This window comes from Pieris napi, chromosome 15, assembly GCF_905475465.1.
Source record: "Pieris napi chromosome 15, ilPieNapi1.2, whole genome shotgun sequence".
In the NCBI taxonomy this organism is placed as follows: domain Eukaryota; kingdom Metazoa; phylum Arthropoda; class Insecta; order Lepidoptera; family Pieridae; genus Pieris; species Pieris napi.
The window spans coordinates 3724190-3784982 of record NC_062248.1 but is presented as its reverse complement, the minus strand read 5'-3'; the positions used below and the strand labels follow the sequence as shown (position 1 = coordinate 3784982).

Below are 60793 nucleotides of genomic sequence, written 5' to 3'. Positions count from 1 at the left end.
GACAGATACTTAGACTGATCGATGCTAATAGCTTTTATTGATACAAGTTATAGTTCACTACATCGCTAGTTACTATGCTAAATTACGACAATATCTCCATTTCTGCGAGATCGTCAAATTACTATATTAAGCATGACGTGTTGTTTGCTTTTCCTACAAGACCAACTGGTCAGTTCTACTATCTAAACCTTTGTTGGTGTTTATTTTAATTAGTTAATATTACATTAGTGACTTCAGTGAACTCGTTTCATTTCAAATAGACTTTCTATAGACTTACTTTTTAAATTAGCCTTTAGTTACCTACATCTAAACGATTGTAAAACAACGCTCGCTGCTTTTTTTTAAATGGTTGAAACATGTGAATATGGATGACTATGTTATGAATTTTGATATACAATTATAATATTACGTATACTTATAGCCCATCTTATATTAAAAATTAGAGGCGAAGATGTAAAAGATAGAATCAGTGAATGTTGTAAAGTTTTTTTTTACAAAAATCTTAGAGTGTACATTTTTTTTTTCAGATTGGAGAATGAATAGAAGGATAAAGGATGTCTGATATTGTTTTATAATCACAGGTATGCAGTTAAAAAATAATGCATTTCCTTCTTAGTATCCTTAATCATGCAGTATATTTTGTAAGTCAGAGGTTAAAAGCCAAATAGCTTTGAGAAAATAGCATTATATACTTTGCTTATTAATGTGTTTCATAATAATTCAAAATCTCTTTTATTCCCATTAGTAGGTAATTATAACGCGCGAGTACGAAATATTTTTAAATAATTGAACACTTTCATAGTGTTTGTTTTATTATTAAGATTATGTCTTATGAGTATAATGTTATAGACTGAAGTTGTTAAATCTCCACATCAAACTACTACTCCCGCCATCTTCTATAGAGTAGAATCTGAAAGGTTTTGGAATGCTGTGTTTAGTGACATCTAACGTGAGATAGTTTAGTTAAACATAAGGTCCACAGATTAGCGAAATGACATTTATTACAAATTCAAAAAGATTTTGTTTTTACACAGATTATATACAGATTTGAAAAACGACATTCCTTTTAATGTGATTGTGAAATGTGACATGACCACAATAAAAATAAGTTTTTTTGTGAAGTATACAGTATAAACCGCAGAAGTAAATCCTTATTCCTTACTACTGTTTTATTTTTGTAAATGCCCGTTAGGCACCCAGTGGCTCTTTGTAGAAATAAAGCCAATTTTGATGTGCTTGGTCTTTTAACTAAACGCCATGTAAGTAAATTGCTATTGTAATATTTTATAGTTAAAAGTGTATAGTAATGGCCAAGTGTAATATTTTATAAATATTAAATCTATGAAAGTACCGTCTTATTAACTTATATTTTAGGAGTTACGTAAATCTCGCAACCTTAGCAGACCATAAACGACAAGAAATGGAAGATAGAATTCACATGTTTACAACAAAATGTGACAACACCATTAGGAATTTGGAATATTTAAAAAAACGGGTATGTCTTGTAAAGCACTAATTTATTTTAAGTGGCATACTAATATTTAACTATTATATCCTATTCTAGGCTCAAAGATTAATTACACAACTAAATTGTGATCACATGGAGCTGAAAGATCGTTTTTTAAATAGTGTTAAGACATTAGAAGAATATTCATATTTAATAAATGATATTAATATAGCTGTAGAAGAATTACGTAAGTAAAAGTTTGTATTTCACATTTTTTAAATTCTATATTCAGTATATTAAATCAACCGCTGTAAAGATAAAGGTTGTGTGGAAAAAAACATTAAATAATTAAGCTCAATTTCTATACATACCAATAATGAAGGTTAACATTGTGTTGAAATCAGAAGCATATCACCCAAAAACTTTTGTGCCTCCACGGAGAGACATAACTGATCATCTACTTGAAATTGTTATAGAAATCTGAAGTAAATACCAACTGTAGTAAAAGTGATCTTGGATCAAGCACTAAAGAGACCTTTTACCAATATCATTAATGTCATTAATTTAATAATACTACATGATGTTTGAATTATATTTTAATAGCTACTTAAAAACAAGTTATGGTTTTAGTTAATCCCACCAATCGGGCTGCACATCCAGGTTATGGTTTGGTAAATACAAATACCTCCTTGTTACGTCCATCAATCTCACCATTCAATATAACAGATACATTGTCTGAACCTGTGCCATCAACTTCAAAAACTTGTTTAAATCCTCAAGACTGGTCAAAGAAAAAAAACATACCAAAAGACCAGCTTTTAATTTCCTTTTCTACTGAGACGTTGGGAGAAATAATATCACCTGAAGAAAAACAATGTAATAGTCAGACTATTACCGAAGGTGTAAAAAATATTACTTTTGAAGGTAAGGAAAATATTGTTTATATATAGCATTTTTAATCTGCTTAAAAGTTTAATTTATCATTATCTTAGTATTTTATTTATGGAGTATATGGTGGACAAGTCCTTACTACAAACACTCAAATTATTTATGAACATATTAAATAAATTTGAAGGTTCTAAATATACATTTAATATAAACTAAATAAAGATATCCTTTATTTATAGAAAATAGAAAAATGACTTAAGAAATTGCAGTATGAAGTATTATTAAATTAAAAAATTTCTCTTATTTCTGTGTTTCTTGTGGCTTCCAATGCTTTTTTTTTCTCAATGTTCCTGTGTTAAGTGTAGAATTACACATAGGCTCTCCATGGTTTTTAAATCTTTGCTTTGATTTGTATTTCTATTTAGTGTTTTCTTTTAGGATGATGGGTTTAAAGTTACCTTCTTTTGGTTGATTTTGGTATATTTCTTTATGCTTTGTATCTAAAGTTGGAGGCCACAGGGTCCACCACCTGGCTTGGGGGAAGTATTTGGTTTTACATATGCCTGATTAATTGTTGTTGTTTTGTCTCCGTTTTCCTCATTGTAAGGAACTGAACTTTTATTTCATACTCCAATGGAGAGCACCTGTTTTACCTGCATACTTTTGATTGATAAGATTAAATTTGTATTTTCAGAAGGTGAAAATGTGAAATTGCCTGCACAAACAGTGTTGCAATTGGATTATGAATATCCCGCTGTATTATTACATGTTGATGGAACATCATTTTGGGTGACTACTGAAAATATCGATGAAGCATTTAAGTAAGTATAGAAGCAACTGATCACAACATCCGGTGTGATAAATCTATGGGTAGTGGTAGGAAGCGAGGATGAGAGACTTTGAGGGCACTTTAATTGCTTGATATTTTAGTTCTAGATATGTTACTCGTTTTTGTTTCTATGTCAACTACATACAAAATTTTTGCCAAAAATAATAAAAAAATCTTTCAGATTAATGACAGACATGACAGAGTACTATACGCAGTACAAGGTACAATTTTCACTTGACCAAATGGCACCTTTGTGTGCCGTGTATGATGAATCCAATTCATATACCAGAGGACTCTACATACAACTCAGTGAAGTATGTTATTTTTTATAAGACAGTAATAGTGAGAGAAAGAAGTTATACTGCTGCCCATGGGCACACGTTGCCAGGAGACTCGCGAGTCCGTTGGCGGATCTTTAAGATTGATTTTGTTTTATGCGAAAATAGCAGATCAGGTTTAACACATATTAATTATAATAATATCTAACTAATACGAGTTAGATTTAACTGGAGAAGCATAGTTGTGTATCCTTATTTATTTATTTATTGTGTTCGAGCAGAGATTTATGCTGGAACTTTGATTGCAATGATTTGAAAAACTTAACCGCTTGGCCGGTCTGCTAGTATTTTTATATAATTATATATAGCTAGCTAGCAGACCGGCCAAGCGTTGCTGTGGCTAAGATTTTTGTAGTAAACTATTCAAGGGAAACGGTAGGAGAACTTATGTGAAAGGTAGATAGCTTATGTGAAACGTTAGTACTTTTAAGCGCCATCTGTTAGAATTGTATGAAATAATAAACAAATATTTGCAAAAAAATTATATAGCGGGTATAAATTGAGATGTAAGCTATCCTATCTTTTAAGTTGGATCAAACTACACACGGTGTGCAAATTTGATTGATATCGGTTTGGTAGTTTAGGAGTCTATAGCGGACAAACGACGTGACACGTAATTTTTATATTTTAAGATTGATAAGATTGGGATCGGATAGAAAACACCATAGATTTCTTTTTGAAATCAACGAGGAATTTAATAATTAGGTACGCTAACACTAAAAGGTTAGGTACCCTAAACGCAAATTACGCTTAGAAATACACTTTAACCATACTCAAAATACGGTCATTAATTACTTTAATTACGCGCACTTCACACAGTAGTTTATCAATTGTCTTCACTATTTGCACTTTATCTCTTCGATGGAAATCTCTCGGAAACGAACTCGAAACAGAATAAATTGGTTGCGTTTCGGCCCGCTTTCGTAAACGATGTTCGAGAACTTTCTGGACCGGAGTGGTACTTAGTTGCTAATGTTCTATGCTTTACGCACAATTCTAGAACGTACGCACTCTTTACCTCTTTCGCACATCGCTCCGTCCTTGTCTCACGGTGTCCTAGAATGATCAGTTCAGTCTAAAAATAACTTCATCAAAGGTATAAGGTATAACCAGTCCTGAAAACGCCTGAAAACTGGATTCCTGAAATGAGTACCAATCTACACTTGCTTGCTTGCTTCTAAGAAAGCCTGAAAAAGCCTGAGAGCAATGTTTTGCTAATTACAATTTTCTGGAATGTGATAGAGGCTCTACCTTATATCGTCTGAAACGGCCATAACTCACATTTCAGCTAGCTGAAAACGTCTCTAAAATGTGGAAAATCACGAAACGTTTCAGTCAACTCGTCTTCGTAACGATATTTAATAATTTTGAAATCCATATCTGACCAACAAAATTCGTCAATCAATTAAAAAATATATGTTGGATTTTAATGTATGTACGTGTGTATGTATTGTAATACCTTACCTATAAGATCAGGTCATAAGTGCGTGTTAATTTTTCAGGAGGACATCCGCTATGCCCAAGTGCATCTAGTAGACTATGGGGAAACAAGATTAGTACCGACCAGTTGGCTTCAGCCTCTGATGCGTCAATTCTGTAGCTTGCCACCATTTGCCCGATGCTGCCAGCTCGCTGGGGTGAGTTTAGTCATTTTTTATAGGGCTCTCGTTAAAGTTAAGTTAAACATTAGTATAAGCGATCTATTCCGGGCAACCCTAGTCAGAAAAATAACAAAAAACGTTTGGAAAATCCAAAAGTGCACGCCTCATAGCGGTCATTTACATTTAAAAAAAAATTCTAAAACTGAAGTTTAAAAAAAAAAATTACAAAAAAAAATAAGGTGAGGAAAAAAATATACTAAAATAAATGTATATATAGATATACAAATACACAGTCGTATTTTAGTTTTTTACAAATTATATTTAAACGACAGTACTTAGAACGCTAATATTAACTAGGAATCAGCCCAGGGTATAACTTTATATAATAAGAAAAAAAGTAATCTGGTACGATAAATTTTTCGACCAATTTCTCTGCCACATATATGGATCCTTAAACACAGACTGACGGACGTCCAAGAATGATTGATTTTAATGTTATTATTTACTATGTTAAACAAAATAATTGTTCATAAAAAATACCATATGTGCTTGATAGATTATTTAACTCGATTTTAGTGCACTCATATTATCCTGTAAGTGTTATATTAGTGAGAAAAAAGTCATTCAAGTTTCGAAAGACTGGGTTATTTGACATGTCGAGAGTAGAGCACTGCGAGGCGTGCAAAAAGGGCTGTAAAAGCGGTTTACGGACGATATAACGTTACAACATTGATGAAATGATTGCATACCCACTTAAGTCTTCGAGTGGAAGAGAGATAGATGCGAGCGTAACGGGACAATGAGTCATGCTTTTTCGTGTATGCCGGCGTACTCAGCCGGCGTACATCGATTTATTAGACGTTGTCGCGTCAAAAAATAAATATTAAGGGTTAAAGTACAATAAGTGCATAAACAAAATCAACAAGAATAAAATAACAACACTAAAAAATTAAACATTTACCCAACTTAAGCCAAAATATCAAATAATAAATAATAGTTTTAAAAAACAAAAAAACACGCTTTTAAAGGACATCAAACTAAAAAGTGAAAAATAATTCCTAATTTAGGCTGAAAATGGTAATGAACAAAAAATATTGGTATTATTGTGAAAAAGCGTGGGGCGCTCTGTGCCATATTTTTCGTCTATCGAGCAACCCACGCTTTTTCACGATAAAACCAGAATTTTTTGTTCATTACCATTTTCAGCCTAAATTATGTGATGTTCTTTAAAAGCGTGTTTTTTTCGTTTTTTTAAACTATTATTTATTTTTTAGTTAAATTTTTCTTCATTTTTTTTTCGGATTATTGCATTGTCATCGATCTTTGACAGGTGCGCAAAGTTTGAATTAAATCTGTCCGTTAAAAGTGGGTCAAAATCGAGTCCGAAGGAGTCGGTTACATACATACATACATACATACAGGTGAAGCTAATATAAAGTGTGTAAAAATAGACTATACTTTACGTATGAAAATTTCAGGTGGAGGTAGATTGTGACGATCCAGTGGCGGTTGGAAAGGTTGAAAAAATTATGAAATCGCATCTTGGAAGGAATTGCACAATCTATGTTGATGATAAGTAAGTCTTAAGGACCTATATCGCCTGACTCCAAAAAAGTACATTGTTTCTTTCCAGTTTTCGTCATCATTTCTTGTGGAAAAAAATATATGGTGGAGTTGAGTAGTTTATGTATCCATTTTGAACGATCGATACACGGTTTAAATAACTTCGCTTGATAGAAAAAAAATCCAAACAGCCAATTTTTGACAATTTGAATTCATTTTTTGACGAAAATGTAAGAAGAACATGATTAATTAATTACAATCTTAACTAAAATTATATTTTTGGTTGATGCTATCTATTTCAGGAAAGTATAATTATGTAAGCGAGTATTATTAACATTTTATAAATAATTTCATGTTTTGCAAAAATTCTGAAAAAAAATTACAGTATATAAGTCAAAAATGTGAAATCGTAAACTCTTGATGTCCACTTCTGAAATGCGTGAATACTCAGATCTTAAACTACTAAACTATTTCTGAAATTTCCACTGTTGTCTTAGAATATACCGTACTCAGAAATATTATAATGATGACGTGTCCTAAACACGTGCTTGAGAGATTATCTTACTCAAATAATATATAATTCCATTATACACCGATAATCTTTTTGAAAGTGGGTTATTAAAATATGAAATTGAATAAAATTAACGATTCTGTGTATGGGCAATCAACACTCGCTCGTACTGTGAAGAAAGATTGTGAGGAAACCGGGATAACTCAGACCAAACAAAAATGTATCGCGTGTCAGGCAAAGAAGGCTGATCACCAGTGACGTCACAATAGGGTGGCAGGGCTGGCAAAATGCCACGGGCCCCTGCCCAAGAGATATTATGTTTATATGGATGAATACAAAGTCTCCAATACGCATTGGGCTAGCGTTGGGACTACAGACCATTCCCTCTCGCCTAGAGAAGAGGCCTATGGGCATTAGTGGGACATATACAACTTGTAATTGAGTACGCTGAAAATCTCGAAGTTTATTAATATTAAACCGAGTACAACGTGACGATCAAAGGAGTTTGCCACGGGCCGCAGATGGTATAGTTACGTCAGTGCTGATCACCTATTTGCCTTTTTGAATAAACCAATAGTTAAGAATCAGATACAAAAACCAGACCTAAAAGGATGTAGCTTAACAAATTACATTGTTTTCAGCAATTCCGATACCCTGGGCGTTTACGTATTTTTGGAAAATGGAGAAAAAATCAACGACATAGTTCTTAAGGCAATTTCAGACAATAGTAAGGCAAACATTATTACTTAAATATGTTAAAATTCATCTGAAATCCCTTTTTTATTTTAAAGTTTTTTTGCATAGTTCTTGTTGATGGGAGGAACTTGAAACAAAGCACGATCACGAGTCTGGTAGGCAGGAACTTGGAAGTGCAATTTTTCAAGAACTGAGCTGCTATTAATTTTATTTGAAATGATGTCATGTAGCATTATATCGTATTGTTTTCGTCGAGAGTTATTTAGCTAGGACATAATTATGAGGTTGAGTCTATTTAAAGTCTTTCGCAGATTTACTGCAATTTAGTACACCCCTCCTCTTGTCAGAAGTAAGCAAAGCTCTCAAAATTCTTAATTAAGTAGCAGTAGTAAGAATCGTCTAAAATGCATTTTATTTTCAAGCATAGACAATATCTGGGTAATATGTGTATAAAAGTAAATAATAATAATACTTGACACATGTCGTCGCCTGTTTCGAATTCTTGCAGAATCCCAAAATGAATTCCAATTATTGAGTTCTTCAATTTAATTATTCAGTTCTAATTCAGACAAAACATTAGAGTCGGGGTCGGCAAGTAGTGTGGTTCAGATACTGTGGGAATTTCAACATTGTACAGAAACACAACTGATAACTTAGTTATAAATTTTGTCGTGGACGGTTAACAGTGTATTTTTGTAAATAACTAAATAAAATCTGAATTATAAAAAGACCTAAAATATTTGGCGGTCTGAGCTTCGACCTTTCTCGGTCCGTCTGTTGCTGACCGTTGCTTTAGAGAAACACTCTTTTCAGCAAATAACAGCCAAGAACCGGATAGTCCGGAAGGATTTCCAGGTCTTACCGAAGAAAACTGTGACATAACACAAATACCGGAATACGAAGATCCAGTGATCGCTGTTACGGTTAGTACACCTTGTTTAACCGACTCAAAAAAAAGTTTATCAATCGATGTGTCAGGCATAGTTCCGTCCGTGTATTATCAACAATTATATTATACCCTTTACGCTACATAGATAGAAACATAATGTATATATTGATTTTTTGAAGTTATACTTCTTTAGGCGCGTTATGAAAAATTAATGAGAGTGAAATTTTACGATGCGCGCGCACCGTTACACAAAATTATCAGTATGAAGTTAGTGGCGCATGTTGGCACGCACACCGCCTCTGTCCGCTGTGTATTTATATTTATAATATTTATAAACAAGCTTTGAGTTTCTACATTTAAAACACGTGTTTTCATTTTGTTTTCATTATGTAAGTGCGAATTTTATATGTGCGTCCGAATTATAATCAGAAGTGATTTAAATTGAATATTTAAATCAATATTATTATTTTTTTTTTATAGACAATTCACACCAATTGACCGAGTCCCATGCTAAGCTGGTGAAGCTTATGTTATGGGTACTAGGCAACGGATATACATACATATTATAGATAGATAGACATATAAATACATATTAAAACACCCAAGACCTAAGCACAACACCAAATGCTCATCACATCGATGTTCGTCTCAGCCGGGGATCGAACCCGGGACCCATGGAATCGCAGTCAGGGGTACTAACCACTAGACCAATGAGTCGTCATATATCAATTAATATTAGGAAATAATAATAAATGTAAATATAATGTTAATAAATATATATTTATTTAATTTTTCAAATGTAAACTGAGCTTTATTGACTATAATGACTCCTTTTCCAATCTTTGATTATTTAATTGTAATTAATTATTTGCATGCAATCAAAAACTATTTTTAATTATGCCAAAGAAGTATAACTTCTTACGCGCGTACATAAGTACACGCACGCATGTGTCTAGTACCTAGGACTAGTGTTAGTCGTATCTAGGACGCGATCATAGTGCCATAAATATATTAAAATACAAATAATGGACCTTTACCTTTACTTTTTTAAGTGGTAATTATTTATTTGTGATCGCTCTCGTTTTGGGTTTATAATCAGAAAAATTCATTAAAAGCTTTTGTTGTTAAAATATTGTATTATAAAATAAAAATCTTTAAATTTAAAGTAAACTAATTTATATACCGTTATATATTTTAGATTTTAATTTTCATAAATAAATGATTACTTAAATACTTGTAATCCTACTGCGGTAATGCGTAACTGATTTTTGTTTATTAAAGGGCTACCATAACCGAGATGAAGCCGAGATTTGCAAGCACTACAAGGGAGGCCCTGAAAAGACATGCTTCAAGGGGAAACGGTGCACAAAGAAACACGTTGTCAAACACCCAGGTCATTGACCCTTGAAATTATAGTATTCTTAAATGCAAAAATCTAGTAGCGCTACAACCCTGTATCTGTCTTTATTTTTTTTTAATAACCAAATAACCTTCCGTGCCTGTCACTGATTTTTGAGTGATTCTAAAATGACAATCAAACATAAATCTGTCAAAATTCTGCTGTCAACTACGTATAGATATTGATGACACTATCTGGTCAATATATTCTAGAAGCCTTGTTGTATGTACAAAAAAAATAAACGATTTTAAAACAAATGCTGACTTTCACCAGTATAATACGCGAAATAGAACTAATTTGTGTATACGACCAACCAGGCTCCAGAAGATAAACCACTCCCTATATGGAAATTGTATTCGTTTTTACACGCTTTATATTAGCTTCACTTGTATGTATGTATGTAACCGACTCCTTCGGACTCGATTTTGACCCACTTTTAACGGACAGATTTAATTCAAACTTTGTACACTTATAAAGAATCAGCGACAATATAATAATTTCATAGGTTTATCTCGAAAAAACAATGATTTTTTTTTAAGTCCACAAAGCAATACGATTAAATTGAGACAACACGTATTGCTGCTAGGACTAAAAAGTGGAAAGTAAATATAGTTTAAAAAAACTATAAAACACGCTTTTAAAGCACATCAGACTAAAAAGTGAAAAATAAAAGCGTGGGGCGCGCGTGTGCCATATTTTTCGTCTATCGAGCAACCCACGCTTTTTCACAATAATACCAGTATTTTTTGTTCATTACCATTTTCAGCCTAAATTAGGAATTATTTTTCACTTTTTAGTTTGATGTGCTTTAAAAGCGTGTTTTATAGTTTTTTTAACTATATTTATTTTACAACAAACTCCCAAGCGAAATTAGACAATTATCACTAATAAATTCAAAGCCCTCGATAAACGTAAATCAATCAATAAAGCTGTTTATAAATTTGATGAATACTTAAATGATCCTAATCCTTGGGATTGATTTGCTCGAATTCAAACAATTTGTAAGACAATACTTGGCGATTAAAAATATTGGCGGAAAGTTTCTTGCCCGCTCTACGCCCTTGACTTGCGAACTGGTAGTGAATGTAAATTTACAATTAATTTAACTTCTTTTTTGACGTTCATAAGTGAACTTGTTTACCTATATGAATAAGGATATTTTGAATTTGACAGCTCTTCAAAAATTACCTCTTTACCTCCCTAAAATGTACAGTCTAATGGATTATTATACAGATGGCTGGACGTTGGACCGTGTGTTCGTACCGGCCAATCTAAAGTCTTTGCCGTTGCCCGCCGCTGGAACCTTTGTACGAGTGGTCGTATCGCATGTCCCGCATTTTGATCATTTCTTCGTACAAATGATAAACGACACCAAAGGTAAAAAATATTATATTATTTACTTAAATTAACGATCTACTTGACAATGATATTTTTTGTTAAAAAATCTTTATTAAAGGGAGCGTTCAAGTATTACGTAACGCGTTTTGGGAGGGGGGGGGGGTCCTTTTGTAAAACGTTACGATGCGGGGCGGGGATTGGATTACGCGTTATTGTTAATATTATTTTCGACTTACACCACAAAATAGTAACTAAAGAGGTGGTCACGAAACGTTTTACTATACTTGAATACAGTACTGTACTAGGGTACTGAAAAACGTTACGGCGAGATACATGGGGGGTCAATAATCTCCAAAAATTGCGTTACGTAATACTTGAACGCTCCCAAACCACAAAAAGGGGTTAGATTTTTTAAAGTGCACTAGGATGCCATGTCTCGTAGGCGGCTAGTGTCTTCCATTTGACATATTAATGGTACTTGACATATTAATTTCTTAATAACACTTTCATTTTATAATTAATCTATTGTTGCACAAGAAGAATATTTTCCATTCCAGCATAGGACGGTTGAGATGATTGTTAGTGAATGTATGGTTAAAGATTAAAGGGCCTTCGAACGAAAAAGCGTTGGGCGAAGAAGTGTGAATTTTGGGTAGCCTATAATAATAATAATTTATTGCAAGAATATGGTACAAAAATGTGTAAGGTGGTACAATCGTAAGTTCGCATATTCTGCCACATACAATGGCGCGCAAATTGGTTTTTAAAGGAATTTTACATTTTACTTTATTAGTCATATGAATTGGTCATTCTTATATCAGATGTGGTCTGTATATCAGATTTTTCTTGTGTTATTCAAAGGATTTGAAATGGCTTATAAAATAACTCGTTGGCCTATAAAAAAAATAAGGTTTTCATGCCAAAAAAGAAACATCTCAACTCGGCCGGTTACTTGAGTTGGTAAACTAATAGGCAGGCAACGGACTTGCAAAGCCTCTGATAAAATTCCAGGGCTCTATTCGCAGCGCACAGTCTCTCATTTATATATTTCACGGTTACTAGTACTATATATCATACAACAATATTTAAACTCTACAGTGTACATATTAAAACAACTAGTTGATCTGTGCAGTTCTTAGGGTAGGAAATTAAACACTCCAATAATGACTTGATTCACTATAATTCACTTCTTTCACTTCACTGACTTTACATAAACTGTATAAGTTTAACGTTAAACAAAGGAATGCCCATGCGCATGTGCCACAACTTGTTTTAAAATCTATTCCCTACTCCGACTCGATCATCCTACTTCGTTCGACGTCATTTCGTCATCAACCGATCGAGTCAAATCTTAAGAATTCTTAAGAGTATGTTTTATAAAATTGTTAAGAATTTAATTAAATAAATATTAATAGCTAATAATATGTTTTGCAGGTAGTAGTAATTCGTTCCATACGTTACTTATAGGTGACATTTTTCTATGTATTTTAGATATAACGGAGAAAGAGTTCCAACCGCTGACTTCTTTGTCAGCTCTTGTACAGGATATGAACTGTGCAGCTACCATATCCTCATATAGACCACTTAAGGTAATATTCTTTCAGAATTTTATTTTTAAATTTTAATAATAATAGCCAGTACTTCATCGAACCCCGAAGTAATACTACCTTAGCTTTCTGTTTCGTGGTTTTTGAAGAGAAACTTCTTTATCGGGGTTGGAAAAAAATTTAGTGTAACATTTTTTCGTTACGCGTCACATTTTTCCGTTACGCGCCATCTTTTGAAGTGAAACTTCTTTATCGACGTATGGGAGAAATTTTGTAGCAGGTTACGCGCCATGTTGCTTTTTGAAGTCAAACTTCTTTATCGGCGTTGGAAAAAAAAATGTGTTACACACATTTGTCACATTTTTCGGTTACGCGCCATCTTTTTCTTGTCCCTACCACGGTTGATCCGAAGAGATTCGAAGCCATTAGTAACAAAAATATATAATAACGATGACAATGATAGTAATACTAATAATTCTATTACAATTAATGAAATTCTGTAATAATCTTAGTACTACATAGTAGTACAGTAATAAGTTAAAATGAAATAATTGTATTTGTATTCATGTCTATGATAATAAAAGCCTTTTGTTAAACTTTATCTAATTTAACTTTATTTAACCAATTTCGTTAAGTTGCATATAGATCATTTTTCGAAAAATAAGGTCATAAAGAAGTTTCACTTCTTACGTGTGTACACCTAGTACACGCACACATTTTTTTTTTCTTAAATCAAGTAGGTCGCATATGCCGTTAACTTTTTAGTTCTAGGACGTGCCAATTTCCACACGATGCGCGAGTGTTAAATGCTCATATAAAGACCGAGTGCACAGTCGGGGTTCGTATCTAAGACCTCTGGTCTGAATATGGCACGCTGAAGCTACAAGGCCGACTAGCGTATACAAAAATATTTAAAATGCTATGGTAGAAATGGCTGACTTTGGGTATAGCGACTGTTTTTAATGAATAATTTATAACAAATTCCTATAAATCCCATTAAAAGAATGGAGTGCCCCTATTTACGACACTGCTCCGACATCTCCGCAGGGCTTTGTACCTGATAGTTTTTATTTAACTACTTTTTCCTTATTTTTACTAATTCTCTAACATAGATCTTAAGAAACTATTGTTACTAACTCACTAATCAATCAATGGACTGTATTTGTCTGATTAATAAAAATTATTATTATTATTATTATTAAGATGTTGTGACCGGAGTCGGCCGCCAAAGACACAAAGAGCTTTCTTATCTGTTTACAATCATTATTATGATTGCCATTGTCATTATAATTTAATAACATCAATCATTAATGTTGCTAGATCTATAAATTAACGACTATTCAATCAATGGTCGATAATAATAATGGCTCCATAGTCATTTTTATTTGTACTATAAACTATCAAAAAATCTATTAATATTGGCAAATCAAATAAACCATATGATGGTTTTGAACTAATTTGACTTTGATGTTGTTAAATAATAACGAAAATGACAGCTGATACGAGCGCCATTGCTCCGACATATACAGGGTGGTCAAAAAGTCGTGGATGAAACACAAATAGGGGATAGATGAGGTCATCAGCTGCAAAAAATTGTTCTACGGGAGGTCTCTAAGCTCAAACCCTGCAAAGTTATAATTTATTTTGCGTTTTTATAAAAAAATTACTTTTTTTACTAATTCTTATTAAAATTCGAAAATATCTACATCCTATACCTTTTTCATAATATCCACTAGATTGGTACTGATGAGTTCTTGCGTTAGACATACTATTTTTAGTTGCTTATTGAGTGTATCGAAGATAATATTAAGTTATACGATATAAAAAAAATTCAAATCATAACTTTTTGTTTGCTTCGTACCCCACTGTGAAAAAAAATTACTCTACCGATAAGTGATATTCTGACTAGCAACTCCTACTCAAAACGACGTCCGTCCTATAACGACGAAATCAGGGTTATACCCGAATACCACTATATTCATTGCTAAACTCGAGACTGGCATGATATGGATACCCCTGTATACCCATCCCGGGGACATCCATGGGCTCTGACTTGTCACTCGAGCACAGATTGCAGCTGAAAAAAAATGTTGCCTCAGAATTATCAAATATGTCAGTAAGATCAACAGCACATGTGGTGATGCGGGTCCAACCAGTATATGAAATATAACCGGAGTAATCATCACCAGACATAGCTGAACTTAATAAAATCAATTTCTAGGCAAGGGGAGAACAGACTCCCTGCTTTAGCTTCTCCAATGGATATGCCTGATAGCGTGTTTAGTAGGCTATATAAAAAAAATGTGTGCGTGTACTAGGTGTACACACGTAAGAAGTGAAACTTCTTTATGACCTTATTTTTCGAAAAATGATCTACTATATGCAACTTTACAGAAATTGGTTAAATAAAGTTAAATTAGATAAAGTTTAACAAAAGGCTTTTATTATCATAGACATGAATACAAATACAATTATTTCATTTTAACTTATTACTGTACTACTGTGTAGTACTAAGATTATTACAGAATTTCATTAATTGTAATAGAATTATTAGTATTACTATCATTGTTATCGTTATTATATATTTTTGTTACTAATGGCTTCGAATCTCTTCGGATCAACCGTGGTAGGGACAAGAAAAAGATGGCGCGTAACCGAAAAATGTGACAAATGTGTGTAAATTTTTTTCCAACGCCGATAAAGAAGTTTAACTTCAAAAAGCAACATGGCGCGTAACCTGCTACAAAATTTCTCCCATACGTCGATAAAGAAGTTTCACTTCAAAAGATGGCGCGTAACGGAAAAATGTGACGCGTAACGAAAAAATGTTACACTAAATTTTTTTCCAACCCCGATAAAGAAGTTTCACTTCAAAAATATTAATTGCAAATACTCGTATTTTTATATGACAAAAGATAAATGATCTTTTCTGTTTAAAAAGCTGATAGAAATAGTTATTTCGATGACATATTGAGCAATTTTTCCATTAATGACAATGCAATATATTATTATTTTAGATGATACCAGCCCCGGGAGAGTTGGTAGCTTCTTTATATCCCATGGATGGGAAATGGTACCGCGCGAAGGTTCTTACTTCTACTAAAGCTGATCGAAAAGTCGAGGTGAGATATTCAGAACCTATTTATAGCAATTAGCAAAGCACTATACGCACGGTACGCACAACGGACCAACCACGAGTCTAATTGCGGAGAAAGGAGTCCTTCTACCCTCTAGCAAAGCACTAGGGATGTGACATTCTGCATAAAAAATCGATTTTTTATTAATCGATTATTTTTTTAGCATGATTAATCGATTAATAAATTATAATTAGATTTTTCTTTAAAAAAAATAATCGATTTTTTTTTATTAATCGATTTTTTCCAATTTTTTTAATTAATTTCAAAATAAACACCCTATTTTTTTTATTTTTCATGGTTTTTTAAAATTAAAAATAAACGATAGAAATTATAAACACAAATTAACGTTTAAGAATAATCAAAATCGAAATTAACTTAATCTCGTTTTGATAGATTTTGATAAATGCCTTTGTCTTTTTAATTGTATGTAGTCTTGTGCTGCTGAATAAATTTATTTTACTTTAAAATTATAGTGTTCCATTCAAACTTGAGTTTTTGTAAAATAAACTGCTTTTATCATCCTTTTGATGTTTTACAAAAAAACATCAATGTATCGAGTATACATCTTCAAAGAATCGGATTCAATGTATCGCATTGTAAATATCGTTGTGTATCGAATATCCCTAATAGTTCGAGGTCCGGGTTATAAAAGACCAGACATAATATCGGGAAGTGGCAGATAAAAAATCGATTATGATTGATTTTCAATTATTAAAATAATCGATTTTTTTAATAATCGATTATTTTTTCACATCCCTACAAAGCACTAAATAAACTTAAATCTTTAATCAAAATCAATTTGAATGATTATAGAAATTGCTTGGCGGTTGCCAAATAAAAACAATTGTGTGAAGTGATTTTTATTTAAATCAAGAACAATTATGTTAATTTATTTTACCTAAAACCGTAAAATAAATTGTTTTAGTTAATATCATATAATAACCTAACCTGTATCAATACTTGTTTACCGTACTGCTAACACTATTTTTTATGGACCAATCAAAAATAAAATAAATCAGTGGTGCTACATCCTGTTTGGTAGGTCTGGGCCACAGATGTTTGTATCTGTTTCATGATCATTTGCCAATCTAATAGGCAAGTAGGTGATCAGCCACCTGTGCCTGACACACGCCGTCAACATTGTCGAGTTGACTAAGGCGAGCCGGTTTCCTCACGATGTGTTTTTTTTTAATATTTCAATTCAAGTGGGTATCCAAGTACACTTTTGAATCGTCAAGTTAAATTAATCGTAAATTTACATTTACTACCAGTTCGCAAGTCAAGGGCGTAGAGCGGGTAATAAGAACCGGCAAGAAACTTTCCGCCACTCTTTTTAATCGCCAAGTATTGTCATACAAATTGTTTGAACTGGAGCAAATCAATCCCAAGGATTAGGATCATTTAAGTAGTCCTCAAATTTATAAAAAGCTTTGTTCTGCTTTTTCCTTCACAGCTAATTTTAAATGCCCACATAGAAAGAAAGTCCATTGGTGTACAGCCGGGGATCGAACCTACGACCTCAGCCACTAGGCCAACACTGCTCTTTATTGGACAGACAAAACTAAAATGCTTCAAGATCAAATTGTTTTATATTTCATTAATATGCACAATTATTCGTCGATATACATTTTCTAAATAAATTCCTTAATTTTAGATAAAATACGTGGACTACGGAAACGTAATGTGGGTGGACGAAGAATTATTAAGCGAACTTCATTCCCGATTTTGCGTTTTGCCAACTCAGGCTATTCTATGTATTTTGGCTGGCGTTACTATGAGAAATCAGGCGGCCACCAATCTCATAGCTGCACGAAATGCCCTCATCGATCTAATACAGGACAAGAGGTTCGATGCAGAAGTCATGTGAGTATTATTGTAGAAAAAGGGTAGTTACAAAAATTAAAATAAATGTGGGTACATTTTAATTTTAAAAAAGTCGAATATAGCAAACTTATTTAGCCTGGACTGTCGAAGTTGTTAAAAATACTGTGTACCCTTCACGGGTAACGGCGTCCTCCAGCTTTTTCCACATATTTTTATCCATGTCTTTCTTTCGCCATATGCTTCTATCCACTTTTTTTAGGGCGCCCTCTACCTCTTGGTTGTTTCCATATTTGTCTTTAAGTAAAGTCCACCTTTTTTATCTGTGCATCTGTTTTAGGGGATGTTAGGCATCTATAACTTTTGTTTTTCGTCTTATTTTTTATGTATGTCATTAGTATCTCACTAACAAAAACGATTCACTTTGCTATATTTGTCGCAGTAAAGTAGTTAAATCATAGTGTTAATTGAATCTCTAGACAGTTAATTAAAGATCGATATTCAATCAAGTCGCTAAAGTTCCGTCAGACTAGTGACTGAACGAAACGTTTAACGAGTTTCCTAAACGTTCCTAGACCACAAGACGCATTTCAACTTTGGTAGGGTGACCAAGATATTTGATTGAAAAAAATATTCGTATATATTTTCCTTAATAATATTTCATTATTTAGGAAAATAAAGAGCCAATAAAAATATTTTTTCAATTTTATGTTTCTAACACAAAAATTGTATGAGCGAAACAAGGCATACAAAAAGGAACTATCATTTAACTAGATCAAGATTCACTTAACTCTCTGATTTAAATACTTTATTGCGACATACACATTACGTATCTACCAATTTTGTTCATTTTTGCAGCCAGAATTAAAATCAAACACGCCTAATAAAGCGTTGCGTCTAATAATAATATTTTAACATCCCCGTAAGCAAAAAGTATTCTGAAATTAAGGAACAGATTCAAAAAAATTGTATGGTTTAAATTCAGTGAATTTTTTGTTGATAGAAGCTATTCTTGTTTTTACAGCGCCACTGATTACGATAGTATAACAGTCGCTTTATACGACGAGAAAGGCAACAACATTGCCGACCTCCTAGCCTTACAAAAAGTTGTTGAACGCCAGGAATACAAAATTGACTACAGTTTAACGGACGGCCGTCGTGTCATAATTCCTTCCTAGGTTTATGCCTCCGATTAAATCAGTAATAGTTTGTAATCGCTACATATTACTTGTATTCGAATAAAAACTAGTTATTTTATTTTTGTTAACTACATGAAACTTGTAGCTCTCCCGTGCTTTTGATAAAGTGAGCGATCTCTCCCAAACTCTTGCTGTTATATTTTTTTGTGTTGCCCATATGTTTATTTCAATTAATCAAGACGACGTAGCCACTATGACGCGTGAATCCTATCTCAAGTCGCAATCTCGTCTAAAATGTCAAACTTTGACAGTTCATGAAACTAGATTTAAGTTTGACTGATGTTCTAGAATAAGCAGTATTTCATACAAGAAATTGATATAGACGTATTTTACAATAGCGTTAATGATGTCGTTTAATGTTCTTCCTACTCATTGAACTATTTTTACTTCAAGTAAATTTATTGACTGTATGCAATAAATGCAGGAAATTAATATCTCATACAGTGAAAAAATCGCACGCTTAAAGTAAATCACATTACGCCCTAATAAATTATTATGTTAACATACAGAAATCTGTGGCGTAATGTTCTTGCTGGATTTTCCTCATTTAATACTTTGTCAAAGACAATATAGAGCTTGTGTTTTTTTTTAATTTGTGATAAGTACTTATTTTGCTTAGCGGCTGTGATAATGTAGTCCGTATGAGTGAATGTTATGGTCGTTTACAAAATTTATGATAGTATAGTGCTATAAGCTGAACGTATTTTTAATTCTTGCTATGTTGATATCTGATTGATATGTTTTAATATGAATGTCAGTATTATAACACAACGGAAATGGTACATCCAATTCTCGACTATTTTTGTCTTTACCATCCTTAAAAATGTAATTAATAAATATTTTACCAGTCGGTTGATTAAATGTAAGCTGTCAAAGTGACATTAGAGGACCTCATATATATAGTAAAAAAAAACGTTTTTTCTATGAGACTGGCAACTATAAGAGTATAAACATTTTTTGAAAGGGTTATTTTAAGTTTATAATTTTAAATTAGTGTAAAAGTAATTATAAGTCTCAATTTTTGATAAAATAACTGGAGGCAATGCTGTTGCATATCTTACAACTGTTTTTTATTGAAAAGTCAATCAGTCAGCCGAACAGATGCAGAAATGTGTCTACCTCATGCCTTTGACTTATATAGAGCCAAAGTAACTCATAGATTTTAAAACAATTAAGCAAATTGAATATTTCTGCATTTGTTGACTTTGTTTTACTAGCTACGTTCATCTCAACTATTGCCATTACTTGTCATGAGTGTTAACGCGAAATCGATATAATAAAATTATAAAAACTGTTATAAATAATAAGGCAGTTATATAACATTAGATAAGTACAATTTCGAATACCAAGTCAAATATTCACTTATAGGATAAATCAAAATAAGTTAATGTATCATATCAAAGTGTAGTTAAGCAGATATTTTGTAGCTATTCGTTTCCCTTTTACGAATTATATTTCAAGCCCAATAGTTACTATTGGCTAGATATAGATCCGGAAAAGTTTTTACTTCCTAAAAATATGTGTGCAAAGTTGAAGTTGCCCACCACTTATTATAGTAGTTATATTTGTTTTTTTTTATTTATCACAATAAAATTGTGACCTTTTTCACTGTATAAGCTTTTTTGCTATTAGTCCAACAAAATATGTTAGAGGAATGCTATAGAAAGTAATTCTATGTCGGTAAAAGTGTTGCCATAATAAAAACAAATAAAATAATAAAACTTTATATATTACAAAAATAATTGTCTTTGTATTTGCAGTAAGCATATCCATGTATGTTCACTTGCATAACTTAAAAAAAATAAAATTCTGCTTCATGTGTGAGATGAATTTTGGAAATCTTGTTGCCGACTAAAGCAAAAATAGTATGTGTGCGATAGCCTTCATGCACCACTATTTTACGAATCGGCATCTGTGTATCGTTGAAACGCAGAAGAAACTGTTGTAGTGGTTTTTTAAAATAAATTTTACTTGAATCGTACACCTCTAACTGAAACAAAGCAGGATACAGTTAAAAATCTACATAATATATAATAAACTGATATTGTTACAGTTAAATATAATTTTTAATGTGAATAAAAAAATCCTAATAATAATAAAATAGACCCACAAAACAAAACAAATTTAATCAGAATCAAAATAAACTTTTATCTTAGGTCATTTTTTAAACATTTTTTTGGAATTGATTTTAAATTAGTATGTTAGTCTTTTTCGTTAGGTTAGCGATAGTTGCGAATAATAAATTTTACTTACAAGTCCATCGTTGTAACCAAGCAGTATAATATTTCCATGGCGGGTAGCAGTTGATATGTTTGGAAAAATTAATGAATTACACGTCTCTGATAATTGCACATTGGATGGACCTCAAAATTATAATAAAAATAAATAAAAGACTTAAGTTTTAATACTTTATAAAATACTAATACTATATGTATGATAAAGTTTACAAAGTATTTAAAAAGGCACTACATCTGGTTTCAATAATGCTAATTGAAAGAAAATAGTTTTGAGTTGTATTAGAGTTATTTTCATTAACCTAAGAATGCTTCCAATAATTTAATGATTAATTTAAATGGCATGAGGCCCTGACAATTATATAACTTACATCCATAAATTGCGATGCTTGTATCTAGCCAGTGTAATTGAAAATCAATTTGACCCCAAAAGTATTTTTGTAACACTTGTCCATCTACTTCCAAATATAGGTAAATTTTGCCATTGTTTAAGGCCATTAGTACAGTATCATTTTCCATAAAAAGTCCCTGAACAGAACTCCTGTTTCCATAATATTTTGCTATAAAGTGGCAATGATTATCACAATCTCCAAATATATATTTCCAAATTGTGTAGTCGGTGTCCAGAAAGTAGCAGGATGTTTTATTCATACTCCAACTGCAATAAAAGAATGTGTTGTTTTTTTGTTTAAAATATGCCTGTACCAAAAGTAAAAGCAATAAAAAAAATATTTATAAACCTACTAAGTATACTACAAAACTTTATTGTTGCAATTCCGGTTTACTTTGAATAACGTCTTGTGTACATTTTGAAATGAACAGGAAATGCATTTTTATATCAGTATCTCCACCATGACAGACAAGCATCAAATGTTTCTATAATGGCGAATATTGTGTGATATACAAGATATGCTACGAGTAGGGGTCTAATTAATTAATTTTAAAATGTTAAATAAATCTAACCACAAAGCAATAAAATTGCCATTACAGTTTTTTACATGACATTGATAATCATTGTGTAAATTTATGATTACTTCCTTGCAACTCATAGTAATTTATACAGATCAAATCCTGGGATGTTATAGCATAAGAAATTTGTATGATGGTAAAATGGGTGAATGTATATTGTTAACCAATCTTTAATGAGATATGGTGTAAAAACATATAAAGCTACTTACAGATGTGGGCTTGGTATGTGAAAAGATACATCTTTATTCTTACAGTTGCAGTTATTGTTTATACTCAACATGTATTTTCCTAATGACTGTCTTACTACATTTACTATTAAGTCCCCTTTACACTGAAAGTCTTCATCTAAAAACTAATCCAAATGAGAAAATCATTTTTGTGTAAAAGAAAACAATATATAATTTGAGGAGTATTTAAAAGTAGCCTTGAGGTAGTGTAAATGTGTTTAATATTTCTGGATTTGTTTCAAGTATAAGAGGCCGTAATTACCAGCAGACGTAAATTTTTGAATAACATGTAATATGTACTTACAGTTCTTTGGTATTTTTTCTAAAGGAATTAAATTATTCACATTATAAACTATAACTTTGTCATGAAATACTACAGTCAAGCAATCTGAAAGGAAAGATAATACTTATTAAAAGCAACAGAAATGCATTAAGAGACTTTAATACATGCAGATGTACTATAGAATTACCACTATCAACATGTATTTGCCTAGCATTTACTGCATCAACATAACTTATTCCACATTTAGCCAAAGATAGATCATGCCATAAGATTGAGTTCAAATAAATCTCCTTGTTTCCTCCACTAGAATATGTATGATCCATTACAGTTATTCCTCTATTAAAGATTGTTTCTTGAACTAACTTCTGCCAGAGATTATATCGCTGAAATAACAATAGGAAAAGTAATGAGAGCCGTACATCTAGGCTTACTAATCTCAATAACGTGGTAAAAACTATACATAACACTTGACAGTGGTATGTGTACAGTTAATGAAAGGTGTTATCGGTTACGGGATCGTCTACATTACTCACATCGCAATAATATGTAACTACATTCCTCCATGTCTTATTAACTTGAAAACAACTATTAATATCTTTTATACTCAATGTTTTAAAGATAATTAACATAATATCCACAGGACAGCTCTCCCAACTTAATTCATAATCACAGTTTCTGGTCATTTCTCCAAAGCAATTTAAAAGTTTATCAATAAAATATCATATAAATTAATTGGTCTTGGTTATTACTCGGGGCTGTACAATACACTATTTTATGATCACATGTTTCATTTTCTTTCATTGAATAATTCAAAACAACCTCACACTGTCACCACAGACATATCTAATCTAATACTAGACAGTAGACTAGCCTTTACAGATAAGACTCTGGATGGAAAATGTGATTAGTTAAAGTGAAGTTTGACCGCTATGAGATGATTTTGGGGAAAAGGGAAATTGCCGATCTCAAATTAGGATCGTAGAGTCTAGAATGATCAGTTATTATACAAAGATTGATTCCTTATCTTGTAATTGCATATTGTAATTGCACGTGGTATCGGCGATCCGTATTTTATTAGTATACTCCAGTCAAATTACGAAATAAATAAACATGAGCGAACACAGTTTTGGGATTTTGAGGACCGATAGGGGGGTGTATTCTGAGCATAAATTCCAATTTGAGGGGTTGTACTGAGGTCAGCTCAAGGTCATTTCGATGGAAACGCGTTTAATTCGATATCTCGAGAATGGTTAGTGTTAGGCGAAAAATTGTAGAGACCTTTTCTTTTCCAAAAAAAATTTACTAACTTTTTTATCTGAAACTTTTTTTTATAACATTAATATTTTTCAAGTTATTACTCCCGCAAGGCAGAAATTTTACTTTTTTTTCAATCTTTCGTCGTTTTCTCCCCAACCATTCAATTTTATTAAATTTTACCGATCATCGAACTGTAGATCTTTTAATTATGAACAATTTTGTTCTTAAACTTTTTTCCGTAATGCCAATACCTTCGGAGTTATAGATTACTTTACCGAGCGAAATCCGCGCCACTGTCGCAATATAAAAAGGTCAATCGATTAAACTATTTAAAAATTAGGTATTTAATTTGGGTAAGTAGTAAATTAACAATTAAAACTGTTTCACACATTTATTGATAGAAAAATAGGTTATAAAATCCGGAATATTAAGCACCCGAGGTCGATGGAAGTGATTCGTGAATATTCGTGGTCCTGACGGTATCGGGGCATACGTCGTCCTCGTCCATTGCGTCAAGATCATCATCGTCGATAACGTTAGCGACATTCGAACAATAGTTCTCTTTGCAATTGGTGCAAATCACCACACATTACTGAGATCGATTGCGTACAAATGCAAAACCAAATGCGGCAAAGCGTGCGGATGCAGAAAGGCCGGCCTCTTTTGCTCAGTGATTTGCTGACCTTGAGCTGACCTCAGTACAACCCCTCAAATTGGAATTTATGCTTAGAACACACCCCCCTATCGATCCTCAAAATCCCCAAACTGTGTTCGCTCATGTTTATTTAACCCGTTTTTAGCCATAATTTGACTGGACTAGTAGTTGCTGTCCAGGAGGATAAGTCAAGATGCCTTAACAGTAGTCAGTAGTGTATGTAGAAAGTAGATGACAGTTCGTCGACAAATTTTCATACAAATTTAGTTTTCGACTTTCTTTATACACTACTGTTAAAGCAGTTGACCTAGTCTGTGCCGTCAAATACCACCGTTAACAAAAAAGTTAGGTATCTGTAACAACCAGTAGTCTAGTATTCATATCTGTGTTAAAAACTAATATTAACTAGTAATCTATGGATACAGGTCACAGGATATCTATTAACTCCAAAAAAAAAAAAAAAAAAAAGATATCTATTATCTGTATTCTGTTCAAGAAGCAGTTAATAGTTATATTGTTTGCACTTTCCGAAAATAAATAATAAAACGTTTTAATCTTATTATTTATTAAAAAGAATAATATCAATAAATCAGGAAATTGGATTGAATATATAAAATAACTGACAATGGTGAGTATAACTTAGAAAGTAGCATTGAATAGTAGTATAATTAAGTTTTTTGCAGGTTATATTATTTATATTGTTTTCTTTATTGGATCTTTACAGTAACTTTACGTTTGCCTTTGGAAAACAAAAGTAAAACATAAAAAAAATATAATTGTGATGTGCGTAATAATACATATTATTTTTGTAATTTTCTTTTTAAGGTATCATATTATATTGATTTTTCAAAATTTCAAGATATTATTTGTCAAGAAATTATTTCTGAAATATTTTATATTTGTTTTGTTTGCAGGCTCGAAATGCTGAAAAGGCTATGTAAGTATCCTCAACCTCTAGAGAACTTAAAAATAATTATCAATATTACACTTTATATTACAATTATGAGTGTTTTTGGAAATCACGGAAAGGAAATATAAAAGTAGTAAAACGTCACCCAACCTTTAACCACCACTTACAAAAATTTGAAGGTTCGGTGAGATTTTACAAGTTTTAGTAAGTGGTTAGTATATCTTATAATCTAATTTATTTAGGACTACTTTGGCTCGCTGGAGAGCAGCCCAAGTTCAAGAAGCTGGAGGACAGCGCGAGCGGCGGCCTTACTTAGCATCAGAATGTAATGATCTACCACAAGCCGAGAAGTGGAGACTCCAAATTGTAAGAGAAATTGCTAAGAAAGTGGCACAAATACAAAATGGTAAATGGTGCAATTTATACTAAAATTATAATAATCATGTCCAGTTAACATATGTACATCTCATTACAATAACCCTCTTCTGGGAATTTAAAGTAGACACAGAGTACTTGTATTGTAATGTAAAATAACGAAAAATATAATATTATTATTTAGGTATAGTACTGACAAAAACCTTAACCCAAAATTGCATTAAATTTATTTGGTAATTCTATTATCTTAAATTCAGAACTAAACCATTTTATATTTTCTGCATATTCTTTGTAGCTTTGTAGCAGTAAAATAAAATAAATAAAAATACATTTTTTTGGGTTCAAACTATTTGTAGTAGTAAGGGTCTATTAAATAATTCATGGTCATATTGTCTCTGACACATTGTATAATACTTTATATTTAATTGTAAGGTATATCATGTTATCTGTAACCCAAAAAAAACTTATACATATTTTAAATTTAAAGTAATTTTAATCTATTAGGCCATGGCCATTTTAAATAGCTGAACCTGTCATCAAAATTTTATATTTAAATTTTCCAAATTATGTTATATTCTGAGCATACACTAACATGGACCAAATTAGTTTACAAGAACCTAAATCTCACGAAGAAAGTATCAAGTCGCAGAACAAATCAATAATACATTCAGAAAATCGTGTGTCTTTGGTGGCTGAAGATGAAACAGCTTTTCCAAACATGCCATCCCTATCTCCTTTAAATACTCAGAAGCCATCAAGTCCGATACCATCAAATAGAGGTACTCCACGGGCATCAATTAAAAGTGATGGAAAACGTAAAAACAGAACACTAAGTCCACAAAGCCCTAAAAGCATAAGCCTTAAATCTCCTGTGGGAGGCAAGTCAACCATCATTCCAAGTAATCTAAATAGGGAACTTGAAAAAGAAGCATCTATAGAATATTTAAGTCCGACTCGCAGCTCGGTTCCCGTTATAAACAACATAGATAAAATAGCTAATATGACAAAGAAATTAACAAATGAAGCCAATGCATTAAGAGAATCTATAAAAAGTTTAAGCGACGATATTACGAAAACTAAAGAAGTACTTGCCTCCGAAGATACTGAAGATGTTAACTTTCCGTACCACCTCTTTCTTATTGAGCTTATCATTAACAGAATACATATGAAATGTGATTGCTTTGAATTGGACTACAACAATCTTGTAATTGCTGCAAATTTTCTTGGAAAGCAACCGATAGTTCTCTACGACATGTCTTATGGAAAAGTTGTTGACTTTGATCACTTAAACGTTGGAAAATCGATCTTATTTGCTATGACGTACGATAAAATTTGCGGTATTAAAGAGTTTGTCGTAAATCTACAAATGTCTAAGCAACCTCCTTGCGCTAACTGTGTTACTAAAATTGCTGAAACGAAAATGGATTACACAAAACAATTCGCCAAACTAAGAGAGGAACTATGCAAGAAGTGGGCAGAGGAACAGCCGACAGACAATATTATATGTACAACTTCTACGCCGCTATCGAAACAAATGTTTTATTTATATTGTGGTGACAGCGACCACAACGAATCGATCGGGATGGTAGAAATAACAACGCGAATGTCTTTTCTTGGAAAAGAAATTACGACGGCTTTTAGCGCGACATCAAAACCTCAAGGAACTGCATATCTTCGTAAAGAAGATAATGGAATGTCTCTCTATGCATGTCAGAATGTTGAGATGGATTGCCAAGGCAAAGTACTGCTAGACGAAGAGGTCCTTACAAGACGCGAAGTACCGCGTAGTATGCACACGATGTCCTCTCGTAGACCGGAAAGTCCAGTGTCACAGCTGTCGACTTTGTCTCCTCAATCAACTAAAGAATATGGTGCCCAACAGAAAGACATGTACAATCAAGGTAACTTAAATCTAAAAAAAACCGTATTTTCTTTTAGCAATATGACACTAATTAACATTCTGTTTTAGAAGGTCCCAGCAAATATGACGAAATATTTGCAAAAGTGAATTCAAACGAATTAAAAATACGGGTGCCAAAAAGCACCAAAATCGATAGAATGGGAAAATACGATAAGATTCAAGAATTATGTACATGTGAAGAAACTCCATATAACACTGGCGACCAAATTCAGTTTCAACTGCCAAATGACAGAGCCTCTAACACTTATACATCAAACTTAATGTACACTCATAAAACACAGGATAAGCGACCAGATAAAGATAGGAGGATCATTAACATAACACCAAGTAATTGCCCGGTTCCAGTGAATGTGTCGAAACAAATACACCCCCAAAAAGATGTTTTTATCCTTAAAATAGGAAAGAAATTGGAAACAAAAGATAAGAAAACAGATCTGGAAATTGAGCTCATCACTCCAAAGGCGCCACAACAACCCACAATGAATAATAACTTATCCCAGCAGTGTAGCTCTAGCGATATTAAAAGTAAACCGTCGAAATCAGACGTTAAAAAGGGTAAAAAGAAAAAGACGAAAAGTAAAACAGATTTAAAAGCGAAGAAGAGTAAAAGCAAGAGCGCCAAGAAAACCAAGAAGATTAAAAAATAACGTTTTAATTTGTCATTTCGAAACATTAAAAATAATATAGTCTGAGACGATTTTCACTTTATCGATTTCTTTTATTGTAACATAATTAAGACATCCTAAAATATCACCATTTTCAGCTGGACTTGGAGAATTTCGGATACGCGATTTGAATGACGAAATTAACAAGTTAATGCGGGAAAAACGTCATTGGGAAGTGCAGATAAGATCACTAGGCGGGCCGGACCATGCGAGAGTGGGCCCCCGGATGTTGGACCAAGATGGCAGGGAAGTGCCAGGAAATAGGGGATACAAGTATTTTGGTGCCGCCAAGGATTTACCAGGTTTGATGATATTTATATTAAGCTTATACTATTTTGTTTACTTTCCTAGATTTACTGAATTAATGTGTTCAGCAGTTATTTAAAGTATGGTGTAAGATATTTCTTTCTCAGTAAAACATTACAGCATTCACTTGAGAAACTATACTAATACAATAATATTAGAATCAAAATCTGTTATAACGACATCGAAGGGACTACTCATATTTGGTCGTAACAGCCGATGACGTTGTTATTAAGTACCTAATACAATAGAATTCAGCCGGGACCTTTGATTTTGGTTAATATAACCGGTATGTTGTTCTAAACGATGTCGTTGGTTTTGACTGTATTAATAACTTGTCGATTACAATAGTGAAAAAAGTACAACAGTAGGCAAGAAACAGAAGGCTTATTAGATAAAAATACAGCAATTACAATTTTTAACAGTTACATAACACAAAAAGAAAACTAGATAAAATAATAGAACAACAATGAATAATAAATAGGAGCAATTGAACAAATAACACTCAAATCTATAATTTATTGTCAGCCATAAAGCACGCCACTTGTAATCGACAGGCTATTAAATAGTTGAGCTCCCTCAAACGTCAGCATACTCTTGTCATAATTTGTACGAATTTGCAAGGTAATGTAGCTTGCTCGCCTTGTGACCCGACTACTAATGTTTGTTTCTTTTTGGTATAATCAGATTAGTATGGATATGGTTGTGTAGGACTTTATACAATTAGTAAACAGATTGTTAAAACATATCATTTCTCAATTTAACGATTTTACAATTGAGCCATGAATGTTGATCTTCTAGATAACATTCTGTACAGATCTCTTTATTCTTCTAGATACAAGAGGATCGTAAAAACATTAGTGTATTTTCATTCAGGTTCAATTCGGTGAATTAATTTTTAAATCTCAGTTAACATAATTTGTTGCAAAACTTGCTCGGAGTGTTAATAATGTTTATTTCTAAATGTTAGGAGTGAGAGAATTATTCGAGCAAGAGCCTCCACCTCCGCCGCGTAGAACTCGCGCCGATCTGATGCGTGACGTGGATGCAGATTACTACGGGTACAGAGATGATGATGATGGGCTCCTGGAACCGTTGGAGAAGGAAGCAGAGAAAGACGGTAAATTATATAATGAATATATGAAATATGCCATGTCTTGTTGTAGAAATATACAGTGCATTACTCCTTGTCTTTGTTACAGCAATAGCGAGAGTAATGGACGAATGGGAAAGAAATAAAGAGCAGAACACGGAAGAAGATTTACCCGAAGAGGAGAATATCTATCCAGAAGACGTAAGTTTGTTCAGTTTTAATAATAGCTAATAGAATAAATAGAAATAGCGTAAAACTGAGGGAAGGTCTTAAAAGGAAATAATTTTATCGAGTTTTATATTTTAATTTTATGATTCGCTCCGTGACTGCGATAAATAAAATAAAAAAGTTTAAAAAAGTCATTCATCAGTAGTTTTTAATTAATTATATCTGCAATAATTTTAATCTAAGTCACACACTGCATTTTTTAACGGTTTTTTTAAAAAGAGTAGCGCGTAGTAGGTGACAAAGATCATCCAATCAGATGTATTATTGATGATACGAAAAAATTTGCAGTCATAGCCAGTAGACGGAGGATTGTTATCTCAGCATAAATATTGGTATCTTAGAGTATCTTAGAAAGTCTCCGAATCATCTTTTAGTATTTATTTATTACTAATAAATAAATTATAGATATATTGTAGATTTGATTTTTTATAAATTGATTTTATTCTAACAAGGCAACAACGAAAAATCAGGGCCCTCTCTCATTTACTTCCAATACCGATAATTATGTATGGAATATAAGTAATTATTAATAATATGATGTACTTCCCTCAAAATCTGTAGCGCCAATATCGCCCTTGAGAATCAGTTGTAAGAAACGTAAGAAAGGTTGATCGTGGATAATACGAAAATCCATGATAGTAAAAGCGATTACAATAATTATTAAATACGTAATTTCATTTCCAGCCTGAAGACAAAAGACTAGAAGACGACGAAGAAAAGCCAGTTTCACACGTAGCAGTGCCTTCACAGAAAGATGTAGAAGAAGCATTACTCAGAAGAAAGAAACAAGAGTTATTGGAGAAATATGGATGTCTCGATGTAAAGATTGAAGGAAGTTGACCTTAGTTAAAAATAAATGTATTTTTACAAAAAATTGTTTTCATTTTGTAAAATTAAAAATGTTTAACATACATAAAAACTAAATTAGACAAAACCGATACATTGTTTATTTATTAAACAATTTATTTACCTATATAATATTTCTTTAAATATTATTATTTACAATTTTTAAATTAAATATGTATACAGGTAAAACGATTTATACCTTATATACGAAAAATGTATGTACTAACAGAGACAATGTACTAATAATGAATGTGTGTGTCTTGTCAACTACAACCCGGTCGAATCACTCTTGTATTGCAAGGAATGATTACACATTGTCAGTAAGATATTTAATTACGCTGTAAAATGTCACTTATGTTGAATGAAACAACATATTTTATGGAATATAAAAAATACGCAGTGGCGCCAACCATTCTGTATCTGCTTCGTGATATTTTCTCAAATAGGTGATCAAACTATGCCTTATACACGCAAGTGGGTTTCTTAATATTTTCCTTCACCGTACGAGGTTAATTAATTGTGTACACCATGACCGTGATTCTAAATATCATACGAGAATTTGAAAGTCTTCAAACATACATTTAATTAGGAAAACGAAAGAGGTGTCTTAGGTAAGAACCGAGAAGGGACTAATTATGCTCGCTTGGTATATTCATAAGCCTTCCCTTTGCCTTCCTAGCCTATTAGATAGACAAAGACTAGCAATACAGCTTACATACTAAGGATACAACAGAACGCACAACCACAAAACTTCCGAATTCTTTAAAAAAGATGAATAAAACAATAGCACTGTATATCATAATATTTATTTTGAACAACTTTGTTAATATACATAGTCAAATATAAGCAAAATATACAGAGATCGGACACGCTTCGTGCATCCTCGAACCATTGACGAACAGACAAATGTTGTCTCACTCTGATATTTGCTCGAACGAGTGAGACGTATATACATTTAGAGTACATAAACACTACCATTGTAGGCCAACATAACACATTACTCTAGAACAATTGCACTGGTTTAAATTAAATAATATAACGTATTAGCGTGTAACTAGAGTTGCCATATGGAAAATCAATTTTCAATTTTTATCCTAAATGCGGCAACTACAAGATAAAGCATAAAGTATGAAAAATAAATCAAACCTGGAAAAAATAATTGTAACATACACAAAAACGTTCCAAATATTTTATTTATTGACCAGACATCGGAATGTATAAAAAATTAAGCTCAATACAATGTTTAGGAGTTACTACCAACCACTAATCGTTCTAAAGGAATAACTTTGCTACATCTTATATGAGAAAATATACCATTCACCAAATCGTTTCGTAAACAGCAGCGCGGGCGCAACTAAAGCTTATCTATAAATCTTGAACTATATACACGCAATAGAGGAAACATACTATATTACTAAATAATTTCTTGAACTAAGTCTTTTAATTCTCGATACAAAAGAAATACTAGAATCTCTGAAAATTAATTTACCACCACAAAATCGTAAGTACCAAATCAGACTATCTATATTTTTAAGATACGCACAGAACATATCCAATATTAAATTATATACGAAAGCTACATTTGACTAAACTATAGATAATACTATCTGTTTTATACTCTATGACAGTATTCTCAGCACAATTTTACGATAGTTTTGACAAGTAGAAGGTGAACGTCAGTTTTTGACAGTTACGTTTTTGAAGGACAGAAAATATAGAATTTTTCTATTTAAATATAAGTTGTTATGACATAATTGTTGTGTTTTACACATTATCTATTGGATTCTACGTATTGTTCCTCCTAACGGTACATATAAACTTGCCATTACCCAATGGAATAGAAGCTTTTTCAGGTTACGATTTTTGCATCTAAATGTACTTATGTTGCTATAATGAAATGCGAAATAAATAATTCTAATATTATGTTATCTTAACGAAACTAGCAACACTGTCGAACTTAAACTATTTCGAGGCGAATTTTTAATTAAACAAAAAGGAGTATGTACAAACTAAGCAAGTAAACAAATAAATCGAAATGTTTACGGAAACTTTAAAAAAAACATGGAATATTAATTGTTTTTAGCTGCAGCAAAACTATCGAGTATAATTAGATATTGCTTTCCTTCTCATACGGGACTATAATGAGCAGGACAGCGATCATTTATGTCTGGAATAGATTTTGTTGTTTGGTGTCATTCTCGAACTCACTCCATGCGTTATTTAGTTCCATAAATATCATTTTTGCTATATTTTCGTTCGGAGTGCCCATTTGCTGTAAACAAATATTTCTCATGCAATTATCTATTTACACTAAAAGGGGAAAGTATAGTGATTTTTTTTAATATTTTTATTTTTGCTTATTGAGTCAAGTCCTATAAATGAAAACACATTTTTCCTCTAATAACATCTTCAAAGTGTTGATTAGATAGAGTAGATTAACAATAATGTAGGCAAAATAAATCTTTAAGAAGAATATCCAAATCGGATGAGTTAGTTACCATCCACCAATACAAAAAACACTAATACTTTTAAGTTGAGAAAATTAATATTTCAAAACCAAATTAAATTAATTTTAATCACAGAACTATTGCGTTTATATATGAACACAAGTCGACGACATACAATTTCCTTAAAAACTGTATAAGTGAGATTTAGTTCATAATAAGACTTTTTTACCCAACTTCAGTTTAAATACACATATTATCGTGAATAACATCTGAGTACGATCTGTTTAAACACGTGCTAAATTCCGCAAGTGTATGTATGTTTATGGAGGAGTTTTGTAAAACGTTACGATGCGGGGCGGGGATTTAATTACGCGTTATTATTATATTATTTTCGATTTTCCATTACTTTACATTACATAATGGTAACTTTTAGGTATAAAGAGTCACTAGGTGGTCACGAAACGTTTTACTATACTTGGGTACAGAAAAACGTTACGGCGCGTTACATGGGGGGGGGGTCTGACTGAGTAGAATTTTAAATCTGATTAATAAATCACCTTATCAGGATGTACAGCGAGACACGCCTTCCTATAGTTCCGTTTGACGTCTGCGGGAGTCACCAGCTGGGACATGTCGCAGCGTGTCCACCGACAGTCTTCCCACACGACTGTATGCAGCGAACAGAGCAGGGCGCGGATGTTTGCCTTTTTGCCCTCCGTCTGGTTTAAATACATAGAATATAGACAAAACATTAATCTATATTCAGTTAAGACATAATTGTTGTATTAATTAACAAAAATAATACAACAATTATGTCTAATTTAATTTACGAATTGATACAATTTACCATGAGTTTCGTTGAGGCTAACTGTTTAACTGATCACCTACTTGCCTATTAGATTTAAAAATGATCATGAAACAGATTCAGAAATCTGAGGCAAAGACCTAAAGAGGTTAAACGTCGAATTATTCAAATAATGTGATGACGTAGTATTAAAATGAAGAAAAAAACTTCAGTGGCGCTACAACCATTTTAGCTCTGTTTCATGATCAAATAGGCAAGTAGGTGATCAGCCTCCTATACCTGATACACGCCGTCGACTTTTTGGGTCTAAGGCAAGCCGGTTTCCTCACGATGTTTTCCTTCACCGTTCGAGCGAATGTTAAATGCGCACATAGAGAGAAAATCCATTGGTGTACAGCCGGAGATTGAAATTCTTTATTGAATTTAACCATTTCCGGAAGTTTTGTTAGCTTGAAAATGTTTTTTAATTCTAATTTAATGTGTGTGTAATCCAAATTGAAGTGTTTAGATTATCGTGCCTTTTATTGTGATGTCATATGTCCTTATTGATAAATAAATAAATTCTTATAGGTTAAAACGCAAAACGAAAAAATATTTTTTTAATATAACTAAAACCTTCTAAACAATACATGTTAATAACGGATGTTTTTTCGTGACGTGGACCGACAAGTTTCTTTAAATTTATGAGCTCTTAAGTGCTTGTCTTTTAAATGTAATAGTATTTTTAATAAATAACAAATCTTGAACAATAATCGATTAAAGTGGATTGCGGGTAGGTCCAGTCCTCATCTTAATATATATAAATTACGTGTCACGTTGTTTGTCCGCTATGGACTCCTAAACTACCGAACCGATGTCAATCAAATTTGCACGCCGTGTGTAGTTTTATCCAACTTAAAAGATAGGATAGCCTACATCTCAATTTATACCCGCAATAATATTTTATTGCAAAATATTTGTTTATTATTTGATAGTCACAATTCTAACAGATGGCGCTGTGTTGAAAGTACCAACGTTTCACATAAGCTACAATGTAATGGCATAACCACCAAAAAAGCATGGTGGATTGGTGTTTTCCTACAGTTTCCCTTGAATAGTACTACTATATACTATAACAAAAACCTTAGCCGCAGCGACGCTTGCCCGAGTCTGCTAGTTAATTATAAAAATCATACCCAATCGATAATCTTCAGCTTTTCCGGGTCCATTTCTTTCACCATTTCCTCTTTCCTCATGGCGTTCATTGTCTTCGGACCGGAGTCACGTTTCGCAAAGTCGTATCCTTGACTTCCAAGAAGATCTCCGAACACATCTCCCGGCTTCTTAACTTTCTCCTCGGCTGGTTTTGGTGCATCGAAATGGCTTCGGCTGTAAATTAGGGAAGAGGTTTAATCAGTATATATATATATATATATATATATATATCAGTCGACTCTCGATAATTTGACACTCGTTAATTTGAAAAAATATTCCGGTCCCTTGAAAAATACTCGATAAATTGAATAAAATCAATGATAATTGGTCCCTTCGGTAAATTGAAGTTGAAAAAGTATTATCATTCTCGCCAACATGCGACAATTTGAAATCCGGTCTTCCCTACTCTCTATAATTTGAAGATGCACAGACTTGTCTTAATATTCGATTGGTGCTATTAAAACGAATCCACAAGTGACGCTTACTTTGCAGCTCTCACCACTATCGAAAATTCTTTGGACAATGATAATCTGAAGTCACTCACTCAAAAAAAGATTACAGACTTCTTTTCGAAATAAAAATTTGTGAATAATTAATTGTTAATACACAATAAGAATATAGAAATAATAAGTAACAAATTTTGATCAAATTCTTATTTCCTTTAGTCGCCCCTCCCCCTCGTGGTTATTCAAACACTTGTTATTTTGAACTCTTGATAATTTGAAATTTATCTCTGGTCCCTTGAGTTTCAAATTATCGAGAGTCGACGTATATATATTATTTTTTTATGATTGGACAATTCACACCTATTGACCTAGTCCCATGCTAAGCTGGTGAAGCTTGTGTTATGGGTACTAGGCAACGGATATACATACATATTATAGATAGATAGACATATAAATACATATTTAAACACCCAAGACCAAAGCACAACACCAAATGCTACCCATGGATTCGCAGTCAGGGGTACTAGCCACTAGACCAATGAGCCGCCAAATTAATTAAGTAATATTTTTTTCATCCCTTGCTATGCATCAAATGATTGTCAAAGTATATTTTTGAATAAATAAGCAAGGATTAAATGACTCATAATGTCTAGGGGCAATAACGTTTACTAACATTAACGCCATCTTAAGATTGTACAACGCATTGGTTAGAATTATGTTAAAAGTGTAATTCGTCTGTTTCGGCTCCGCATAAAACTAAATACTGTCTTAAAAAGTCAAAAGTCAAAATCATTTATCCTTATAGGTAACAGTTATAAAGGTAAAAAAAAAATATACTCTGACGGACTCAAAGTAAAAAACGACTTTGAAATAAATATTTTAACCAAGTATGCAAACTTTCTACACAGATTTAAATTGAAACGTCTAGATTGGTTCGTTAACTTTAAAACAGCGTAGGGTATCCTTAAGTTTAAGTTTGTGTACTGGAAAGGACCTTAAAATTTTTTTGAAGAAAAAGTGAAATTTTAGATTATACGTACGACGTAGTACGTATAATCTACGTGCCCTTATTATGGTTTCTAATCGGATCCGCACAGATTGAAAAAAAATATTTTTATTTTTTGGATATTCTTTTTTTTTTATTTTTTATTATATGGCATTAAAAAATACATACAACCTTTAACTTTCACCCCTCTTCGATCAATCTCTATTTTTTATTAAGTAAATAGTTATTGAACTAAATTTTTTTTTCTAGAAATACATGGCAAAACAACGTTTGCCGGGTCCGCTAGTAATGTATACAATTAAAATATTTTTCATTGCTGCAATTAAATACGCTTACCTATAATCAGGCTGTTGTGGCGTATGCGCCCGATGCGACGGAGTGTGCGCAGGAGACGCTCTGGGAGTAACCAATGGCGAAGGGCCAACATTGGCAAATGCGGTTGGATTAGTTGGAGGCGTCGGGCCAACGTTCGCGAACGCGGTTCCAGTAGTCGTTGGGGAAGGACCGACGCTGGCAAAAGCAGCGGCCGGTGGTGTCGGTTGGGCGACGTTCGATGTTACGTTGGGAGGATTATTTAGTCCTGTCCCCAAAGAACCTAGATCAGCAAAAGGATCATTTCTCGCTTGCGCCTTTTCTAATGGAACGCTTTGCGAACGACCTATAAACAGACATATCAATTATGATATAATTGAGAATTTAATTGAATTTAAACCATTTAGTTCATAAACTATCTTTGATAAAACACAGAGCTTAAAAAATCCTGGATTTAAAAAAAAATTTAAAAAAAAATATATATATTTTTGAGACGAATTAAAATTGAATGTTTTTTAATTTAAATTAAAACCAATAAGTTATTAAATAAACTAACAGAATACAGAGCTAAATAAACTTTAACTTAAAAGTTCAAATTTGCAAGTGCTGTACATACATTTTCTATGCAATGCAAATAATAAATTTCACGTCTTTGTTTTGGATTTTGTTTTTTTGTATATAACGGGATAAATGGTCAGTAGGCCTTTCTGATCTTAGGGGATACTGCCACCAACTCTCACTTTGCGAGTTCGCAATTGCGTTGCCGGCCTTTCAATTGATACAATTTAAAACAATTGAGTACTTTAAGTTGCAGAAAACTTTCACCTACAAAAATCATTGAGACAAACACAATATCTTAATAAGAGACAATGAAACCATAATGATTGCATCATACCTTCTTCCTTAATCAATTGCGGAGTTAACAGCGGTTCTTGTTTCGGCAAAGGATCATTTAAGCCAAACGGATCGAAATTGAGATCACTGGAGTTGGCGTTTGGTGCTACACTGGTCGGCGGAGGGGGCAAATCTCCGAATATGTTCTCAGTAAATGGCTGAAACCGTAAAAAAATAAACAATATTACATACCCTGTGGTCTGCTTCAAATTCATTTATTAATTAGATAACACAATGTACAGTACTCCAAAATTAATAATGCGCATACAGATCTTCGCCAGTGATCGTATTCCGAATCATTGAATCGTAAGGGCCCTAAACAATGCACTTACATTTTGCACCTTGTACGAAAGAAATAAGAGTCATGATATTGATGTGATGTGTACACAATCGGGCGGTCACGGCGGTCTGGCGAAGATCTGTATGCGCATTATTAATTTTGGAGTACTGTACACTTATGAACGTCAATAAAGAAATACATATTGAATGTTTTTAGTCTTACATTTACTGCCAGTTCTGAAATCAAGGGCGTAGAACGGACAAGAAGAACTGGCAATAAAATCTCCGCCAGTCTTTTTAATCGACAAGTTTTTTGTTTTACAAAATGTTGTAAGGAGGCTGCAACCATTACACCATGTCCCACACGACATCTTACGTAATTAACAGTATTAATAATTAAAAAGTATATATAAGTAACAATACGCAAATACATAGTCGAAAATGTTAGAATAAAATTAGCAACAGCTTTCCGTTTTTTTTTTTCATTTTGATACTGAATTTAGACATTCGCAATACGAATATTTGATAATTACCGAATCAATTCGACTTAGGGTCCTTCAAGAGCGTACCAATTCTTTAAAGGCCGGAAACACACTTGCGAGTCTTCTGGCAATGTCAGTGTCCATGGGCGGTATCACTTATCTATACTTTGGCAATATATTAAATGGTTATAAAAAAATCCAGTTGCAACTCACCTGTGGATTATCTTCAATCTTTTTACTCAAGAAATCACCAAAGCTCTCATCAGCCGGTTTCTCCATCATTCCGAAGAAATCAAACGAATCTTCGCTTTTCAATTGTTTCGGTTTTGCTTCCCCTTGTTTCGCTATATTGAGGAAATCTGTATCTGGGACGGCTTCTTTGGGCGCGAAGTTTCTTTGCGGGGAGGGGGGTGCGGGGCGAGGCGGCTTCTCCGCTTCCCTCGGAGGATAGTCCGCTGTGACTGAAAGATATTTGTCACTTGTCTAAAGCTGCCTATTCAAAGATATTTAATCAAAATAACTTGTAACATATTCCAGGATATATATCAAACACTCCGACATTCAATAGTGCAAATATCTATAAATGACTTAACAAATTTTGATTTTTTATTATAAGATATAAATGTTTGGAAATATAAGTTTTATATTTATTTATTTATTTATAGCCTTATATCAGAAATACAAAATATATACATTATAAATATTGTTTTTCTCAATCTACGATGACTGATTCTGTGTGCCTACGGCCAAAGGCCTTCCCCATTGTCCTCCATTTTTCCTTATTGTATACCAATCTCGTCCAGGTCTTAGTCTTTCCAGCCATTTCCATGATTTCATCGGCCCACCTTTTAGATTGCCTACCTCTGTTTCTTTTATGGCCTCTTGGTTGCCATAGTGTTACAATTTTGCTCCATTTATCTGCCTCTTATGGTAATAAGAGGAGCAGATAAATGGAGCAAAATTGACATACCTGTCCAGCCCATTTCCATTTTAGTTCTTTTGTTTTATTGTACAGCGTCAGCAAACCCTGTTTTATCTCTTAAATTCTTGTTACTTATTTTATATTGATAACTAGCCGTTTCGCGCCCGCTTTGCTGGACGAATTAAAATAAATTTTATGTTTCATTATTTTATTTTTTTTCATATTTTATTATTCTTCTTTTTAACTTCCCGCTAAGAAAATTGAAATATTTAGAAAATCGAGTTTTTAACAGATGTTGACGTTTAGAGGTTCTAGGAAGCCTCCCCGAATGTTTCCGCGGTGAAGTCCGTATGGATAAATTTTCATAAAAGTAAAACAGCAATAAAAAATGAAGGAACGTTGGAATTTAATAAATAAATAGCCATAAACCATCTAGGAAAAATTTCGCATCGAAATCATGGTGGTAGTTTCATGTCGATACGATCAGTGGTTTAGGCGTGATTGAGCTTCAAACGAAGACCATTTTCATTATATATATATAGATGACCGCTAAATGATAATACAGAGAATGTCAAATTAATTATGGCATGCCGGTGTCTTCTCGAATTCTTCTCCCTATAGGAGCAAGAGTTAATTGCGTACTAGAATAATCACTACATCTGCCCTAAAGCATTCAAACAACCAAAAAATGCTTGCATTTTGAAAACGCGTGATTAAATAGTCTCATTAAGCTTTAGTGCATTTATGATGATGAACGAAATGATCAATAACTACTAAATATAACATAATTTCAATTGTTTTATTTAAATATCGTTCATAAAAATATAAACCCAAACGCATGCACACTACAAGCGTTACATACTTGTGGGCGGTACCGGCGGCGGGTTGCTTCGGAGATTAGCTGAATATTAATAATATATATTAAAATTTGTTGAGAAATTAACACATTTTTGTCCTACTAACTTATACTCTGATATTTAAGTCCGTAGAATTCTGACATTTCATAAATGTTGCTACTAAAAAAGGGACAAATTGACCCATTTTAGGGCAATAAAATAAAATGCTACTAAATCTTAATATTTACTTACTCAAGTGACCCCTTATACAAAAACAACAAATATTTCAATATCACGAACAATATATCTAATTAACTTTAATTACTTTATTTTATTATATAGCTGGCATCACTGCCTACCAATTCGAGGTTTAGTAAACCTTTTTAAAAAAATAAAACGATTTACTTGTGCGTTTTTTACTGTTTGTGATGACAAGGTACGTAATTATCTGTCGCCGTAAAACCACTTTTAATGTTGAGCACCGCACTTAATAAAATGGATACATTCAAACAAAATGTTTGTATAGAGTCAGATGTTGACTCGTAATGAAATTGAAAAATGTGCCCTGCCAAAAAGGTTTGTAATCTCTGAAATTTCAAAAAATGATAGCTGTCTGCTTTCTACGGAATTAAAAATCAGAGTATAATTATAATATATCTATTAATTACAATAAAATCGTGTAAAACGATGAAGCGACTCTATTATCATTATCATTTCTTAGTATTATAAATTGTTTTAGTATAAGTTCTAAAAATTAAGGTTAGTTTTGTTAGTGTTCTAGTATTTGTATGTATGTACCCCTTTTAGGGTAAATTGGGTTGTGGACTCAGTTTCCGCACTTAGACTCTCACTGGGTCCGTTGTGCGTATGGTAAAAGCCTCCTCCATATTGACACTTTGTCTAAAGCAAGATTCATTCAGAAAACTGGATGAAGCGACTCTTATGCCTCGTAAAAAACGTAATATGAAAGTCATCATATCATCTACATAGTAGTGTCGATATTGAAAGTTTAACCACACGGTTAAACCATTTGTTAAAAAAGAAATTTATCTTACATGTGCAGCAGTTTATTTACAATTTTAAAGATTTCAATGTTAGTAACCTAGCCACGTAGCAAAATTGGAAGAATGGCCTTTATAAAACGACACAGTCCTTAGACAAGCAAAATCTAATAACTATAGTTTAACTAACGCACACATTCGTGTGTTTCTGTCAAATGCTTTATATGAAAACGCATTTCCCAAGACTGATTAAGTTTTTATACAGAATATGAATAGAAAAATTGTAAGCAGTCACGGGAGGCCTGGCATATATCGCAATTATTTTGAACAAAAGAACAGATTACGACACGAACTAAATATAGCATAATGAAAAAAAAATATGCCTTTTTCCAGAAAATGTTTATTTAACAAACATTTATAATTCAAAAATTTATTTCAAATTTGTTTAACTTGAAAATAACTAAGCAGAAAAGAAGCAAGAAATACTTACCAAAGTTATCAACAGTTTCATCTCTCTCCAACGTAGAAGAGAATAATACGTCGGACGTTCGTATGGGGAAGGAATGATCTTCTTCCCATACATCGCTTCGTGGTTTGCGGCGTTCGCCATTTTGAACCACTAGGCTTATAACCACCGACACGTTCGCTGAAAAGTGGTCATTCACGGGTGATGCTTCGTCTATGCCGTCTATTTCAGATCTGGAAAAATATTAAATGAATAGTTATTTTCGTAGGATTGAGATTTACATAAATTTTTGACGTGAAACTTGTTTAGGTGCATGAGGGTAAAATTTTTACGGAACGTCACGAAGATGTGCATCGTTTTGTGGAAGAAAAGAGAGAGAGAGCGATTGAGACCGATTGAGAGAGAGTGAGAATGAGTGGGAGAATTAAATACTATTTTTAAAATTAAAATTTCATGTGTGTTTTTCAATGAAATATTAGTATTTTATATTTTATACAAAATAGTTTATTGAAATCTCAAATGACGAATTGTAAATTAAAATGCCACATGTTTTATAGGGTGTCTCAGTAAGAGTGCACTTTTTAAAATTGTAATATTTTTGGTTTTCCTGCAAGTGGCAACTCTGAAATTTGACAGGTGTCACCTCTGTTTATTCCGATTATTAAAAATGGAGCGCTTTTCGAAAGAACAACTCGTTATAATTGTGAAAACTCATTACAAAAGTAACGCTGAAAACGCACGCAAAATTCACCAAATTTTCAGCCGAGAAAGTGCACCTAATGTGTCAACTGTCAACCATTCGAAGAGTGGTCAAAAAATTTGAAGAAACTGGGTCAATTAGGTATGGATAATAACAATCCTTTGCGTCAACGTACCGGTCGGTCCCTTGAAAACATTGCTGCTGTAAACGAGTGTCGCATCGAATACCCGAAAACATCAATTCGACATCAACGACTCGAGCAAATTTTGACTAAAGACCTTCATGCGTACAAGATTCAGTTAACTCAGGAGCTCAAACCAGCAGACCAAGGAAAGCACCGGCAATTTGCTCAATCAGTAATGGAGCAAAGGGAAGTCGATGCCAATTTTTCGAAAAAAGTAATTTTCTCCGATGAACGGAACACATTATCTCACGAAATTCTGATGTCAACTGGCTACCAAGATCGTTCGATTTAACGCCGTGCGATTTTTTCTTTGGGGTTTTGTGAAATCTAGAGTTTATACGAATAAACCCGAAACCATTCCTGAGCTCAAATCGAAAATCCAACGCGTCAACGGTAAGATACCGCCACATCTCTGTGAAAAAGTCATGGAAAATTTCATGAAAAGTGTAATGGCCTGCCATTGGAGCCGTGGAGGTCATTTGCCGGATATTTTATTCCATACTTAATCGGAACATGTCTTCTTTACAATACAATAAAAATATCAGAACTCTGTCATAAAATACTTGTCTTTATTTAAAAATGAAAAAGTGCACTCTTACTGAGACACCCCTTATTATCTAAGAAATAAATTTAAGAAAATAAATTTATTATTTGTATTCATTTTCGCCACTTGTAATATTTTAGTGACAATTAAATTCATTAAATTCCTAACATATCTTCCTTCTTCCCTCCCTCCAATTCTCGGAAATCTTAAGTTTTAGGTTTGTATAAAATTATGAACAAGAGTTAAAAATTAGTTTGCGAAAGAAATTTCACTTCTGACATGTGTACTTTGTACGCACGCACTTTTTTTTGCAAGAAACTAGTGGACCCGCCAGACGTCCTGTATACGTCTTAAATACCAAAAAAAAACTTCTAATTGTAAGAGATTAGATTTAATACTCTTCTTATGTCATTTTGGTATGCGTCGAATGCATACAATTCTAATAAATATAGAACTTACCTAGTAAATTTAATAATGTGCTGGTCGTACGCCAAGAAACCGGTATGGAAGGAGACGGAAAGCATCGGAACTCGTTGGAGTCGTCCGAGCTGTTGTCGCGCGTGGTATGCTACCACTACCACGTCACCAGACACTGTGGCATCCAAGGGCAGTGTTACCTGATACCATATTATTAGGCATTACGAATCTTTATTATATTAATTCTATTACGAATAAAAGCCTAGCCTATGTAGACGATATAATCACCTTTCCTTCCGCCATATTGTACAAATGTAAGCTTTCGTAGCCTCGCAGCGGAAGAGATATAAGTCTATCTTCGTTATACACTTCGAGGTAGGGTCGACAGCCATCCCTGAGTATATTATTAAAAAAGACATTATTTGTTAACTGTGTGCACTACACATGTTAATAACGTTAAGTTAAATTATTTTATAAATATATATAAAATACTTTAACAATTTTTTTCCAGTAAATATACTATATATCTCTTTTATATTATACATGTAAAGAAATAATTATATTTCTTTTAAATTGTTAATTATCTGTCATATGTCAAACTGACATTTTATTAAATCCACAGACTGTAAATCTTATTGAGAGTCTGTGGAAAAAGACACGAGTTTTGGCTTGGCACTTGAATATTTACAAGAAGCATCTTATTAGAATATTTTTAGGTTTTAATTGGAAATTGGATTAAAATAATTGTTTTGAAGGATGTTTATAAAATAATACACTATAAATGTTGTTTCTATAATCCAGGTAAATGATTAATTATGAATTACATGTCTTCATGTATATTTGGTTTCGGTTATTCATTAGTTTTATTTCAGCAACACATTTTTCAGAGTTTCAGCATCATTTATTTACCACGAAGTAAGAAAAAATACATACCTGGCTTTCGTAAATAATGGCACTGGTTGAATGGTTAACGAAACTAAAGATACTGGTCTAAAATGTGGTAACACGGGTTCGGGTCTGGAAAAAATAAATAAATCTATAAAATATTCAGTCTTGGTAATACAGCTCCTATGTTAGAGACCTGGAGATTTGAAGTTGATTCCCGGCAAAACTCTAATCATTTTAGATGACAGGGTTATACGTCAACTACTTGTATAATGTATATGTCAGGGAATGTTTGGATCGTGTCTATTGTTGCTTTCGTTAATCATTGAGATTTCTTTTATAAATTACGAATGATAATTTATTTTTATTTATTTGATTCGATTTGATATTATACAATAAATGAAAACAAGTACGAATATTTACATCCAATCAGAGCAATCGAGGCGCCATCTTTTTTCTTTTGACAGTGCGTATAGGGAATGCCGGAAAGTTTTATTGAATATTCAGTGAAGCATTATGGTGATGAGACGTTGGACCGAGTTGGGTTTAGTAGATTGTGATTAAAAGTGAGATCGGTGCTTTGAACCCGCTGCTCGTTATAAGGTAAGCTAAAGTATTATTTGTTGTGTTAAATATAGTACGATAAATGCAACTTTAAATTAAAAAAATAAAGGCCGGCAAGGCACTTGGGAGCCCTCTGGCAATGTGTGTATGAGCTCACCTGATGTTAAGTGATACCGCCCTTATTCGTGTCTTCTGTGATCGCACTTTACATGGCCCATGACGCCCACTAGACCCGGTAATGTTACTATCGCTGGAGTGACGATATTTCTCCAAATACAAACTGATTTCAAAATATACTTAAACGACCCAACATTTTTTTAAAAATGTTTTTAAAAGTATCAAAATACAATATTTACCTGACTATATTATGAAGGTAGTATAAGTATCGCAGCTGACTTGGCGACATATTAATAGGCGATCGCTTCACAGCAAATATTTGTAGCGCGTCTTCGGGGACCGTTACTAATTTCGCGTATAGAAGAAGACCACATAGAAGCATCGCCGATCTTGATTTACCATCCTGAAAATAGTTTATATGACTTAAAAAAACTTAGAGAATTTAGGTGAGAGTTTGTGGGTAAGAGATGGATGACAAGCATTCTTCATATATTTTCAGATATATTCTTGTTGGATCGCTTGTAAGGAGAAAATATTTATTTCAGACTTATTAGCACTTAATTACATTAAAACAATCACACGCATCTAATTAATTGAGTGCAGTGTAGCCTTATTAAAACAATATATCATTTTTTGCACAGAAAGTTGTACATTCAGATTGATTAATTAAAAAAAACGCACAATCAGCCATAGAAAAAAAAATATTGGTTGTTTGTAAAGTAGGTTTACGATCGAGTTGTTTACGTGATAACGTCTTATTGGTGATATAAGTTTTTGGGAAGTAAGGAATTAATGAAGATAACAATTTTTTCAAATTTTAAATTACATCTATCGTTTTATTCACACTTTTGATGATAAATTTCGGGTGTAAAATGACAAGTTTACTTATTCGACTATGATATACATTTTTCTTCATACATTCACGGAATGACTGGCAGCGCTCGAGATGAGACGGGAGATCGGTCCGTCTCTCTCTCGTTATACCTGCGATCGCGCTCGTGAGGTTTTGGTGTGACACAAATTTCTGAACATGTCACCCGACTAAAACGATTTTAAAGACGTTATCACGTCAAAATAGGCATGCAAATTTCATATTAATTGTGACAATAAAAAGAACAGTTATTTTTAATTGATGTCAAAACTAATTGTCTCAATAGTCTCCTTGCCTTTATAAATTTAATCACCTTTACCTTTCCTTTGAAAGCATTACACGGCAGTGATCTTGGGAAGGTGATTAAATTGTTTGATATGGGGTAATTTTTTTTTAATACATACATCGTGTTGGAACCCACAACTGTGTTAGAACCCTCGGTACACACAGGCAGGTTTCTTTAAATATTAATTTTTAATTTACGGGTAGAATTTAAAAAAAAATAGGGAGAATGTTCGCTAGACTAATTGTTTATCAAAAATACAACTTAATATAACTCACCGGACACGCAATAACGAGCGCACTTTTATCGTCCTTTCCCAAATACTGATACATATGTTGTAATAACGCGTAATACGGTGCCAATAAAGGAGCACGATGTTCCTCAGTGGGCCACACAGATGTGTCCGTCACTAGCTGTCGTCTCGGAAACCGGGCCTTCGCATCGTGAACTGTATAGACACAGTATTTTCCACCTGGGTGGTGGCTTTCGAGATATAACTGAAGAAGACCACCGGAAATAAGATATTATTAAACTTTGCATATAAATAAAATCTAGTAACGCTGGCGTCTTATATGGGGTTTTGGTCTCAGATTGCATGTATCTTTGATTGTATGTAAGTATAGGGGGATTTTGTCTTTGATTTTCTTATTTGGTGATTACGTCAACAGAAATGATTAACTTTTTTACACATATTACCACATTGTCTATGCTTGAAAACGAAATGCATTATCGAGGATTCCTACAAAAAATATGTATTTTTGGGAGTATTGTTAACTTTTTCTCACTAGAGGAAGAGAGGGGTGGGGGGTAAAATGCATTAAATCTGCTTACGTAATACTTGAACGGCCTCTAATATTTAGAGTCCTAAATCAAGAGCTAAGTTTAATACCCGTATGCGAAAAAAGCATTAGACTTACAAAAGTCATATTTAAAGAAAAGTTTCGATTCAGTATCATGGGATAAAGATGTACAGTAGGGATTTGATTTATTTTGCAAGTATCACAGATAAAAATAAAGTTTTTATTTTGACATTGACAATGTGTCAAGTTGACATTGACAGCCCATAAGCTTGGGCTATGCAAAAGTGGGAACGCCCTGTTATATCTGTATATTTGGGTTTTGATATATTAATATTATCTAAGCGCGGGCTGTCTTATGTCCATCCGTTACCATGCTTTTAAACAAATTAAATATTTCATAAGTACATTAATTATGATAAATAAAACTTCATGTCAAATAGAAACTCACTCTAACATCTTCAATATGGTTTGTTTTGTAAGCACTCTCGAGTAAATCCGAAGGGTAGGACATAACAATAACACGACTTGTTATATAGCTAATATCCAAATCAGCTCTTGCTATGGACCTGTAAGAAAATTGTTATGGCTTAGTTTTATTTAAATTTTTGTAATACAAAATAAAGATTTCCTTAGTGAGAGTCTAAGGCGGATTCAAAGACAAGTTAAAAATAGAGTTAAGTGCGAACTCCTTAATCTGTAAAAAAAACAAAGTTATAGTTTGTGACTTGCGGTATATATATCAGCTGATAGAACGTAAGCATTTATATTTTAAACAAAACTTGTTTAACGAATATAAACGTGAATTATGAATAACTAAATGTGTAATTAAATATTTTCATATTACGCCATCTGATATAGGTCGGTTATAGAAAGCTGGCGCGTTCACAGTACTCACACTAATGCAATTTCGCTATACAGTATGTTTAAAAATATTACTTTTTTGCCAAGCTATATATTTTAGTCTACTCTGGTTTTAGTAAGGTTGGGTGGGTTGTAAATAAATAAAAATGTGTCAAATACATATAAATATTATGTGCATACGAGGGTGGATCCAAAAGTTCTAAGCCCGACCAAGAACGTATAAGAGTAGTTTGTGTAAATAATTTTTCATTTTTCGACATAAGCTCCATCAAGCTCAACACACTTCACTTTTACTTCACTAACTATTCTTTCAATACTCCTCTTAGAAACCCCAATCGCATCTGATGTCAAATTAAATATAACATTTTTTCATTAAACTGTTTTTAATAAGATGCTTAAAATAATTAAAAATATTGTGCACCATTTCACGAGATTGCCCTGGTAATGTTTGAAAAAAGATCAACATGTATAAAATAATAATAATATAAAACAGTAAAGATCAACATAAACAGTAGCAAAAGAAAAACAATAACTGTCTCTTTTATACTCATAAGCTCGACCGAGCGCGAGAGAGACGGACAGTCTTTTCGTGGTGTATTTGTGATTGTATTTCAGTTTGACATCACGTCTCGCGCTTATTCACAGACACTACACAAGCACAAAGTGTAAATGTGTTGAAGCCGCCAGCTTTAGATAACATACCTATACTCCGATCTTAGTATTATATAAATTTTCCAAAAATCAGCGGCATCAAATTAATATTCATGATGATTTAAGCGCTATTAATAATGATAAAAAACTTACTGTTGAACAGTCTGCATAACTTTCGACGAGGTGTCCTTCAGATTTTTGAGAAAGCTACCAGCTCCATCTTTGATTGATGAAAATAGACCGCCTGAAGCTGGAACTTGCGGGGGCATGTAATGGGGCGCCGCTGGAGGTCTTGCAGGGGGCGGAGGCCTACTTGGCTCTGGGGGCCGGGGGTTCGGTGCTTCGGGAACGCTCGGAACATTATCCTTTCCACCTGAAATATATTAACAATTAGTAGTTTAAGATAATTTTTAATTTAATTTACCACGACCGTCACAACTGAACTACGTAATTATTATGCATTGCGAAATACACCTTATAGCTAAGCATTAAAGACGCTATTTCAATTAAAATCTTCCTAAAGCCCTGAAGATGAATAAAACACAAATGTTGACTATGAAAGTCAAGATTCTATGTTTAGCGAGCGTTATGTATGCATATGTTAAGATTGTTTCTTGGTGACTGACCTGAAAACAAGAATCTTACAACAAACATAGCCAAAAATAACAATACAAGTGATAATGTAAAAATCACGGTCAAGATATACGGATCATTAAAGACGTAAAACTCTTGGTTCTTGAACTATCAATTGGTATATGAATAACTTACATAAAACCTTTCTATAAATACAAAATAAAACTAAAATTAATTTTAAATATTTATTGATTAAAATATTTATCGTACAAAGTTAAACTTATACTAATAGTAACAAAAATATTGCCTGCCTATAAACTACTTAACAGTGTCATTACAATGACGGAATAATTAATTACAAATGCTAGTAATTAAATTAAGTGCTCAATACATTAGCTAACTCTGATGCACAAAACTTTTACAACACGCATTACGAGATCAAAAATCCAATTAACGTAATAGAAACAGTAAATCTTTGTATGTTACATTTTCGTCATAGTCATAGAATAGAGACGGATCTGACAAATAGTAAACTTTACAGGGCAGCCATTTAAAAATAATATAATCATGTCAGCTTTGTCAAAACTATTTTAATTCATATCCTGTTATTATTAAAAGTGGCCTACAAGCAAACAAAAGGGTTTGTTTTGAAACAAAATAAAAATAACATTAAATTACACAGTTTTCTAGAAAAATCACACGTTTCTATCACATCCGTCACTTTACTGACTGATTAATTTGAAATTTAAAACACATGGATTTTTTTTTTAATGTAGCCGTAATATTTATTCAATGTATTATCCAAATATGATAAAAACTGGATTTTGGATTTTTTTTTAATTCCGACATTGTTCTACGATCATAACGTTTTGTCATACAGCAGCGATTTGGAAGTATTACCATTTTGTAAAGGAATACTTGACGCACTATCGTAAAGTTACGATAGAGGCGATTACCTCACCGCGCATCCCGTCCCTGCCACGAATAGCCCCAGCCGCTGCATATCGCGAAAATGGTCAGAAATCGACTACTATGCAGGTTTAGCAACATTTAATCTTTAAGATACATCAAAAATCCATTCACTAATATATTTTCGAATTATTTACGGGATTATTATTTATTATAAGGGATTTTCCCAGTTTAATACATTTTTATTAATAATTTAATATTGTAATCGATAGAAAGAGTTTAGAGATTTGTACATCAGAATTAGCATAACGAGGTTGCTATTTTTCATACATTATTATCTAAATTGGAAATTATTGAAAAACTTATTATATTATATTTCGCTTGTAATCACGCTTCTGTCCGTTTTTTTTATTATTAAAGTTCTATCCTTAAACAGATATTTGAGCAATATATATTTATAATACAATTATTTAAGCCTCAAAACAGGAAAAATACCTTTCGCTATCATTTAGCACATTATATTATTAATTTACCTTGCCAGCATTTTAATGTAAATTGTCGCTATAACAGTAATAATGTTGTTTTATAGCGTAAACATTATCTTACTTAAGCAATTGTGATCGATTATTACTGTTGAGATAATAGTATAATTTATATTCGCCGGTAGGTACTTGATGTTAGGATAACCATTTTAGATAGTCAATATTTATTATTTACGTAGTCAGTAGTTGCGAATATGTAAGCTATTAAAATGACAATGACATTACAATGACCGTAACGGGTCGTCATCGAGTAGACGAAAACTTATAGAGAAGCTTAAAACGTTTTGTAAAAGTCGACTCTTCTAATCGCCTTTCTTTTTAAATAGCATACAAACCATAAAAGCAAAATCATTAAAGCTTCAAAGTTTTCTATAGACGCGATAGTTTTCGTTTATTCGATGAAACCTGTACTAACGTGAAGACTATTGTAATGCGGAATACTTTCAAGTAATTTCAGCACCTAAATTAATAATAAAAGTAAATACAAATTGTAACAGACATTACAGTATAATGTAATTTTAGATTTTTTTATCTTAAGCGATTGGTAACTTATTACATAACTAGCCTAGAGTGATGTTTAAAATTTGTTTCCTTAAAAAATACTAAAAAAAAAGCAACATTTTTAAAACTTAACATGCTATCACATAACGGTAACAAATTAAATATTAAAAATAAAGTAACATATTATGATTTTAAATTTCCAAATAATTAATCCGATATGGTAAATTTTCTCACAAAACGTTCGAGGTCAACAAAAATTCATCACAGTAATACTGCCTCCAATAATTCGGAATGTTATTTTATTTAAGTTATTAATAAAAGCTTTTTAAAATTAAATAACTTAGTGAACGAGAAATACTTAGTTCACAGCACTATCAATAATCACAATACAAATATTAATTGACATTTTATTAACGCGGGTATATTAAACAGAGATTAAAATAATGAATACTGCTTTTAAGTTATATGTCTTGGATGTCATTCAAATTAGGTATTATTGCGATGCAACAAAGACGCAGAACCACGATGTACTGACAAAGTGAGACAGAGACGGAAGACCGAGAGATGAAAAACAAAGACGGCGAAGGTTATTGACGTCCGCAGTGCCGCGTCTTCGTCGCACCGCGTACTTCCACATTAACCTCAACAAGAGAAGGGTGAGGTACAAACTTGGAAGAACCCGTTTAGGGAGCGTTCAAGTATTACGTAACGAATTTTGGGAGGGGGGGTCCTTTTGTCAAACGTTACGATGCGGGGCGGGGATTGAATTACGCGTTATTGTTAATATTATTTTCGACTTTCCATTACTATACACCACATAATGGTAACTTTTAGGTATAAAGAGTCACTTTAGTGGTCAAGAAACGTTTTACTATTGGGTACACAAAAACGTTACGGCGCGTTACATGACGTAATACTTGAACGCTCCCTTAGGCGAGGGACGCGAGATAGCGAGACATGCGATAATGCATCTTTTTTGTTACAATTGTTAAGTACAAATTACTAGCCGTTTTAGTTGTAACAATAATAGCACACCGTACCGGATCATCTATTTATTATTATTACCGCTTTCCTCATAAAAAATAGATAGTGATCATTCAACTATATCGCATATATCGGACTACGATGAGACGAATATAAAATCAGCGAAATCCGAATATTTATACATAAAGTATAATGTTATATGATTCCTAAAAAACATAGCTAATAAATGAAAAAATACTCATCATTGCGAGCATATCCGTAATCTAGCAAGCAAGTGCTCCGTGTTCAAGGGATGTAGCATGCGCCAATCATTTAAAGGAGAAAGCAATCGGGCATCCGAAAAAGTTGAAAACACCTAAAATGAAAAGAAAATGTGATATGTAAGGGGTAGGTAGAATGAGGCAAAATTAAAAAGTCTTCTAATACATAAGTTTTTTAGTTCGCCGTTTGTATAGGATATTTTAAATGTTCTTAACACCATCGAACTTTAGAAGACTTTTTAATTATACAACAAATACATGCAATAAATCAATTTGAAACAGAAGCGACTAGACTACATGCATCATCTAGCAAGAAATAGAATTGAATCGGTAATTTGTTTTATGTATTACAAATAAAAATCTAATCAATCGTTACAAATGATTTAAAATAAAAATATCGTTTAGAAAATATAAATAATGTATACTAATGATTTGACTCATTACCTTAATGACCACAATTATGTAAGAAAAAGTTTTTAGTGCTAGCAACACTACTAGTTAATTAAGTAATTACGACTAATGCAACACACTGTTAAGCTACATTCATAAATTTTTATTATCTGTTATACAGATGCAGAAACACAACTTTCTTTAAGTAACTGGTACGTTTGAGTTGCCAGATTTAATTTGCGTAAATAATCTCTTGTAATTTAGGACTGTAAAATCGTCAAAAAGTTGTTACAACTCTACGTAGAAGCTAGACAAATAAGATTAATACACAACAAAACAGGTGTTAAATCAAATGTTAAATCTCATTCAAAGGTCAGCTAGTTAGGCTGTAACATAGAAAAGCGGTCGCGACAAGTTTTGTTTTGGTACCACTTATTGCGACACTATGAATATATAAAGAACTCTGAAATGTATACAAAAACGTCGGTATCGATTGCTACTGGAAATTTCAGACTACCGGCGCTGCAGCGTCATCACAGAATATGTGTGTGTGTATGAATATGTCATCAGTATTACATTACAGATTAGCGAATTGAGTCGAGTGAGTTTTTGAAGTGAAACTTCTTTAGGCGCATGAAGGTATAATGTTTACGGATGAAACGCAAGAACAATAATAATAGTAGCGTCACGAAGATGTGCAGCGTTTTTGTCGAAGAAAAGGGAAAGAGCGATTGAGAGTGAGAAAGGGCGAACGTAGCATGAAGCAAATAGACATGGAGCGAGAGTAGGGAGCAAGCAAGTGAGAAAGATCGAGAGAGAGAGTGAGATAGAGTGAACGTCGCATCACGCACATTGACATGGAGCGAGAGGTGGGAGAGGGCTTTAGTGGGGAATATTAAGAGATAGAGTAAGGGAGATCGAGGAAAAATACACGCTATTTGTTGATGTATTCGTTTAGTAGTTACATATTGAACTTTAGATGGGAATTCTATCGCATAACGTCTTGTGCAGTAAACGCAGATTTATTTATATTATCATTAGCACGTATACAGTGTGTAAACACTGTGAATATAGATATACAAATACATGGAGTGATAGTATACTGGTACATGAACATCTATTGGGGATTTTACCTTAGTAGTAATTAATTTACAAAGAATTTTCACTTCTGACATGTGTACTTTTTACGCACGCACTTTTTTTTCTATCTAGAATCTCTGTAATTATAGCATTTGAAAGTTAGCTCTGCCTACTACATCAGAATTAGCGTTAGTGAATAAACCTTTCATATACGTACTATAAGCCACAAATAGCTTACAAATATTCCCTCACCTTGTGCCTCATACTGTGACTAATTAAGGATTATAGTGCGTTCATGAATGGCTGCTATAACATTAAAAGCATTAGTAAATGACAAATGCGACCAGTTAGTATAAAAAAACAAAAAATTACCATTTTAGACGCCCAATCACTTGAAAGTACTCCTGGTATAATAAATAAAACTAATGTTGCCATTATTAGTTTATTTAAACATTTTTAACCCTTCACATGATTCTTTATGTGTCAAAGCATTGGCGTATATAGAGGGGACTGGTTGCATACCGTCGGAGACCGAAGAAAATAGAACTTAATTTTAACCCTAGATACACCAATGCATGTTAGTTTAATAGCAATAGCCAAAACCCCAAGTATTTATCATATTAACTTGGCTACATAGTCAATTGCACTTACTATCTAAAATCGAATTCTTGTACCAAATTTACGTATATTGTCTAAGTATACACGAAGCTTTATTAACCCAAATAACATTTAATCAAGCCACCTTGTTAGTGCATATACCCACTGCGTTGAAATGGTCTGGTCATAATATTCATATCATATCTTTATTTTGTTCATTTAAGCTAAGAACTACAAATATAAATGCGTGTTAAAATCTCTTATGAAAATGCAAGCCTAATTTCTATGTAGTATTATAGGGGTTTAAAAATAATCTGGGATAAGGAATTGTGTCTGAGCATATTAGGTCTAAATATTTTTATATAAAAAAAACATTGTTACCGTGGTACTTACTAGAAGTAGTAAGTACCAGAAGTCAACGTTTTAATAAGGCCATATGTGATTTACTTGTCAATATAAGCACTGACGCATGTTTAGAAGAATTTGGGAATGTTCTGAGTGAATTTAGGTACATAATATTTGTAACTGTAAACACAAAATTTATGACAAGAAATATTATGACCATTTTTAACATACAATTATCACCTAAGTTAATATATTTATTATCCAAATGTGAAAATACATTACTTTTACTAACCATAGATTATTAGTTATGAATACCAATGGAATGTGATGATTGTCTTAGGCACAGATTATGTCTTAAATCCTTAATCTAGAAAAATATTTTTATTCTGTCACCAAGTAGGTTTTAATGGTTTTAAAAACCGTAACGCATATACAAAGCTTCTTAATGTGGTGATGAAAATATGTTTTTACCCCTTTATTTATAAAAAACAGAATCGGCTACTATAAAACATTATATGATTGTGTTACCATGGTAACCAATATTTCAAAATCGTAACCATGGCAAGAAACACCTTAGACCATGTTGATAATAAGACCGTCTGATTATTCTGTTTTCAACTGTCTCGTTCTATCAAATTGTGTTCATATACCGATAGAAAGAGACAGATATTGCTGCTTGATTTGATTTGTGAACATATCTCACTTATTGATATATGTTTTCCAAAATATATGTTGAATTTAAACTATGATTGAAAAATACATTTTTATTTAAAGCTCGTTATTAAAAGTTTATAATATGCCGATATTGCACTTTTAAATTTGAAATCCTAATACCTAGTAAATGTTAATTAGAGCGTGTACTTATTATAAATGTATAAAGAAACAACATGAAAGTCAAATAAATGCTATACTACCTTTTTTCGTTCATAGAACAATGTTCAATTCTTACCTTTGGCGACGTTTTTGGATGAAACATTGGAATGTCACAATTTACCGTTAAATAAATCTCTAGGGAACTAATTAAAAACAAAACAAAAAAATTTGAGTGTAAAAAGTCAAAAAACACTTGACCAGTTTTAGCTCGATTAATTGGAAAATAAATACCGAACGATTAGATCGCGATAAATTAAAAACTAGAAATTGTAACGTTTAAGATATGGTAGTGTAATATTTACTTGACTTCTTATTACCTGGCGAGCTAGTGGCCACAGATTGTTCAACTTTTTTACGCTCAAATTTGAGTGGTTGCTTGATATTGATGTTTTGTGTCTCGGCTATGGCGGCCAGCCGCTCCAGCACTCCACTTATCGATAGTCGCACTTCGGGGTTCACGGTAAGGCAACCACCTGCAAGCATACCAATAATCAGTCGTTGAGCTGCTGATCTTTCGTTCGAAGTCAGGAGAGTCTCATCCTTGGAGTCGGAGGTTCAAACCCCGGCTGTGCACCAATGGACTTTCTTTCTATGTGCGCATTTAACATTTGCTCGAACGGTAAAGGAAAACATCGTGAGGAAACCGACATGTTTTAGATCCAAAAAGTCGACGGCGTGCGTCAGCACTGGAGGCTGATCACCTACTTGCCTATTAGATTTCAAAATGATCATGAAACAGATTCAGAAATCTGAGGTCAATACCTAAAGAGGTTGTAGCGCCACTGATTTATTATTATTTTTTATTGATAATTAGCTTGGTCGTGCGACTCTCATCCTTGGAGTCGGAGGTTCAAACCCCGATTGTGCAATGGACATTTAATTCTATTTAACGCTCGCAACGGTGAAGAACATTGAAGAAAACCGACTCATATACCAAAGCAACAATCAATACCGTGTGTCAGGCATAAAAGACTGATTACCTACTTGACTTTAATAAAAAAAATGTTCACAAAACTAATACAAAAATTTACGACTAAGCGTTTTTTTGCTATTCATGGTTTACTTCTAATAAATAAACAAATCGACACCGGATGGTGTATTTCTTATCCGAAGAGTTTCAAATAAAAATTTATGATAAAGTGATGGGGGTCACGACCCTTGATATGCACTTGCATAGCTTTATCTGTACAAACACATGTGTAAAATGCTGACAGACAGTTGACAATGAGTCAGATTTAATTACAGATATGTATATATATAACAAAAAATATTCATTAACAGTGAATGCGATTGTATTATGGTCTTTGATAATTTGGAAACTATCAACTTAAACTTGTAAACTCTAGTATTTCAAGACACATATATTAAATTTCCCCTTTCAATGTAGTCCTTATGATTAAGAGCAAGTAAAAACAATTATATGTGAAAGAGAGGTAAAACCTTTGAGCAAATTTTAAAATGCAATACAACATTAAACTATCTATACTATGATGTAACAACAACAGACTTGAGAATACTTACTTATAATTTCATGGAAACATTTATATTTCTGGTCATTTGGGTTTAAGGTATAGTTTCCATTAAGTATAGCAAGCTTTGCAGAGTCCTCAAACGGGTGTTGCATATAGCACAGTGTGTATAATATACAACCGAGTGCCCAAACATCAACTGCATGGTCAATTTTCCTATTATCCCAAGTATCTAGCATTTCCGGTGCTCTATACATTGGAGTTGTAAATTGGGCCAACTAAAACAAATTCACATAGTGAAAAATCTATAAATAAATAAGTGTTTTCTATTAAGTTAATTAAACAGATTGAATCAAATCCTATATTTGGTTATGTTTCTTCACAAAGAAAAAAAAAATGTTGCCATATTTAGTTAACATTGTAATGTATATCACAACAATATGTCTATATCAATTATAGGGAAAATCACACAGCACTACAGGAAAGGAAGATTGTCAGAATTAATTCAAAAAGTAATAAAAATAAAAATTGCAGAGCACTAATTAACATTGTTAACTTAAATGAGGTATTAGTTTCAGGGCTGTAGTGCCATGGAACAATGTAAAACATTGGCTTCATTATACTGACAAATTTTGGTATACATTTTTATAGGGCAATAAAAATTGGGCAGTTATATATAACTTTCCTCCTCATTATTAAATTTTGATATAAACATATGTTGATCCTATACTAGCTCTACCATTTAGTAGAAGCTGCATAAAATAGTTTTTATTAAGTATTTATTTTGTAGAGTAAGATTACAAAGCAAAAATCTTTAAATTTTATTTATAATACTTTTATATTTATATTAAACATGCAAAAATAACTCGCTTATAAATTTTAAGTAGGAAATATGTGTTCTATTAAATTCTATTAAATTTCGTTAAAACTATATTAAATTTTATTAATTGGATTTTTAATCACAGTTTAAACTCACATTTCTCATTATTATTTAAATTAATACAGTTATTATGCATTTTTAGAAAAGACAAAAGTATTTTTGTAGGATTCATAATTGCACATTAAAAAATTTAGCAGATTTATATTATATAAAACAATACTTACATTTTCTTCTAACATATTTCTTTGGTTAGCACTCCAGGATGGATTAGGGCTATAGACTTCAGTTGTTGCAGACCCAAAATCACACAGCTTTATTGTGCCTATAATTTCAAAAGAAACAATAAATTTACAACATAAGAAAATTGTCATATGCAACAGCAGTATAGCTCTCAAATAAGCTATAAGGCAACAATGTTTCTGTCTTTCAATAGCTCACCAGTTAATTAAGCCTGCCCACCTAGAACATTTCTTAACCAAGAACTTAACACATAGGCTGCTAGAAAGTTGTCTGTATGTTATAAAAGTGTGTATACATACCTTCATTAGATATAAGAAAATTTTCTAATTTGAGATCACGATGAGCTATAGGAGGGACTTGGTTGTGCATATGATGCACCGCCTTACATGTTTGATAGAACACTCTTAATATTGTTGGTAATGGAAAAGCCTGCCCCTTATGTTGTAGGGCTTCCATTAAGCTCCCTCCACTACACAAATCTGTTAATAATAGATATTCACTCATTCCATGACTTGTTTTGGTCTTATCTATAAAGGAGGCAGCTATATATTTGATTATATTGGGGTGTCCAGAAAGTTTCTTAAGTAAACTAATTTCTTGTATAATATTTTTATTAGCTTGCTCATCTGCTGCCATCAGCCTCTTTAATGCATACTCAGTACCAGTAGCAACGTCTTGAGCAACAAAAACAAATGCAAAACCACCTGTAATGAAAAGTAAAAAAGAAGTTATTTTAAAAAATATAATTCTAATTGCATAATGCAGGTGCATTTTGGAGGTGATCCAAATAATAATAATACATTAGAGAATTGATGTTATTCCTTTTTTAATCTATATTTATTAAAACATATTTGAGTACTTTTTTGTTATTATAATTAAATTTGTCTTAATCTATATTCAATAATAAAATTTATATATGAAAGTACCAGTTCCAAATAACAAACAATAAATTTTGTGTTTTATTTTATAAAGATTATTAGCTTAAACTCTTTTATAGAAAGTCCAGATAAAATATTAATTTCTGAGGAAGCGAAGAACTATCTTTGTTTTCTTTAAAAAATATTTCTAGCAATAATAAAGCCACACTGTGAAAAGTTAAGAATCCATCTCTTATAAATATTGCCAAATATGGTGCTCATTTAGACAATGACCCCACCGCCCCCAATTTACGTACGTCATTGGTACGCTGACCTGAACGAAATAATTAATATTTTATTTGGCACTGCCACTACATAAGAATCAACTTACCCTCAGCTATTACTTTTTTTACACGAAGCTTCATATTACCAATTTCAACAAATTGGCCAACAAAATCATTATCACTGCCCCCGTTGGCACTTGCAGAGCTGAAGTACCCCATTGCAGATTTAAACACACTCATTTTTATTATTCACTTTATATACATAAACACTTGAAAAAGAATAAAGAACTACTTATTTAATACATTTGTACAGCTATATCCATTTTATCTTGAAATAATCTGAATTTTAAAGCGATTGAAATTGTAAAGAAAATTTTACAATACCAAGCAGGAGACAAAATGTACCATATGTCAACCAGACATCTGACTTCTGAGTAATGACAGTAGTACTGAGTCAACGTATTGTGATTTGTGACACATCACACAAGAACTAGCATATAAAAAGCTTTTATAGAATAGCATACGAAGGAATACATTGATTTTTATTGAGGAATACATTTGAATATTTTCTAAGATTTATCAATTATATATCAAATTGAAGCTAATTTTTTTCTATTAATTATCATATGTGGGTGCCTAATTAAATCTGGCCACAAAGAAGAGATTCTGGCTGTTAAGGATGATAAATATTGAAGGTAGAGTGAAAGAGAGTTAACGCTTAACATCATTTGTCAGACGAGGATAACGATTGCCGACTGTGCGACGTTTTTAAGTGCGTTTTCCAATTACAGAGCATTTTGCGACTCAGTGCCGCACAATGCCGCATAATGCTGAAGCTTAATTGGAACGTGAATTAGTTTTCAAATGCATCAG

General features: G+C 32.6%; 5 protein-coding genes across 14 annotated transcripts; 3 read left to right on the top strand and 2 right to left on the bottom strand.

Annotated features, from left to right (window-relative positions):
• Window positions 1-1110: 1110 nt before the first annotated feature.
• Window positions 1111-20403, top strand: LOC125056587 (tudor domain-containing protein 1-like). Of its 2 annotated transcripts, XM_047659763.1 has the most exons (16): window positions 1111-1259; window positions 1375-1495; window positions 1565-1694; window positions 2078-2371; window positions 3030-3156; window positions 3346-3478; window positions 5005-5139; window positions 6582-6679; window positions 7819-7904; window positions 8687-8796; window positions 10044-10155; window positions 11395-11538; window positions 12991-13088; window positions 16064-16168; window positions 17838-18046; window positions 19029-20403. In XM_047659763.1, coding segments are annotated over exons 1-16 (2058 nt in total). In that variant the 5' UTR covers window positions 1111-1257; the 3' UTR covers window positions 19183-20403. The 2 variants fall into 2 exon arrangements, with proteins under 2 accessions (XP_047515719.1, XP_047515720.1); XM_047659764.1 differs by lacking the exon at window positions 2078-2371.
• A 513-nt stretch (window positions 20404-20916) lies between these two features.
• LOC125056588 lies at window positions 20917-23916 on the bottom strand. Of its 6 annotated transcripts, none has more exons than XR_007118073.1 (7): window positions 23450-23906; window positions 23104-23299; window positions 22938-23021; window positions 22616-22758; window positions 21809-22095; window positions 21457-21566; window positions 20917-21193 (listed from the first exon to the last, which is right to left on the bottom strand). XR_007118073.1 is itself a non-coding variant. In XM_047659767.1 (7 exons), the coding sequence occupies exons 1-7, from the start codon at window positions 23597-23599 to the stop codon at window positions 21097-21099; spliced, it is 1056 nt and encodes a 351-aa protein (XP_047515723.1). In that variant the 5' UTR covers window positions 23600-23916; the 3' UTR covers window positions 20917-21096. The 6 variants fall into 6 exon arrangements, 2 of the variants coding, with proteins under 2 accessions (XP_047515723.1, XP_047515722.1); XM_047659767.1 differs by having other exon boundaries at window positions 20917-21189; window positions 22616-22751; window positions 23450-23916; XM_047659766.1 differs by having other exon boundaries at window positions 22616-22751; window positions 23450-23915.
• A 1386-nt stretch (window positions 23917-25302) lies between these two features.
• On the top strand, window positions 25303-31197 carry LOC125056759 (pre-mRNA-splicing factor ISY1 homolog). Its single transcript, XM_047660039.1, has 7 exons — window positions 25303-25456; window positions 25743-25765; window positions 25981-26144; window positions 28798-29001; window positions 29973-30122; window positions 30205-30296; window positions 31008-31197. Exons 1-7 carry the CDS (start codon window positions 25454-25456, stop codon window positions 31161-31163), a joined length of 792 nt encoding a protein of 263 aa, XP_047515995.1. The 5' UTR covers window positions 25303-25453; the 3' UTR covers window positions 31164-31197.
• LOC125056758 lies at window positions 26443-28726 on the top strand. 2 transcript variants are annotated; one of them, XM_047660035.1, is made up of 2 exons: window positions 26443-28014; window positions 28083-28726. In XM_047660035.1, exons 1-2 carry the CDS (start codon window positions 26706-26708, stop codon window positions 28679-28681), a joined length of 1908 nt encoding a protein of 635 aa, XP_047515991.1. In that variant the 5' UTR covers window positions 26443-26705; the 3' UTR covers window positions 28682-28726. The 2 variants fall into 2 exon arrangements, with proteins under 2 accessions (XP_047515991.1, XP_047515992.1); XM_047660036.1 differs by having other exon boundaries at window positions 26444-28014; window positions 28086-28726.
• Window positions 31198-31959: 762 nt separating the features above from the next.
• On the bottom strand, window positions 31960-60348 carry LOC125056438 (cyclin-G-associated kinase). Of its 3 annotated transcripts, none has more exons than XM_047659526.1 (20): window positions 60028-60348; window positions 59079-59483; window positions 58764-58861; window positions 57712-57937; window positions 56508-56663; window positions 49290-49509; window positions 48073-48190; window positions 47103-47321; window positions 45910-46073; window positions 45038-45121; window positions 44393-44498; window positions 44147-44304; window positions 42284-42492; window positions 40819-40857; window positions 39248-39495; window positions 38275-38431; window positions 37404-37725; window positions 35597-35789; window positions 34174-34335; window positions 31960-33441 (listed from the first exon to the last, which is right to left on the bottom strand). In XM_047659526.1, exons 1-20 carry the CDS (start codon window positions 60158-60160, stop codon window positions 33331-33333), a joined length of 3528 nt encoding a protein of 1175 aa, XP_047515482.1. In that variant the 5' UTR covers window positions 60161-60348; the 3' UTR covers window positions 31960-33330. The 3 variants fall into 3 exon arrangements, with proteins under 3 accessions (XP_047515482.1, XP_047515484.1, XP_047515483.1); XM_047659528.1 differs by having other exon boundaries at window positions 37404-37662; XM_047659527.1 differs by lacking the exon at window positions 40819-40857.
• Between the last annotated feature and the right edge of the window lie 445 nt (window positions 60349-60793).

What these genes read in the sequence shown, in the direction of transcription:
- LOC125056759 (XM_047660039.1), top strand. An exon ending in CGAAATGCTGAAAAGGCTAT is followed by an intron (nt 25,766 to 25,980) that starts GTAAGTATCCTC and finishes TAATTTATTTAG; the next exon opens with GACTACTTTGGCTCGCTGGA. An exon ending in TGCCGCCAAGGATTTACCAG is followed by an intron (nt 29,002 to 29,972) that starts GTTTGATGATAT and finishes TCTAAATGTTAG; the next exon opens with GAGTGAGAGAATTATTCGAG.
- LOC125056587 (XM_047659763.1), top strand. An exon ending in TATAGCTGTAGAAGAATTAC is followed by an intron (nt 1,695 to 2,077) that starts GTAAGTAAAAGT and finishes TTATGGTTTTAG; the next exon opens with TTAATCCCACCAATCGGGCT. An exon ending in AATATCGATGAAGCATTTAA is followed by an intron (nt 3,157 to 3,345) that starts GTAAGTATAGAA and finishes AAAATCTTTCAG; the next exon opens with ATTAATGACAGACATGACAG.
- LOC125056758 (XM_047660035.1), top strand. Translation starts at nt 26,706, where the DNA reads ATGGACCAAATTAGTTTACAAGAACCTAAATCTCACGAAGAAAGTATC. An exon ending in GAAAGACATGTACAATCAAG is followed by an intron (nt 28,015 to 28,082) that starts GTAACTTAAATC and finishes ATTCTGTTTTAG; the next exon opens with AAGGTCCCAGCAAATATGAC.
- LOC125056588 (XM_047659766.1), bottom strand. Translation starts at nt 23,599, where the DNA reads ATGACCAGAAACTGTGATTATGAATTAAGTTGGGAGAGCTGTCCTGTG. An exon ending in AGAAAAAATACCAAAGAACT is followed by an intron (nt 22,752 to 22,937) that starts GTAAGTACATAT and finishes ATTAGTTTTTAG; the next exon opens with ATGAAGACTTTCAGTGTAAA. An exon ending in AAGCATCGCAATTTATGGAT is followed by an intron (nt 21,567 to 21,808) that starts GTAAGTTATATA and finishes TATAATTTTGAG; the next exon opens with GTCCATCCAATGTGCAATTA.
- LOC125056438 (XM_047659526.1), bottom strand. Translation starts at nt 60,160, where the DNA reads ATGAGTGTGTTTAAATCTGCAATGGGGTACTTCAGCTCTGCAAGTGCC. An exon ending in CCACAACAGCCTGATTATAG is followed by an intron (nt 35,790 to 37,403) that starts GTAAGCGTATTT and finishes CCTAATTTACAG; the next exon opens with CCGAAGCCATTTCGATGCAC. An exon ending in TCGCTGTACATCCTGATAAG is followed by an intron (nt 33,442 to 34,173) that starts GTGATTTATTAA and finishes ATTTGTTTACAG; the next exon opens with CAAATGGGCACTCCGAACGA.